This window comes from Triturus cristatus, chromosome 3_2, assembly GCF_964204655.1.
Source record: "Triturus cristatus chromosome 3_2, aTriCri1.1, whole genome shotgun sequence".
NCBI classification, from domain to species: domain Eukaryota; kingdom Metazoa; phylum Chordata; class Amphibia; order Caudata; family Salamandridae; genus Triturus; species Triturus cristatus.
This window is the reverse complement of record NC_140584.1, coordinates 466,943,239-467,015,327: the sequence shown is the minus strand read 5'-3', so window position 1 is coordinate 467,015,327 and position 72,089 is coordinate 466,943,239. Positions and strand designations below refer to the sequence as shown.

Below are 72,089 nucleotides of genomic sequence, written 5' to 3'. Positions count from 1 at the left end.
GGACATCCCGACTGGTAATGGGGTTACTGTCCTGGCCTGTGCTCAGCCCTGGCTGCTCCATTGTTGCTTTCAGGTAAGTGTAACTTTATTTTCTTTCGCGTAGAGGTGTTTTTGTATTTCCCCCTCCTGCTACGTGTCCAAAAGTGACTCTAGGATGGCTAGTGTCTAGTTTCCTGGACGCTAATTGGTAAAGTATCACTTTTTGTACATTGCCGTGCAGTTTTTACCTACTTGGCTCACAAATTAGAGTCAGTTTTTCTGACGCTGGCCTCTTCCTAATGCCAAGGAGCACTGTATTGTAAATACAATCTAACATGGCATTGGGAACTGTTGTGCCACGTCAGTTAAATTGTTGGCGCTCCACTGCTGCAAAAAAGCGGAGTGCCATTTATTGTAAATATACACCGTAGATTTTCTAATCAGCAATTAGTGCTTCCTTCCAGTTCCGTAAAATCCCTTTACAATAAGAAAATAAAAAAAATTAGACACACACACCTTCTGCATGTGCTGCACTATCGCCTAAAAAACAGTAACATAGTTACAAATTAGTCAATGAAGAGTACCATGCAGCAAAAAATATCAGTTTTATACATGCCTGGCACTCTCATTTGGCTTAAACTCATATTTGGCCTTGGCTAGCCATGCTTAAAACGAATTATACAAAGCTGATTGCTCCAAAAAGAATGAGTTTGTTGATAGGGTTTAGAAGGACATGAAAGGGTGAGCACATGAGCAATTCTAGAGATTTCTTGGTACTGGTCGCCTGGGGTGTAAAGGGAGCTTGTCTGAGGCTGTCAGTCACTATGAACGAGTGGAAATGCATTAATAATTGTTCTGCTTTATACTCCAAAATGCTGTCTCATAGGGCCGTGACAGAGATTGGATACAGACCTTCTGTGACATTAACTTTATTTTCCAAGCACCACGTTTCCTTTTACATAGATTAGGAATGCACTCAGCTGGTCCAGGTCCTCTGCCTACTTAGTATTTATTCCATTTGGTTTGTATTCATGTAATACAGAGTTATTGGCTTTGGTTTTATGCTTTATTTCTGATACAATTTTGTCTTCTGCTGTCCTGGAGAGATGGGAAATTGTGCCTACCTTTAAACGGGAGAATAGCAATAGTGAAGATGTAGGAATCCTACAGCAGTATATTAGGCTTGGGTTATTTTATTGGAACTCTGTTAAGTTAGAGAAGGCATGGCTGCTTCTGAGGATCATCTACTCAATATCTTTGGAAGGCTATTGCCCGCAGTAATGGATAAACCCCTGATACAGTTGACTTTGTTAATTAATAGGGACAATGTTGCTATGGTACACCTATGCCAGAATGTGAAGCTTTCCTGCCTGATCAACATTGAGACGTGGGTGCACCAGGGTTGCCTCCTAGCTCCTAAGGTCTTTAATGACCTCCTGAATGATCTCCCAGACAGAAAGAGCTTAAGTAAGTACTAATAGGTCAGTTTATAAAATAAGGAATTAGAAGAAGTTCAGAATGACATGATTAATTAATACTCATTAGGGAGATCACAGATTGCGACTCTCTCCGATTGGCTACTTTAGAGGAATCATGAGCCTGCAAGGGACAGCAGCCCACTATTGTAGTGCACTACATGTAATAATGTCATTATTCCTGCTGGGTCCAGTAAAGGTTTCTGTAATTTGAACCTGAGCTCAACCCCTGGGAGCTATGGCACGTAGTGGAAGGACTAAACTTAAGAAAATGTATAAAGCATTTAGAAGTTTTAAAATGAAAGTTTCAATGGCAGACTTGTAATGTAATGTAATGTAATGTAAAACAGCATTTGTACCGCGCTGCAGTCACTCCAGGGAGCATCAAGGCGCCAGATACTGATTTAGTGATGAAGGAAACAGGTAGGGAGTGGATGGAACTCACCCAACTGTTACACTAGTGCTCTAACGCGGGAGTCCTGTAGCTTGAAAATCCAGGTTTTCAGTCCCTTTCTGAAATCTTTTTCCTTGTCTAGGGCACGAAGGTCGGGGGGAAGAGTGTTCCATGCTTTTGCCCCAAGTACTGGAAGGGATTTGCCACCTCTTGTGCTGAGCTTGAACCTAGGTACTGACAGGAGATTAGAGCTAGATGAACGGAGATTGCGAGAGGGATGGTATCTGGCGAATCTCTGCTGTAAGTATTTTGGTCCCAGAGCATGGGTGGCTCTAAAGGTGATAATCAGTATTTTGAAGAGGACTCTCTTGTTAATTGGGAGCCAATGTAGAGTATTTAGTGCAGATGATGCAGAAGATTTCTTCGGCCATTTAAGGACTAACCTAGCTGCGGCATTCTGCACCATTTGAAGTTTATGTGTGGTGGTTTTTGTAGTACCTGCATATAGACTATTACAATAGTCTATCCGCGACGTCACCAAAGCAACTGTTACCGTCTTCCTAGCCTCAAGAGGAAGGAGGTCGAAAAACTTCCTGAGTCCTTTAGTAATGGCAAAGCAGTTACCTGCCACTTTCAAGGCTTGCTGCTTGAACGAGAGGTTACTGTCAAATGTAATCCCTAGGTTTCGTGCCGATTGGGTTGTGTTCGGTGGGATTTCTGCCTTTTCTGGCCACCAGGTTTTGGGCATGAAGTTGTTATTTGGGCCCATTGGCACGATTTCTGTCTTGCCTGTGTTGCATTTTAGATGATTGACTTTCATCCAATCAAAGGTTGCCGTGAGGCAGTTTTTAAGTTTTTCTTCCCATTCCTGTGTGTCTTTGTCCAAAACCAATATCAATTGAGTATCGTCAGCATAGGCGACTACATCAATTCCAAATGACGATATTAGTTTAATTAAAGGGGCGGTGTAAACATTAAACAGCGTTGGGCTGAGGCTTGAGCCCTGTGGAACGCCCATCTTTATCAATTTTTCCTTGGAGCGAAATTCTCCGAGAGTAACTACTTGTCTCCTGTCACTCAGGAAGTTTTTGATCCATTCCAACACTGTGCCGGAAATGCCAGAGGTTTCAAGTCTGTTAATCAGAATGGCGTGTGACACAGTGTCGAAGGCCGCCGACAGGTCCAATAAAATCAGGACAGCCTTCTTACCCTGGTCCAGGGCCATGCGGATGGTATCTGAGGTGAGCAGGAGGGCAGTTTCCGTGGAGTGTTGAGCCCTGAAACCCGATTGATTGGGATGCCAGGCTTCATTTCCTTCCAGGAATTTGGTAATCTGTTTATTTACACAAGCTTCAGTGATTTTACACAGCATAGGGAGAAGGGAAATTGGTCTTAAGTTGGATAAGGTGGTAGGATCAGGGAGTGGCTTTTTTTGCAATGGTTTGACTGCCGCTAGCTTCCATTCAGCTGGGACTGTTGCTGTGGTCAAAGAGGAGTTCACAATGCTGTTAATCACAGGGTTAGCTACCTCCACCATCATATGTAGCAGTGCGGGAGGACATGGGTCAAACGGGGAACCTGACTTGGCCGCTAAGATAGCCTTATGGGTCTCGTCCAGGCTAATGGGCAGGAAAGTTTCCAGTCTGTCCCTTTCCACGTTTTCCTCATTAACCCTAACTTCAGCGGTGATGAAATCCTTAGTGAGTGCTAATACCTTATTTTCAAAGTAGTCTGCGATGGTATTGCATAATTGTTCTGAAGGCGGTATTTCTTGTTCTAATATTTTAGGTTTATTAAAACTATTGACAATTTTAAAAATAGTTTTTTGTTTGTTTCTGGCATTTTCTACTTCCGAGGTGTAAAAGTTGGTTTTGGCTTGTTTAATCAGAGCATGATATGCGCTTCTGGTGGATTTGTAGTTATTCCTGTCTTCAATGCAGTAGTTAGTTCTCCATCTGCGTTCGGCTCTACGAACCTCTCCTTGTTTTATTTTTAACATGGGGTTAAACCATGGTGCTGATTGTTTTTTAGCCGTAGGTCTAGGTTTACGGCTGGTCGGGGCTGCTGTTGCTTTCAAGACTGACATCCATTTCCTGAAGTTGTTATTATCATCTTCAGGCTGTCCTGACCATGAAGGTTCGTGTTCTTTTGCTATGTTAAGCAATTTTGGATGTTTCATGGCGTCTTTCCATTCTAATTGACTGCTGTGTACAATTTTCCCTGCGAGTTTATTATTTCTAAGTATTTTAAATGGTAGTACAAATGGTATTAATGTATGATCTGTCCAGGTTAGGATTTTATGGGATTTGATTTGAATGTCTTGCAGGTTAGTTGATATGCAGTCAATCGTGTGCCCCGCCTCATGAGTGGGCTGTGTGACGCATGTAGTCAGGCCCAATACGTCCATGGTATCCCTAAAGGTGATTGCTGAGGAATCCATAGGTGAATCAAGATGGATTGTGGCTCTGCACCTCACGCCAGTTTCATCAGTGAGTAGTCCTGTGCACTGATACCCCAGAACCAGCCGTTGTGTGTGATCCAGATCCTGAAAAGGGCAGCTACAAGTGGGGGTGCACCAGGTAATGAAGTCCAAGACACTTAAGATAGCTATCTGGTACGTGCACACACTGACGGAGTAAATAGAAGCTTGGTTTCGTGTGCTACTTAGCCCTGGAATCTTTTCTTGTATCCAGCGCAATACACTGGATGGTTGAACTTGGATCTTAGCAACACAGAGTTATATACCTTTGTGATATTAAGCCCTGATGAACTTCTCTTTGTGTGAACAAAACACGTTGGCTAAACTGTTTGTGCTATTAACCTATGAAAAGGATTCAAATTGAAAAAAAGGTGTTTGGTACAACTTAAGCATTTAGAAGTTCCAAAACAATTCAAATGTCAACAACAAAACTCAAAAAAAATCCCATTCCAATTTATAAAAATAGGGACTGCTTTAATGAACAAAATTACATCAAAAGTACAAAAATCCAGTAAAAGGACCCAGAGAAATGACTCTTTAAAGTTTCCGATAAATATAGCACCAAAAAGCACAAAATGTCAACTGCGAACAAATGGTCGCTCTAGACTGAGACAAGGGTAAGGTTTAAGGCTGACCATAATGAAACGCGGATTAAGTGCGGAGATCAGGTTCATGCCGGTTGGAATTTTGCCTTCTGACTTAGTCTCTGAAATGGAATCCAAAAATCCTCAGCGGGGCAAGGCAGAATGCTGTGGCAAGGTTTGTTTCACAAGGCCAGAAAGACAGCTGAAAAAAGTTCCAGTGAAGCAGTTAGCTCGAAAGCTCTAAGCAGAAGAAATTTTAAATTCTTTGGACTTAGGGCTAGATGTACGAAGGATTTTTGAAGTCGCAAACAACCTGATTCGCAGTATCGGCCTGGTTCTGATTGCAAAAATGCATTTTGGTATGTAATTATTCCCAAATTGCAATTTGGGAACATGTTACTGAATTGCAATTTGGAATTGCGAATACATACTGATTAGATTTTTGGAAGAGGCATTTTTATGGCGTCCGTCCAAATACTGAATCAGAATGGGATGTATGAATGTTTTCTGACTGAAATGTGGTTGCACTTTACCATCAACCCAAAGTTAGTGGTCACCTATTCGCAAATGGGAATGGGCCTCATTATGCTAGCACTTGGACAAGCATCCAACCTCGATTGTTTCGGGCACGGGACCGTCCGATAAGGAGCCCAATTACGATACGACCCCCATGCAGGCGGTCGCAAAATGCTATTTACTATTGAGGCTTGTGCTGCGGCCCAGGAAAAGGGCCCATAATTTTTAAGAGCAGGCAGTTTTATTTAAAAGCAATCATATACATGATGTTCTGCTGCCCAGCAAACCACCATCCCTTTGATGGCAGCGAATCCTAGTGGGTCACAAATTACATGTTACTTCATTAATATTCATGAGGTCTATCTGCGAACCACTACGAATAGCTAATGGACCAGATATTTTTGTACATTGGTATTAGCAATTACCAACTAGCGATTCACAAAAAAAATTGTTATTACTTATCTTCGCAAATCCAGCACTTAGTCACTTTTTCTGCATCTCAGATTCCATCAGTAAGGAAGTCAGCAAGCTGTAACTGGACAGAACTCCAAGAGGCAGAATACCTTCTCGGTGAAATCCTTCTAAAATGAATTTGCTGCTGCAGAAAAGCTCAGAGCGGGAGCAAACTGAGTCTGGCCCAACGGCATTGCTCCTTTAGCGGATTGACTTGGCAGGTTGGTTCAACTCTTCTGTTGGTTCTCCAGAAAAAAATACTTGGAAAACATTTAAGTCCTAGTTTTAGATTCAGGCAAGAGGAGTACACTCTGACACCTATTCAAAGCCTCCTGGATTTTAGGAACAGCATTTAGAGGTCGGGACTTACTCCAGGAGAAGCCACCAGCAGACTCAGTTGGAATTGGTCAGCTGAGATCCTCAGCAAATTGGGCTCCTTGCAGCTTTATTTTTTTCCTGCATAACAGGAAGTCAGCCAACTGCCCCATGGAGCCCCCTTTCCTATCCTGGGTATAAGTGAGAGCAGGTCTAGTCCTTGAGGGTTTTCTCTCAGGTCGCGACAGCAGGTGCAGTCCTTTTTAATGTCCTCCACAGGTCCAGAGGTGTTCTGAAGAGGGAACTGAGGGGGCCACATTTATATCCAGTACTAGCCTATGGGTGGGGGAAGACTCCTGGCCACTCCCTAACCATGGGATATAAGTTTCCAGGGGTGACCCTATCCACTTTGGCAGCACTTCCTAAGTATGTTACTTTAAGCTATCCAACAGTGCCCCTCCATACCTAAAATCAACATGGCAGAACTGTTCTTCCCTTGTTTAGAGCTTCCTGTGCCCACCCAGAGGGCAAACCCTCCCTTGTGGTCAATCAAACCAGTTCTGTAATGTAATGCAATATTTCCTTATGGGAGAGCCAGCATTATCGCAGTGAAAAAAGACTTTGTTGTTTTTTCACTGCCAGAACATGTAAAAAATAAATATATATGCCCTGCTTTTAAAATAACATATCCCCTGCATTATGGGCACATAGGGCCTACTTTAGTGATTCCTCTGACACGCATAGTCAGAAGTCATGCTTCGTTCTATGATGGGGTTAGTAGACACTGAGACAAGATTACTGTTGAGGAAATAATATTTTCTGGACATTGCATTTGGTGATGGTCGCAAAAATTGTATTCACTTATGGCTGGGTTATATAGGCACTGTATGTGCACAGAGTTTTTATCCTTATACATTTTGAGCATTGAGTGTCTGATTTGTTTTTTTAGTAAGCACAAAAAAGGAAGTCTGTCTAAAGTAGTGTTAAAGCAGAAAACAGTGATTAAATGACATGTTTATGAGACTTAGGGCTAACCCTGCTGTTCGCTTTCAGTGCTATTGATCTTTGCTGTTGTTTTAGAGACGAAGAGAATTCAAGCAATATATCAAATAATGATCACAATAAGTGTTCTAATTCTTAATCAATAACGAGACTTCATAGAGGGTTAAAGAGTTGTATTAATCAAATGTTTTAGTGGGTCATCTTTAGCTCAAATCACAAGTTAAATTCAGATTAATCTCAATAATCAACAAATTACAGAAATATAAAATCAATATTGGTTAATAAATGCATTAAGTGTGTTCCATAAATTAATAAATCCTTATTCTAAGAATTGGGTTGAAAATCCATAAAGAGTTTTAATTTGTTAGGGGGTGAGAGAAAAGCGTAAGGCTTCAGCGTTTAAATCAGCTCAAAAGATCAAATATTTTACACAGAACTTCCCATGAAGAGTAGTCCTAGAAACTCAGTAGAATCTCAAAGCATAAAGTCTGAGTCTGGGCAAATGGAAAAATGGGCAAAAATATAAATGGGTAAAAGTGATCATCTACTCTAAGAACACGCATTATTATCAACTACATATTTAATGACTTTGTAACATCTTTACAACAATTTTAGACAAGGTACTGATGGAACTGGGTCGCACATCTATTCCCTAGTAGCTAGAACAGTTTTAGGGTGCCCATCCGGATAGAAGAACATCCCACTACCTAGGATGCGAGAGTCAACTAGGCCCAAGGGAAGGGTACTAGTGGCTAGAACATACTTTTCAACAAGGTACTATCCCGGCACTCCAAAGTAACAAATTAGTGTATCTCACAGTATAGTGAAAAGTGAACAGCCTAACACAGCCGTGTTGACAGTTTCAACTTCCCCCCAATATTGCAAAAATAAACAGTACTGTACCAATAGAGTTCATTCATAACATATACATGGTTTAATTAACATGTGATTCAGAATTTCAAAGTACATCACAAGAGTAAATAATTCATAAGCATACGTAGTTCAGGACTTTCAAAATGCAAAATGTAAAGAAGTGTAAGTCATTACTGTATAGTTCCACAATTTTTCAAGTAGCAAAAATAAATGAAAGCGTGTTCAAAGTTCAGTAAGGTGGTGATCCAAGATGCTGCAATCCAATGCATGAACTCTTCATTATCTATAAAACAACAATATTAATCTTTTTTTAACACTAGTCTCCATATATATAGGAACATTCTACGGAAATACTTGAAACTATTTATGGGAAATTATTAATTGTTTCTCACTTCTTCTCAGGCTTTCTGTTCTTCTTTCGTACTCTTTCAAGCACTTTACAACACAAAGTCTTTCGTTCTGAAGAAATAAAGGATAGAAGATAGAGGATGACATAGTCTTGGTTCTCTTTTTGAGGTAAAAGCAAACTCCATCTGGTTGATACACCCTGCTGGTGACGTCTAAAGCTTTTTTGTCTGAAGTTTGTCTAAATGATGCTAAGCACAGTAGTACTGTGAATTTGTAAGAGATGTATTTTAGGGGTAGGTTCGAATTCTCGCCACAGGAGGTTAGCAAGCGCAAAAACGTCCTTAACGTCCACAAGGCAGTGTATTTTCCAGTTGGTGGGTTCAGTACCCGCATTCTTCTCATTATTTTCTTAGTTAATAGGTTTTGTCCTTCAGAAAGCCATGGAGTGTCCTGCAGCTATAGCTGACCAGTGAACGTTAACTGTTCTGTAACTTAGGCGTGACGTGAAAATCTCTGGGAGGTAGTTTATAACATGCACTAGAACAGTTGGAACGGGATCGTAAATCCGTTGAAAACACCAACAAACCCGTTTGCTCCATGCCAGTCGATATGCTTTCCTTGTTCCAGAAGCCCACAATTCAGATATGAGTCAGAAAGCGTCTGGCGAAAGGCCTGGTATTCACCACTGTCTCTTGAAATCTTCCAGGTCGTCAGAACCAGTAATCCCTGTTCTACAAGGGGATGAAACTCTCCTTCTGGGCCTAAGAGTGTTTCTCTAAATGGTGGTATTAGGATTGGGAAGTCTGTGGTCATTTCCAGAATGATTGGGAACCAGGCTTGTGATCTTCAAATCGGAGTTAAAACTATGAGGCTCTCTCTGTATCATTGTGCATGTAGAAGTAGTCGAGGCAGCATGGCAAATAGAGGGAAAGCATTGGGTGCTTAACCCTTCCAGACTTGGAGGAAAGCATCTATCCCTTGAGCTTGAGGGTCCGGCCTCCAGCTGAAGAAATTCTTCAGCTGAGTGTTCAGTCTGTCGGCAAAGAGGTCTGACCCTATTTGGTTTGGATAGTCAGGAATATCTCTCTGTCTAATTTCTAGTTACTGGAGTCCCTGAAATTCCTGGAGAACCAATCCGCTACACCATTCCTTAAGACAGGAATGTGTTCTGCCATAACCGAGACCCTTTGCTCAAACAATATCCCCAGAAACCCTTCGCTAGATCTGCAAGTCCTTTGGAGTGGGGTCCTCCCAACTTGTTGACAAACCTGACTGCTGACACATTGTCCATGCGTAACATCACACAGAATTTCCTCAAATTCAGGGTGAAGCAACGAACTGTGAATGAATCTGCTGGTAACTCTAAGCAGTTGATATGCAACCCCTTCTCTTGATCTGTCCAGAGACGCCCCTGCTGAAGACTTGCCACATCCCGCGCCCCTTCCTTCTAAACTAGCGTTCTATTCTATTATTAACTCTGGTTCTTCCCCAAAAATGGCTCTGCCATTCCATGCTTCAGCAATCTTGAGCCACCATTGGAGCTCCTTCCTTGAGTCTTGGTCTAGAGATACTATCTGGGAGTACGATTGTGTTTTCTTCAATGCCCTTGCTTTGAGTCTCTGAAGGGCTCGATAGTATAGGGGGCCTGGAAACATGGCTTGGATTGTAGATGATAGGAAGCAAGGGGGTAATTCTTTTTTGTTAGTAATTTTCTTAATTCTTTGCAAAGTTTCCTTACCTTGTTTCACTGGAGTTTTAGATTTGCTTTTACTGTGTCTGCAACAAAGCCCAGGTATTTTGTCTCTGGTTTGGCACTATACATTACTTTTTCTTGTTTATCATAAATCCCAGGTGTTCTAATAATCATATGGGGAGATCTGTATGACAAGAGACGATTAGTTTGGATTGGCCATTATTAATATATCATCCAGGCATATTATTAGTCTTACTCCTCTTTCTCTGAGCCAAGCTGCCACAGGACGTAGGACTTTGGTGAAGCACCAAGGGGCCGACGATAGACCGAAGGGGAGACTACAAAACTCCCAGACAGGAAATTTCTGGTGAGGTCCCAAATTAGAATGGTCAGGTATGTGTCCTTCAAGTCTAGTCTTGTCAGCCAATCCCCTTTCCTTAGTAAGTCTCTTAGAAGATGGACCACTTCCATTTTGAAATGGTGGAATGCTACCCATTGGTTCAAATCTTTAAGGTTTATTACTGGTCTCAGCCCTTTGTCTTTCTTCTCCAAGAGAAAGATTTTGCTGACAAAACCTAACTCTGAGCTCTCTTTTATTGCTCCTTTTTCTAATTTACTTCCTGGGACACTAAATTCTTGTCTTTCAGTGAGAAGGACATCTTCTGTGGTTTCTTCACTTGGGTAGGAGTATTCAGGAATTCTATCTTGTATCCCCTGACTGTACTCAGAACCCATTGATCCTGTGTCACCAAATTCCAGTTCCCAGAGAATTGAGCTAATCTGCCTCCCACTGTTGTAGGGGTAGCTGAAAGGTCTTTCAAGATTCCTACCTGTTGAGAAACCTCACAGTCTCCGTTCACCTCTGAAAGATCTTCCTCGGCTTCGTTGTCCTTGTGGGTGGAAGAGTTGGTGGGTGCTATAGACTGGATGAGAGAATCTGGCCCCACAGCCCAGGTAGGGTCTTGTAGAGGTTTGTCCATGGCTGAGGAACTGACCCCACATTCTCCCTGCTCTGCCTAAAACCCTATACTGGAACACCTTTTTAATATCTTTCTGGGATTTCTAGATGGAGTTGAATACTCCTACATATTTTGCCATTTCTCTTATAAAGTTCTCCCTGAGGATGAGGCCTCTGGAGCTAGGCCCCCTATCTTTATTAACTTTTTCAACTAATTTGGGCTCATTTTTCAGTAGAACACCCTTTCATCTCTCTGTGGAGATTGCGGTGTTGGCATTGCATTGCCTAGGAGGCAGATTGTTCTTTGGACCCATTGGACTCTTTGGGATCGGCTACCTCTGCCATTTCAAATATTTTGTTTAGCGGCCCTAAGATATCAAGGAGGTGGTCTTGGCAGGAGTTCAGGCCTTTGTCAATCCCTTTCCTAGGGTCTTGAGCGCTCTTGGCTATGAATGCTACTACTGTGGAATCTAATTCAGGGGGTCATAGCCACTTTGTCAGGTAGGGAAGACTGTGAGCACTCCGAGCACAGTCTGGATATTACCTCGTTTGGAATTTCCTTTCTCAACCAGAAAAAGAGGCAGTCCGCAACGTGTTGTGAGGGTGCCCACTCAGGTGATAAGGGGTGTTTGATCAGGAGAGGGTCAAACACTTTAATCTCCAAATGGATCCACAATGCCCATTTTGGATCCTGAGGCCTTAGAAACCTTGTCAGAGTTCCAATTCTCTTTATTTCTGCCTCCTCAATATCGGTATCAAACACAGAAGAGTGTGAAAGTTCTATTTCTTGTTCAAAATCCTCATCACTATTGATGGGGATGGGGAGCTCCGGGCCCGTTTCTTGCCCGTCTGTGATGCTCGACGCACAGTTCTTGTCACCGGCTAGCAAGCGCGAAGGGATCCCTTGGGTAATCCTTGTTTTCTTTGCCCCTTTATGAAGCGTTCCTCCTGCAGCCCACATCGGGGTGATGTGCCCTTGTAGTGGGCCACCCTTTCTTAGAGATGGTTTCTAGTTTCTTATTAATAGCATCATCAAGGGACCCCAACACTTTGTCTGGGGCCTGATTTACCAATTGTTGTAATTTCTCCTTTGTACTTATTTCTGTGGGTGCTTCAGACATAATTGCAGTGGGTGTAGTAAATAGTTATAATTAAGTAATGACACTTGTTTAGTTAAATGTTGCTAAATAGCTCTGAATCCTTATTCAGTTAAACTCCTAGGAGTTTTCTGTTTGTAAGGTTGAGGTATGTGAGGAAAAGGTTAACAGCTGTCTGGTGAAAAACAGCTGATCGGCACTGAGTAACTGAAAAGGTCTAACTGTCACCGTAAAATAAGGGTGGCTACCAATAAACTAAAATGGATGCCACATTAAATTGCATTGAAGCGTTCTAATCTGTTAAAATGGCGGTCAGCACGGATCTGACGTGGTGACCACCTGCCTATAGCCTTTCCTCTAAGGCTTGCCTTAGTCCCTCTTTAATTTTGTATTTACTTTGCCCGAAGTGGTCAAGACGCACCAAACCGCTATCTCAGGAGGACTCGTACCAGGGCAGAATCGCGTGACCCCACTCCCCCAGTTGCTAGGGGGAGTAAACGTGGCTCCCGGAGCCAACGAGAGTTCGACTCACATGCAGTCAGAGGAGCCATCAACTAGACAATGCGGGAGCCTATTTGAAGGTAAGCTCCGCTTGTCTATTTGTAAAGAGATAGGACTGGTCTTAGGAAAAGGCAAGGCCAGTCTAAGGGGTGTTCCTTGATTTAAAGCTACGAGTAAAGGAAAGCCAAAAGTCCAGAATATCCGGTTTAAAAAAAAACTGGTTTCATTATACACGGTGAATCTTTCAGCCTAAAGAGGCTGAAAGAAGGAGTAGAATATGTAGAGTAGTCAAGTCGAGTTCCCATTACATCGCATACATCACATAAGGAAAAAATATACAGAAGTTATAAAGGTTATATGAGAGAGTAAGGTACTTATCTTGTGAGCAATAGCAACAAAGAAGGAAGATGGCTGTGCGTGGGCGGATTTTATGGTATCTTAGAATGTTCATTGAAGTTCCATATTCTTCAATTGTTGCTGCTGTGAGCTGGCAATAAAGGAGATTTGCATAATGTTGGCCAGGGAAAAGTTTGCTGTGCTAAGTTCAAGAAAATATGTTTTTGAGTTTCAAATTTAAATCACTATGCTATCTCAAAAATCCAAATAACACAGCCAGCCATGCAGATAGGTAGACGGGCTCCAACAATTGATTGCCCTCAGGCAACTCTATCCTGCTTATCTGGATGAAAATGTTTTATTCCTGTTCAAATGTAATCCATATTGAAAACTTGAAATCTTTGTCAATTTGCTCTACCACATACAATTCTGGCTTGAACATGAAACATAAAATAGATTTGGCTTTGTGAACTGAACATAATTATTAACCATTCGAATAAACTGTATTAATATTATGCATAACACTTTCCAACAAAGAAAGATGACAGATTGAATGTTCGTGTCAGGAAATTAAAAGTTAAAAGCCCCAGGAGTAATCCCATTGGCTCAGACGTATCACTCCCATCCACAAACCAATGATGTACAAATTGCATATGGCTGGTCAGTAAATGGGAACGCAATTGGTGATGCGACCTAAATATTAACTGGTCATACCTCAAATTGTCCATTCCCAGGAAGTTGCTAACCAACCTGCCTAATACATAACATTAGGCTGATCTCACTTTGTGACCCCCTCTGATTGGCTGCCAATGCATGGATGAATTCCTGCAAGGCACAACACACCTTTGTCCTATCATTTGTTTTCCAAAGCAGGAAACCATTTTTAAAGCAGCCCAGGTGCTTTAAAAAAAAAAAAGGTTCTGCTTAAAAGAAAATGCTTCTTGCTTCCGAACACAACTAGAGAAACAGGCAGTGGTCCTCTGGACCTTTACCAGCTCCTCCATAGACAGCCAACATGATTCACTAAGGGGAATGTGTCCCTACAGGAAATATTGTTGGGTGTCATAAAAGAAATTGACACCTCTGATTGAATGGCATCAGTGGTTCTTGTGGCCAAGGATGGAGGTAACTTATTTTGGATGTGTGTAAATCTCCAGGATCTGAACCAGAATAATGGGTGGGTAGGTGGTTCCTCCCCAACAAATCAGAGGCTTCGACCATGCTAGATGGCGCATATTGTACATCATGATGAACCTGTCTTCAGCGTGTCATCAGATATTGCTTCATGTAGAATCAAGAACAGGGTTCTACAAAGTCGGTCCTGGAGGACCGGATCCATGCTAGATTTTTAAGATAACTACATTAATCTGAATGTGGATATGCTAAAAATCTGGCATGGATTCAGTTCTCCAGCACCGACTTTGAAGAACCCTGCTCAAGACCACTGACCTTGTTTGTTATGCAATTGTGGTGTACAGGTTTGTGAGGATGTCTTTTGGGCTAACTTTCTCTTCCAATGAAATGAAAAAGACTTTGGAAGGAGCGAAGATTACCAAAATAATTATCTAAATTTTAAAATTATATATTTATACATAAACATTTCAAATTAATTAAGTTTTAACCCCTTAACTATTGGGCCTTTCCCCCTGACCTCCAGTGCTGAGCCCACTTTTGGCTTTATGAGGTAGTTTACACTTAGGGCTCTATAACTTGTTTTTCACATAAGGTGTCCATGCCAAATTTGTGTCCTTTTTTTCCAACATCCTTAGGATTCTAAAAGTAACCAGGGTTTGTGGATTCTCCTGGAGGCAATGGAGAAAATATGCTAAATATAGCCATTTTTGAGTTTTGGGGGAAAATAGGAAAAAAGTGCTCTGGAAAAAGGTGTCTGTTTTTTTTCCCCTAAAATTGGTATCAACAAACGGTTTGCTGTGCTAAAGTCACTATCTTCCCAGCTTTGAGGAACATAGATAGCTGAATAAAAAAAACTAAATCTTTACCATAGTTTTGGCATTTTTCATGAAGAAGTAGTCAATTTCTTCTATTTTTTGTGCTCTCAAATTACTTCTAGTGTGTGGTGGAAACCAGTGTGAAACCAATGTGTGATCCAGTAAAGCAATAGATTTCTGAAAAGAACACAAAATTTTACATTCGGGAAGGTGTCATGTGTAGATCGTTCAAGGTTTTCCCAAAGAAACTTACTTTAGAAATAAAGAAATACTGAAAATGAGTAGGAAAAACAGTGGCCACTTTGCAAATGCAATATACCACTATGTCCAATAGGACCATTCTCGTTGCAGGAATAGATAGGTTTTGTAGGTTCTCCAAGAACACAACAACTGAGCTTCACCATACAATGGTTTGTCATTCTCTTCCATGTACAGACCAACGCAAATTGGTGAAATATGTAAACTGAAAAATTGGTATAAAGGGAACTTACATATTTCTGTAATGGGCACAAGGTAAGGAGTTTAGGAGCAGTGGTTATTTGTACATCTCAGAAATTGTATCTGGACATACCAGCATATGATTTAGAGGGTATTTTTCAAAATATCTTCATTTTTACATACTGGCTTAAATTTGGAAGTGTTCTATTATTCTATGCTCCTATACATATGCCAATAAAAATGATACCTGACTTGCGTGGGTACGCCTAGTGCCCATGAAAGAAAACAGCACAAAATGCAACATGAATTCATCATATTATTCTACTCAAAACAAATCCTTTTTTGTGGCTATAGGGCCCTACCTTAGGCGGCACCTAGGGAACCCCGCCAAGCCTGTACACTTTTGAAAATTAGACACCTGGGGAATCCGGAGAAGGGTGACTTGTGTGGCTCTCTCCATGTTTCTTACCCAGAATTCCTTGCAAACTTCAAACTAACAACACATCTCCCTCAAATTTCGGTGACAGAAAGCTCTATAGTCTGTGGGGAGTCACAACCTTCCTTCCATCCAGCATTCCCCCAAGTCTCCTGATAAAAGTGGTCCCTCACTCCTGTGGGTAGGACTAGTGCCCGCAACAGGAAACATCACAAAACACTAAATGGATACATCACATTTTACCAATTTCAATTGACCATTTTCTGTTGCAAAGTGGGTAGCTGTGGATTTTGGGCCCTAGCTCAGCCAGCTGACACCTAGGGAAATCTAGCAAACCTGTACTTTTTTGCAAACTAGACACCTTTGGGAATCTAGGGTGTGAAGCCTTATGTGGCTCTGACTAGGTATTTTACACTGAACCTAATGCAAACCTCAAATTCTGGCTATCTGCAGTGAGCCACAAACCTCCTTCCACCCAGCATTCCCCCAAGTGTCTCAATAAAAATGGTACCTCACTTGTGTGGGTAGGCATAGTGTATGCAGCACGAAATGGCCCGAAACACAACATGGGTACATAACTCTACTCAAAACTAACCCTTTATATGCAATGGGGGTAGCTGTGGATTCTGGGCCCTAGCTTAGCCAGCACCTGGGGAAACCTAGCAAACCTGTACTTTAAAAAACAATTAGACCCATGAGGGAATCCTTGGTAAGGTTACTAGTGTGGCTCTTATTTTCCCCAGAAACCCTTGCAAACCACATTTTCCTTAAATTTTGTGAAGACAATTTCTGGAATATCTGGGGATTCACAACATTTCTACCACACAGCATTCCCTCAAGTCTCTTGATAAAAATGGTGTGTGAAAAAGTCATCCTGTTTTCCCTGCTCACCCCCATTTGTTGAATGATACTAGTGGTTACTGATGCTGATTGTGCCTTCGGCCCTGCTAACCAGGCCCAGCGCCAAGGGAAACATCATTTAGTCTGCACGCGATACAATGCATGCCATTACAACACTATACATCGCATACAATTACATCGCAAGTCGTTACAGCGACTTGCTGTAGGGGGCAGAAGGTGTTGGATTTACAATCCAAAACCTTCCCTGCTGTTGCACAATCTGGAGTAGGAATAGTAAATTATACTATTCCTAAGTTCAGCGCGCCCCCTACAGCAAGTCGTTATAACGACTTGTGATGTAATCGGATGCAATGTCACAATGCGTTGTAATGATCGCATTGTAATGGCATGCAAACTAATGTAATACATATTCCAGCACCAATTCTGTGTTTAAAGGGTGTATGGTAATTAGGTGTAATTACAATTGGTATGACAATCTACTTGTAAGCCTCTAGTATGTGGTAGCTCATGTAGGTTTAGAGGCCCAGCAAAATTAATGTACTTAATTGTGCACTGCTGTGTTGCCTGATGTCATTTTGAAAGCAAGCCCTGCTTTGCAGGCTGCTTTTTAATTAAAATGATGTCCAAATTTGACTTAGGAAATAAAGGTACTTCCAAAGTCTTAAACTACTTTACTCTTACATATAAGTCACCCATATGGTCTAAGCTAGGTGTCCCATGGGTAGGATGCTATGTTAAAAATAAGCAGGGACATTATAAAAAAATGTTTTATAATCCCTGGTGTGGAAAAAACTGTCAATTTAGTTTCCTCCATTGTAGTAATACACTCCATAGGCTAACATGGGAAGGCCATATTGAACTTTAATAAAGTCTAACTATTTACAGGATTGGGCTAAAATGATATTTCAATGTGTCTAAATAATAGAATAAATTCAACAACTTGCCATGGTTAGATTTATTATAACTATGATTACGAGTTTGGTGGAAGGAAGTCCATGAAATGCCAGCAAGCCGGCAGCATCACAGACCTGCTGCATCACAAGTTCAGTGCTTGGCTGGCAGTGTATGTCTGCCAGAGACATGGTGGCGGCACGCTTCAGCTCTGCTTCTCAGCCTGAAGCCGTTGCCAGCCCTGCTGCACTTCCTCCAGACAGTTGGGAGCACTGTTTCCTTCAAGCACGTTCTGCAAGAGAAATAGTGCCACAACTGACCCAAGGGCATGGGGTCAAACACTGCTGACCCAAGTAGCATATTTCAAGGGCACACTCACCCTGGAGTCAGTTTTAGACCCCAAAACCTGCCTTTCCGACGACCCTTGAAATGGCAGTGTCCATGCCAGGAAAAGGTCATGGAAATGCAGGTTATGATCCACACGGTAGTGCCAATGCCAACACTGCCTCCATTTACTGCCTCTGCCTCACACGCCTTGGGAGCCCAGATATTGGAGTCTGGAGGCAAGTTTCCTGCCATCTTTGCAATCCCGCGGTCGGACCTCCAGGTATGCGAGGGGTCAGACCGTCAAAAGGAGACGGTGGTTCCCAGACCACCAGGGTCATAATCAGGCCCTAAGACAGAAGGTAAAAACTTGACTGTCCCTACCGCTCACTGCATCCAACCCGCGTTCCATCCCTGTTGGCCTGAAACTTTGACTTTGTCCCGGTCAAGTGCGATCAGATGTGCCAAATTGGTGCTTTTACTTTTAGGCACTAGAAAGTATTTAAAATTTCAAAATTCCTGTCTCCGGTTCCCTACATTGGATTTTTGTCGTTTTGCTGTGATTTTAATCATAAAGATATTCACCATTGTTATACATTAGTGGTGGATTTTTATTGTGTGTTGTGTCTTACTTATTTAATGCATCTCTGTTTTTAAATCCTTACACACCTGTTTCCTAAGTTAAGCCTGTCTGTTCACAGCCAAGCTACCAAGGTTTGGGCAAGGATTAATTTACTGAGTACTTGACTAGACCTTCTATATGATTGTGGTGTTATCACTAAGTACAGGTACCTACTTGCTCTTACTAATAATTCACCTTTCAACATGGTACCTCACTTGTGTGGGTGGACCAGGAGACCATGAGACAAAAGGCCCTAAAGTGCTGCGTGGAGAGATCAGCAATAAGGGTAGCTTCGGGATTTGGGGCCATGCTCAGTGCCACCCATGGAAACCTATCAATCACAGACATTTTTTGAAAAGTAGACTAACGGAATTCCAGGGTGGTGTGAGTTATGTGAATCCCACAAGGTTTTCTTACCCACAATGCCCTCAACCTTTGCCTGAAATCCCACATTTTCCTTACAGTTGTATGATGGAAACTTCTGGAATCAATACAAGTCCCCAAGAAAGATCTCCATTGTGCTTGGTTTGATCCATTCCTCTTGTGGGCACTAGGCCCAGCCACACAAGTGGTGCAGCATTATTATCGGCACAAGTGGGGTAATGCTGGGTGGCAGCAATTTCGTGGATTCCTCCTGATTCCGGAAGTTTCTATAGCAGAAATACATGGAACAGTTGTGATGTGATTATAGGCAAAGTTTGAGGTTTGCAGGGCATTGTGGGTAGGAAAACTTCATGGGATCAAAGCGAAGCACACCACCCTGGACTCCACTCAATGCCTGGTTTTCTGAATTGTCTCATCTGGTAGTTTTCTCCAGGTGGCGGCCTACCCAAGCTCAAAAAGTGCAGCCATTCACCAATGCAAGTGGGAAGATATTGGGATTTAGCCCTACTCTCCTGGTCTATATGGAAAAATAACACCTAAAAGAATCAAATGTCCTCTCTTTTGCTTGTGAGATGGAATGTTATAGTCCCTAGAAGAGCAGAAAGACTGTTGAGGATTAAGGGATGAGGGGGGCCTGATGACGGGATGAGCCAGGCCCACCCCATTATTGTATGCACAAATAAAATAGTTCTGTCATGCACTGGACTTTCTGCCCCAGGGCAAATTGAGGGAACCTCCTTCTCTGCCCTCGTTGAGGTGAAAAATACTTTTTTGCCCCCTTTGGAGTGGGAGTGTGGCCAGTGCCAGAGTGAAATGCCTGCACCCTTTTCTTTTGCCTGGTGTCTAATTGGCTTTCTACCCTTCTGGAGTGGGGGCATGGCTCAATGGTTAAACTTCCAACTCCTTTTGTTTGTTTTGTGCCTTTTTGAAACCCTGGTGTTTACTGTGCTTTCTGCCTCCTCCTGGGGAGGGCAGATTGGGGGTTAATACCCCTGGTAGAAAGTCTATTGGGCCTTGGGGAGGGGAGAACACAGGACCATACATAAGAAGACCCCTCCCCCCAAAGCAATAGTGTATAAATGAAGTTCCTCATGTCTAGTGGGCTTTCTGACCCTGGGGAATTACATTTGGGTAATTGTCCCCGCAACCTCCCAAGGAAGGCAGAAAGACTGTTGAGACTTTTTTGGGGTGGAGGGATCACTATGCCTATGTTGGGTAGCCCCCACCACTTTGTTTTGGCCCTGGTGTCTATTGGACTTTCTGCCCCAAGGGGGATAGAATGGGGGCAATTGCCCCCATCTGCCTCTCAGGGTGTCAGAAAGGCTGCCTGTGCCCTTTCTGAGGTAGAGTATAGCAGTACCCATGGTAGGCAGCCTTCACCTCTATGTTTATTTAAAAAAATATACCCAAGTGTATAGTGGGCTTTCTGTCCCCCAGGGTTGGTAGATTTGGGGTAATGACCTCATCTGCCCCCTTGAGGAGTAGAAGACTGTTTCATGTATATTGAGGGTGGGGGCTTGGCCATGCCGTGGTGGGCAGCCCCAACCCTATAATTTTATTGATATTAAATAAATCCCTGATGTCTTGTGGGCTTTCTGCCTCCCCCGGGGGAAGATTGCGGGTAATTGTCCCAATCTGTTCCCCAGGTGGGTCAGAAAGAATTTTGAATGTATATCGGGTTGGGGGTGTTGGCCATTCCTTGGTGGGCAGTCCCCAACCCTATATTATTATATATTATATAAAAAATACCTGGTGTCCAGCGGGCTTTCTGCCCCCCTCAGGAGCAGATATGTGGCAATCGCGCCATCTACCTCCCAGAGGAGGCAGAAAAACTGTTTCATGTATTTTGGGATGGGGGCATGGCCATGTGCTGTTTGTCAGCCCCCACAGAAAGAATGTTGCATGTTTATTGGGGTGGGGGCATGGCCATACCCATTTGGGCATACCCCATATCTGTTAAAAAAATCCCTGGTGTCTATTGGGTTTTCTTCCCCGGGGGCCAGATCGGTGGCAATTGCCCCATCTGTCCACTAGGGACTGTTCCACCATGTATTTAGGGGTCGGTCAATGACCCCATCTGCCACCATGGGTGGCAGAATGACTATTCCATATATATTGAGGGTGAGGGCATGGCCATGCCCTGCTTGGCGGCCCAAAAAAACGTCTAATGTCTGGTGGGCTTTCTTTCCCCAAGGGGGGTAGATCAGGGGTAATTGCCACCATCTGCCCACCAGGGGGGCAGAAAGACTGCTGCATGCATATTGGGTGGAGGCATGGCCAAGCCCTGGTGGGAAGGCCCTACCCCTATACCTTGTGGGCAGACTCCACCCCTATGTCTTTATATAGGAAAATAAATCTCTAGTGTCTAGTGGGCTTTCTTCCCCTTGCCCCTCTGGGGGAGAGATGAGAGAAATTACCCCATCTGGCCACCTAGGGGGCAGAAACACTGATATAATACAATGTGCTGGGGAGCACAAGCCCTTGGCTAAGGGGCTGCTCCTCCATCCCTGGTGGCTAGTGGGTGGTCCCTGCTTGGGGATCGCTGTCCTGTGGTGATCCCCAAGCAGGGATCTAATGGGCAGAGTTACAATTGGAAAAGGGAGATTCTCCTCTTTCCAACAATACTTCTTCTAAAAGAATCAGTGCTCGGGGCTGAGATTTCCCCTTGAGCACTGGTTCAGTGAAAGTGAAATAAGCCCTTCGGCTCGTTATATTTTCACTTTTGTATGCAATGACGGCCATTGCCCGTTGGCCACATTTAAGGAGTTAAGATTAGACAATGTTTGTAGTCAATATTTTGGTTGATTCTCACAAGATGCTGTTCTATTCATCTCAGACCCATGGGCTCATAGAGCAGTTAATATAAGTATGCCACTCAGCTAAGTTATGCATAAACCATATGGGTCCATCTGAACACAGTGTTACCATAGTTATGCTTTTTCTGTGTTTTGGAAGAAGAATGGAAAAGTGAACATTCAACCCATGATGGCTGAAATGTAGTTCTAAATGGACTATGCCTGGATGCAGTAGGATCTCCACAAAGTGGGTAGATTAATGGAAACGTTACAAGAAGTGATACAATGTGAAGAATTGAGTGGGCTGTAGGGTAGGAAGTGTGGATTGTAAGAGAGAAAGTTGGTCGACTGGTCAGAAAAGACTAATACTTTTTTGTGCCCATAGAAAACTATGATTTCTTTAGCATGTTGCGAATTACATTGTGCGAAAGGGCAGGGTTATCGGTTGATCTTCTTCGGAAGGACCCTAATGGCGTAGTTAATAGGATATGGTTTTGGGTTAAACAAAGGCCTTGCTGGATGGATGATTATGAACTTGAATAACTCGTTCAGCTAGTGTCGTTGTCTACCAGTCTATCTCTCTGTCTGATGTTCCATGTTGCACTTTGTTGTTATTTACTCATGCCAAGATTTATTTTTCCTGTTTATTATCTTCAGCATGGAGTGTACCTCTATCTTGCACTCGATTTTTATCTAGTTTTCCTTACCTTGTTCTTCCTTTTATAACAATAGGATTGTCCGTTGTGTACAATGACATAGTTTTACATTTCTAATTTACTTATTGAATGCACATTTTTCTCTAATGTACAAAAGGGATGTGTTGTTGTCTATTTTATGTGCCTGGAACATATAAGATACTGTAGCACTAGTGAGAATGGTGTTGTCCTAGGCCACTAGAAGCAGTTGGTGACTGACTCCAGGACTGTCTGCATTTAGGTCACATTTGCTCTTCACAGAAATAAACTTCCTACTTATACATATCTTTCTTGTCTGTTTTGTACAACTGGAAGGCATGTGTCTATAAGAAACCCATTCGGCCCTCTCAGACCTAAAATGATCTTCATCACTTGCCTTAGTTTCAATTTCACACCCTAAAGGCGTCTCTTGAACTTAAGCACCCCCCCACCCACCCTTCTGGAACATAATGCCTACACATGCACCTTTAGTACCCAGCCTTCCATGCCCATTTTAAGCATTTTCATGCACTTTCACACCTGGCTGTAGGTTCTTTGCAGTTTGCACTACACAAATCATGAGACATAATTCACAACTATCAACTAAAGTATTTATTTATTGTGCCTTGTAAGAAATTGGATTATTGGTCGAGTGGGTGAGAACCCATTTCAAATTATAATCACAATCTTTATCAGGGTGAACCACAAAGTCACTAAATAAACCTGTGCCTAACACTCTTGTAGCTTGGCACAAAAGCAGGCAAGCTTACGTTAGAGGCAAGATGTAAAGTATTTATGCAGTACACAAACAGTTATAAAGTGAAAACACAACAAAAGAATTATCCCAAATAAATTTAGAAACATAGAGTAAACTTTAATAAATAAGATGATATCCGAACAACAAAAATTTAATCAGTAGAATCTGAGTTTAGAGTTTTTAAACTGATAGGTAAAAATAGCGCTAAACGGTGGGAATCTGGTCACATCAGACCGGGCAAAAGTCACTAGTGGTGGGCTAGATACAGGAGCACATTTGTCCCTCTGGAGGTTTTACCATCTGACTTTGATGCAAAGATGGCCTTGAGTGGCTCTGCAGGACTCTGAGTTGTCCTGCATCATGCTGTGCTTGATCCAGTGAGACTTTCATTTGGCATTTGCAAGACTCTGTATCAGATCCCGGTGAAGTTGACAATCATGACCTGTGTGGTATGCAATGCAAGGCCACGTGTCACCCTGCATCAAACCAGGTGAAACCTTCAGTTAGCAGCGAGAAGTCCAGCCAGTGGTCCAGGACCTTGAGGACAACACTTGGGGGTCAGTATTCACTCCCACAGACAGCAACTAAGGGACCAGGCCACACCCAGTTAGATCTGACCAGCAGTAAAGCAGGAAAGGCCTCTGGAAGCATGTTGTGTCCATGTAGCTCAAACAGGAGGTCACCCAAATTACTCTTGGAGCCATTTTTGGGGACCTGGGTTCAAGGCAAGAAGGCCCAGTCTTCCTTCTTCAGACAGCAGGGAAGTTTTTCTTCTGAATCTTCTCAGGTACAGGAGTATTTTAACTAGGGGTTCTGAGAGTGGCATTCTATCCAGTGCCAGCATGTGAGTGGGGGATGACCCCTTTGTCTAACTGTCCCGCTTTCCTGGGTTTGCTTCCAATATATCCATGAGCACATAGGTAGGCTGGCCTAGGTGTGAGCTACATTTGTCAGAAGCAGGGCAGGCTGACGTAGAAGTCAGAAAAGAGAAGGAAACACCTGTAAGCTATCCATTGAAGCTCAGGAAGGGCTGTGTACAACCTCCAGACCATAGTGCTCAGTATTGGAACACCTGGCCCCACAGCCAAGGATCTTTTGTTCTCATGTCTAGAAGGAATACACAAAACATCAGAGGAGAGCCTTTCACAGTTATATGAACCTGGATGCCAGTAGAAAGGCACATTTGGTTTAGGCAGAAAAATGCGAACTTTCTTAAAGTGTCATTTTCAGAATACTAACTGAAAATACAACCTTACCATTTAAGAGGATTTTAAATTACAATTCAAATGAGTGGAAGAAGTATTTCTCTATCTGCTTCCAAACTGAAGTTATCATTTACTAAGTGTAATAAGTGTTAGTCTATGGGAGAGCTAGACTAGCTAACGTGAGCAATTTTAGGAGTTTTATACTGTCATTACATGTACAACTTACACATGTCCTAATTTTTTAAATATCACGCCCTATGAGCCCTCAGGGCCTACCCTCCGGTGACTTATAAGTATTAAAAAAGAAGGTTTAGTTCTTGTAAAAGGCTTCTTTTTCCAGGTCTAAATTGCAGTTTGAAACTGCACCACAGGTTGCAGTGACTGGCCTGTGACATGTTTTACAAGTCTGAAAAGACCGAAAAGTGGTATGCTATCTAGGTGTACTGGCGCCCCTCAAGAGAAAAACACAAAAATTATCTCAAGTCTTCTTTAGAGGGTGGCACAAGGAGTGATACAGCCCACTAATAGCATTTAATTTATAATCTCTGTATGTGTGTAATACCATTTGCCAGGGACTTAGGGAAAAATGAAATGTGCCAATTAGGTGTATCCCAATGTTACCATGTTTAAAGGAGAGAACACAAGCCCTTCACCTCTAGTTAGCAGGAATAAAGCACACAAAGTCTTAGTGCCAACAATACACGTTCAACAAAAATGAGGGTAGATAAGTTAAAGTCTAAGGAATTCCATGCCAAGGATGTCAGGTCTAACAACCAGGAAGTAATTTATATGGTAAACTCTATAAATGAAAGATGGGTATATTTTAAAGCTATGAACTTTTTACATGTGCCCCAAGACGCTAAGTTTCGGAACAGTGGTTATTTGTATGACTCCAAATTTTGGGTTATCCTTAATATTATGTCATTCAAAGGGCGTTTTGCAAAACATGTGCCTTTTTGTACATTGTTTTATATTTGGAAGCCAGAACATGGAGGAACATTCAATGGATAATGGCAAATGATGTCCTACCCTGTGTTTTCAAAGTTCTCTCAATAAAAATGGTACCTCACTTGTGTGGGAGGGGGATTTTGTCCACGAAAAGGCATGAAAGTGCAACATGGGAACCTTAAGATTTTTCCAAGTGAATTTCAATCTTTCTAGCTAGATCGCTACCACTTTGAAGCATGGGTCTGAAAACTAGACACTTGGATACGTTCAGGATAGTGAGGCTTGTGTGAATCCCATTACTTTTTCTTATCAGGTATGCCCTACAAACCTCAAACTGTGTCTAAAATCAAATTTCCTCATATTTCTGTGAGGGAAGGTTTTGAAATCTTCAGGGATTGACAAAGTCCCACCACCCTTCATTTTCACACTTTTCTTAAATGAATATTGTACTCCGACTATGTGACTGGGCCTATTTCTGGTGACAGGAAGGACCCCAAAATGCAACATAGAAACATCAAACTTTTCTCTCCGATGTCAATCTTTCTGGAAATATGTGTATCTGTGCTATGCGTAGCTGTGGTATTTGGGCTCAGGGAACGCCAACACCCATGGAAACCTACCAACCCCAGATGTTTCGGAAAACTATACATGCAGGGGAGTCGAAGGTCGTGTGGTTTGCATCATTTCCAACTTCTTTTTCTTACCAATGATGCCCTGCTAATCCCAAACTTTGGCTAAAATAACAGAATAATCTCACTTTTCTGCGAGAGAACATTTTGTATTATACAGAGATTGACAAAACTCTTAGCACCCAGCGTTTCCAGTCTTCTCCCCATTTAAACTGTACCCGATTTATGTGAATGGCCTCATCGTCAGTGACAGAAAAGGCCCCACAATGCAACATGGAATCATCAACATTTTTCCTTTGAATTTCAATCTTTCTGGGGATCTGGATAGCTGTGTAATTTGGGTGCATGGAGACTGGTAACCAGAGAAACCTGCTAACCCCAGACAGTTTTGAAAAATAGACGCTTGTGGGAGTCTATGATGGCATGGCTTGCTTGTATCCCATAATCTTTTTTTACTCAGAATGTTCTGCAAATGTAAACTTTCTGATAAAATGACAGGGGTTCTTCTTAATGTTTCTGTGAGGAAAATTTCTGGAATATGCAGGAATTTACAGAAGCCCTATCACCCAGTGTTGTCAAATTTCACATGACAAAAACAGTACTTCACTTTTATGGGTGACCATTTGTCCACAAAAGGGACCGGTCAAAACGTAGACAGTGTGAAGTCATTGTAGAGTCAATGTAGTCGTCACATCATTACAGTTTCTGCCCCTTCTGATGACGTGCTAGGCCTGCTTACACATGAGAGGTAGCATTTTATTGAGACTCATGAGGAATGCTGGGTGGTGAGACATTGGCTATTGGCTGAAATGCCAATGAGTTATTTCACGTAAGCATGTGAAAACGGGCCTAGGGCTGACATTTTACAGCCATCCCCTGAGCAAAAAGAGAGGAAATGGGATGTTTAGGCATATTTTTGACATTTGAAGAACATCTTTGGTATGAAAACATGCTGAAATACACACAAGTCACTAAATTAGGGTTTCCCCAGGGCCTCAAGATTTCAGGAATACCAAGGGTTGGTAGGGTTCCGTGAGTACTGGCGGCCTGGGAAAAAATGGAAATTTAGTGCTTGTCAGATTCACAGTTCCAATTTGAGAATGTCTGGACTTCAATGCTCCCCCGTACATCCTACTTGCACTTCAAGAAGGATAAAAGCAACTTCTGAGTACACAGGAGAAAAGGAGAATTGTGAAAAAAGCACACATCACTGTGTAGCACACACCCGCTCTTGTACCTCTTATGGCATTGCCCCATTTTTCAAGTGCTAATGTGAGTAAATGAACAACGTTACTACTTATTCTCCTGAACTAAACCATCTAACATAGTGTAAATTATATGCCTTTTTGATTTGGGCAATCCTCTGCAGCTCTGTGTTCTTGTGAATACAAAATAGTTGGCCTGAGCTATATCATGGAACATACTAGTCTAAGTTCTAACGCATCTGAATGTAATGTTATACATGTGTGCTAATCCTTCAACTATCTTGAATAATAACAAATGCAGTTCACCATATGTTCAGAAAGTCAATTTAAATATTTCAAAGTTCTTAGAAGAAAAGAGAGATTATCACCACAAATCAAGAACATAATTGTAGTTCAATAATGTCTATCATGAATAATCCTGTATTTAAGGAAGAATGCCATTCCATATGAAATCTTCTGGCGGTACACCAACAACTAGAGATTCCACAGAATAGCTGTAGCACAAATCAGTTGTTCAATTGAGCTAGCGAAGAGCAGACAATGATGCAGCCATTGGGAAGTGGTAGCTAGAGTTGGAGCTCCATGTCCCAATGACATTTCTGAAGAAGCATTCCTGCAGGATAGACCCAACTGGGCAAGCTACATCTTAAAGTTGGTGAATGCCATTGCTGGTAGTGCCCCTGTTCCTGAATCTAGGAGGGGTGGCGAAGTAATCCTTACCTATAAAAAGGGTAACTGGGCCTCCCCACTGGATTATTGACCAATTAGTCATATAGATGGCATACAACAAAATCTTTGCACGTTCACTTTTGGCTAAAATTCAAATTTAGATTTCCAACAGTAATATCCTTTCCAAGCTGGATTGCGTAATAAAACTAGCTCTTTGTCCAGGTTTTTTTTGTTTTTTATTCTTGTACTGGAAGGTTGTGGGAATTGGAAAGGATTCTTTGTATGACGCTTTTTTTGGATCTAAAGGCAGCTTTTGACTTAGTTCCAGGTAAAAAAAACTATGGGGTATTCTTTTGCTACGGGCATGCCACCGGTCTTGGTAAATCTTGCGATATGTCTCCATGAAGCAAATTGTGCGCAGGTTCGATGGAGTACCCAGGGTGACCTTACTGAGCACTTCCCTATAGATAGGTGTGTACAATAGTGTTGTGTTTTAGCCCCTATGTTATTTTCACTATTTCTCAATGGCATTGTTCATTTTGTGTCCTACAGTGAGACTGATGCCCCTGTAATGGCAGGTATCAAAATCCAATCTTATTGTTTGTGGATGATACCTTGTTCATTTCCAAGACAACAGAAGGTCTGAAGTGTTTGCTGATTCTTTTCAAGATATGCAGCAAAGCTCGGGCCTTGCGATACTTCAAAAAATAAATACATGTTGTTTAATCAACCTAGAAGTTATAGGGTAAGAGTAATGTTGGGAGGTATGCCACTTGAGACACACATGTTTATAATTATCTAGGTGTTACTTTGACATCCGATATGTCTTGGAAATCCCAAATGGTCGCCGAGTCCTTCAAGCTTGGGCAGATTAGTGGGGTCATTCTGAAGGAACATAGCTGCTCCCATACCAAACCAATAGGCCCTACAGATTTACGATGCTATAGCTTAGGGCTGTGCCCTATATGGTAGTAAATTTCGGGGATTCTCTAATACTGTAGCACTAACCACCGCTGAGAATTAATTTCTAAACAATCTAACTCGCCTCCCTGCTAGCACCAGGTTAAAACCTATAATGCTAGATCTGGGCAGAAAGGAAATTGCTCCTAAAATAAGATTGCGCCCACTCTTATCTTGGAGGAGGTTGTGGTCCACACCGAACTAGAACAATACTACAAATGCTCCCTCGAGGCCTATCTACCTATTCCACTAAGGATTAAATCAATAATAGGCTCATCCGAACTAGAACACTATGCAATGGCTTTGAGAGAAGTCCTTTTGGTAGATCAGTTTTACAAGATAGTATGGCTTCGACAGATTCAAGCACAGCTAATTGCCATAGAATTGAGTGAGCTCTGGGACATTCTAGCTTCTAAACCCATTCCATCTCCTGATGTAGTCAAGTCAAATTATTGGACATGGATCTTTCAAAGTGAGGCACACACAGTCCAGAGTATGTCATTGACGGACATGTTCATTGATTCTAAATGTTACATCTTCTTGGAACCATACTGGGATACTATTATGGTACCATTAGACAAGAGGCTGTACTTCCAATTCTGGGTTGGTACTTTTCCGCTGAGAGCTTTCACACGTTAATGGGCTGCTGGTAGGGGTGCCTCATATCCTGCTTGCAAAGCTTAATCAGAAACTGTTGCCCTTGTCCTTTTTGTCTGCCCCAGCTATGTGTCTCCTCAGCTGAAATGGCTCAAACCACTTTGTAAAACTTTGAGGTCCAGAAGTAGTGCTAATGTTCTTAGAATTTCGAGATCTGATCCCAGTCTATCACCGTTCCCCCAAAAGCTGAAGCCCTGGCTCTTTGAACACAGCAAAGAGCCTCTTAGTTGCATATAGTCCAATTGAGATATGCACAAGTGAGGTCTGGCACCTTGGCAAAATGATGTTGTTGCTATCACATAATATATAGCTGAAACCTACACAGCTCCGCCAACTGAACCTGTACTATTGTGCTTACCATGTGGTAGAACAATAAATTATTGTCCATTTGTGGTAACAGTATATTTAATTGTTTTTAAGCTTTGCCATCTAAAATCATAATAGGCACATTACATCAGACATAGGACTGGTTAGGTGAACTGGCATTGAAATGTTTTTATGGTATTAACCAAAATAAATATAAATGAAATGAAAAATAGTACATATATTTTTTTTTAAGTAACCTTTTTAAAATTGAAAAAATAATGTAAAATGATTGCAAAACATATAATGACACAATTTTTCCATGATTCTGTACACAATTTTTGTAATGCTTTTTTTTTTCATTTAGGTGGGAACTACATTTTTTATTTCAACTTCCGAAAAGTCATTTTAATGTACTTTAAAGCATTAAAGATGTAATTCAACATTAAGTTAATAGCGTTGCAGGATATTTTGTCATTGTTCTACATTCAACAATAACATATAACATTAATTTACAATAATATTAAACGTAAAAATATTTGTACTTGTTATATATTTTAAACACATTTTTAATGTCCCTGAAACTTTAATCTAAGGAGGTCTCCACCTCTGGTGTGAAGTTTCCACCTGCTAAAGAATAGGAAAAAGGGAAAGTGCATATTTAACTATTACATTTTCTAAAAAAGATTTTCCAAACTTAATTTTGAATTAATTATTTAATTAATTTAAATATATTAAAACAAGTACGTTTTTGTCCTGAAGTTTAAATTACAACTAAACCCTACCTAAAGTTAAACAATTACATTTTTGTATGCATTATTAATTATAATAAGAGCGATTTAAGTATATTTTAATACAATTTATTTTACAGTAATTTACAGGTTAAAAAAAGGTTGTTAAAATTCTTTATGGTTATATTTTTCCACTCTAAATTATATTCATTTATACTTTTAATTCTTTTAAACAATTTACTTCAATATATTATTATTTTCTATGGGGTTTTATCTTAAGTCCCTACCTCCATTATTTTCTATGGGAGGAACATTAGCACTACTTCTGGACCTCAAAGTTTTACAAAGTGGTTTGAGCCATTTCAGCTGAGGAGACACATAGCTGGGGCAGACAAAAAGGACAAGGGCAACAGTTTCTGATTAAGCTTTGCAAGCAGGATATGAGGCACCCCTACCAGCAGCCCATTAACGTGTGAAAGCTCTCAGCGGAAAAGTACCAACCCAGAATTGGAAGTACAGCCTCTTGTCTAATGGTACCATAATAGTATCCCAGTATGGTTCCAAGAAGATGTAACATTTAGAATCAATGAACATGTCCCACTTGTGGGACACCCCCGCGCCGCACGGCCACCAGCTGCTGTGTGTGCCCCCTCGCCTTGCCCTCTGCCTCGCTGCCTGCCTCGCTGCCGGCTGACGCCGCTGGCGTCTGTTTTTGCTTGTTTTGTCTAGCATTTGTGCTTGTTTGAACTGCATTTTCCTCCCGTGTTAGCAGCTTTTGTCTGACTTTTGTGCCTGTATTTTTTTCTAGTCAGTTTCTGCATTTTCCTCCCGTGTTAGCAGCTTTTGTCTGACTTTTGTGCTTGTTTTGTCTAGTATTTGTGCTTGTTTGAACTGCATTTTCCTCCCGTGTTAGCAGCTTTTGTCTGACTTTTGTGCCTGTATTTTTTCTAGTCAGTTTCAGCCCTTTGCGTTCTCCTGCCTGTCTGCCCGCCTACCTCGCCGCCCTCCGCCTTCCCTCCCCGCTCCCCGCTTCCCGCCACCACCGCTGACCACGCCCCTTTTTCCTTTCTGTTCCCTCCCCGCTCCCGCCTCCCAGCTGCCCCGCCCACCCGCGCACTTGGCCTTATATGGCGACCGTGCGACGCAGGTGAGTGTGACCCACTTGTGGGACACCCCCGCGCCGCACGGCCACCAGCTGCTGTGTGTGCCCCCTCGCCTTGCCCTCTGCCTCGCTGCCTGCCTCGCTGCCGGCTGACGCCGCTGGCGTCTGTTTTTGCTTGTTTTGTCTAGCATTTGTGCTTGTTTGAACTGCATTTTCCTCCCGTGTTAGCAGCTTTTGTCTGACTTTTGTGCCTGTATTTTTTCTAGTCAGTTTCTGCATTTTCCTCCCGTGTTAGCAGCTTTTGTCTGACTTTTGTGCTTGTTTTGTCTAGCATTTGTGCTTGTTTGAACTGCATTTTCCTCCCGTGTTAGCAGCTTTTGTCTGACTTTTGTGCCTGTATTTTTTCTAGTCAGTTTCAGCCCTTTGCGTTCTCCTGCCTGTCTGCCCGCCTACCTCGCCGCCCTCCGCCTTCCCTCCCCGCTCCCCGCTTCCCGCCACCACCGCTGACCACGCCCCTTTTTCCTTTCTGTTCCCTCCCCGCTCCCGCCTCCCAGCTGCCCCGCCCACCCGCGCACTTCGCCTTATATGGCGACCGTGCGAACGCGCAGCGGTCACGCGCAGCGGGCGCGCCGATTGTGCGCCGAAGGCGCGCCAAAGGTAAGCCCGTCTGCGCCCGTCCGCGACCGGACCGCGCCCGGCGCCAGGACCCCTGGCCAACGAAGATCCAGACCGACCCGCCTGACGTACTCCGCCGCCACCCTCACCGCACTCAACACCGGCCGACTCCCAGAATGCCATCAAGCCACTCCACGACGTACCCACGGACCTTTCAGCTGCCACGCCTGCAAGTTCACCTGCATCCGGACCAGCCTCGCACCAGCACCCACCAAGTCGAATACCAGCAGCACCCACCTCAAGTGCATCCTGCTCAACACCCGCTCCGTCCACAGACACGCCATCGAACTCTGGAACCTTCTAGACGCCACAGCCCCTGACGTCGCCTTCCTCACGGAGACCTGGATGAACGCCTCTTCAGCTCCCGACATCGCCATCGCTATCCCAGAGGGCTACAAGGTCGTCCGGAGGGACCGAAACGCCAACCAGATGGGAGGAGGCATCGCCATCATCCACAGGAACACCATCCGTCTCACGACCAGCACCGACAACACCCTGACCAGCGCCGAACACCTGCATTTCCAGATCCACACCAACCCGAACACCACCCTCAGAGGCACCCTGATCTACCGACCCCCTGGACCACGCACACAATTCAGCGAGGACATCGCCGACTTCGTCAGCCCGCATGCCCTCCCCTCCGCCGACTACATCCTCCTGGGAGACCTCAACTTCCATCTGGAGAACAACAACGACCGCAACACCAGCACCCTGCTCGACAACCTCGCCAACCTGGGACTCAAGCAACTGGTGTCCACCCCCACCCACCTCGCCGGACACACACTCGACGCAGTCTTCTCATCCAGCACAGACATAGACTTCAGCCACGCCACAGAGCTTCAATGGACGGACCACAGCTGCGTCCACTTCACCTTCAAGAGAACGACGACCCACCAACACCAGCAGCAGGCAGCCCGCAGAAGCTGGAACAAGATCACAGCAGACCAGCTCGCCACCTCCCTGAACCAGCACCCTCCTGCCAGCTCAGCGAACCCCAGCCAAGCCGCCGACAACCTCACGAAGTGGATCAGCAACTGCGCGGACGAACTCGCCCCACTGAGGACCCCGCCTAGCAGACCCGGCAGCAAGAAGGCCCCATGGTTCACCGACGAACTCAAGAGCTCCAAGAAGAACTGCCGAGCCCTCGAGAAAGTCTGGAGAAGGGAACCGACACCAGACAACAGGACCTCCTTCAAACTTGCCACCCGGAAACACCACCAGCTGATCCGCGCCGCCAAGAAAACAGCATTCAAAGACCGGTTGGACAACAACGCACACAACTGCAAGGAACTCTTCAACATCGTGAAAGAGCTTTCCAACCCCAGCGCAGGAAACAACGACATCACCCCATCGCAAGACCTCTGCAACTCCCTCGCTTCATACTTCCACAACAAGATCGCGGACATACATAACAGCTTCAACAACCAACCAACGCACACCATGACCGAACAACCACCCCCCACCACCACCCTCCACGCCTGGACCCCGATCAGCACCGAAGACACCATCCGCACGATGAACTCCATCCACTCCGGATCACCGACCGACCCCTGCCCTCACCACGTCTTCAACAAGGCCGACGCTGTCATCGCACCCCACCTGCGAGACATCATCAACACTTCCTTCGACACCACCATCTTCCCTGAGAGCTGGAAGCACGCCGAACTCAGCGCCCTACTAAAGAAACCTACAGCGGACCCCACCGACCTCAAGAATTACCGCCCCATCTCGCTCCTCCCGTTTCCAGCCAAAGTCATCGAGAAGACCGTCAACAAGCAGATGGCCGCCTTCCTCGAGACAAACGGATCCCTCGACCCCTCACAGTCCGGCTTCCGAGCCAATCACAGCACCGAGACCGCCCTCATCGCCGCCACCGATGACATCCGAGCCCTGATGGACAATGGAGAAACAGCGGCCCTCATCCTCCTAGACCTCTCTGCGGCATTCGACACGGTCTGCCACTGCACCCTAGTACGGCGCCTCAGCAACATCGGAATCCAGGACAAGGCGCTGGACTGGATCATCTCCTTCCTCGACGGAAGAACACAGAGAGTCCGCCTACCACCGTACAAGTCAGAGGCCTCCGAAGTCACCTGCGGCGTCCCTCAAGGATCATCTCTGAGCCCCACCCTCTTCAACGTCTACATGAGCCCCCTCGCGGCCATCGTACGCAAACACAACCTCAGCATAATCTCCAACGCCGACGACACCCAACTGATCCTCTCCCTGACCAACGACCCCGCCGCCGCCAGATCCAACCTGCACGAAGGGATGAAAGAGGTAGCCGAGTGGATGACGACCAGCCGCCTGAAACTGAACTCGGACAAGACAGAGGTCCTCATCCTGGGCTCCTCACCCTCCGCCTGGGACGACTCCTGGTGGCCTCCCGCCCTGGGCACCGCACCCAAACCGACAGACCATGCACGCAACCTGGGCTTCCTCCTGGACTCCTCCCTCTCCATGACCAGGCAAGTCAACAACGTCTCCTCGGCGTGCTTCAACATCCTACGCATGCTACGGAAGATCTTCTGGTGGATCCCCACCGAGACCAGGAAGACCGTCACCCAGGCCCTCGTCACCAGCCGACTGGACTACGGCAACGCCCTCTACGCCGGTACCACCGCCAAGCTCCAGAAGAGACTCCAGCGGATCCAGAACGCCTCAGCCAGACTCATCCTCGACATCCCACGAACCAGCCACATCTCCGGACATCTGAGAGACCTTCACTGGCTCCCCGTCAACAAAAGAATCACCTTCCGCCTCCTCACCCACGCACACAAAGCCCTACACGACCAAGGCCCGAGCTACCTCAACAGCCGAGTCAACTTCCACGCTCCCAAACGCCACCTCCGATCAGCCAACCACGCCCTCGCCGCCGCCCCCCGCATCCGAAGAGCGACTACAGGAGGAAGGTCCTTCTCCTACCTGGCCGCCAAGACCTGGAACTCCCTCCCTACCGACCTGCGCCTGACCCAAGACCACCTCTCCTTCAGGAAGAAGCTGAAGACCTGGCTGTTCGAGCAGTAGCGGCACCCCCCCTCCCCCCCCCCCAGCGCCTTGAGACCCTACGGGTATGTAGCGCGCTTTACAAGTGTCACTGATTGATTGATTGATATTAGTGCACCAGTGGTTGACCATGTGTGATGCTGGACTTACTGCAGTTCTAAGTAATTTTCTACTGTTTGGGTCTCTTTTTGGCTGCAGCAATCAAGGTCACTGCCATGTTCGCATATCTAAAACACAAAATACCGAAAAATGGCACTAATGGGTATGGCCAGTGTTAAATTACACAAGCAGCTATCGCCTATGTTTACAGAAGGCATTCACCCAAACTGACCATGACTGTGATCTCTTTTAGTACATATGGAAAGGTCTTTTGTTTCAATTTGTAGGCCCAACTTCCTTTAAAATTAGGTTTTGTTTCAACAACTTGATGCTCTGTATCTTTTTTATTGAGCATAAGCACGAGCGGGGACCCAATATACAAAAACTGAAGCAAGGTTTCTAAATGCGTATAAAACAATGGTTCCAGAAGAATTTGTTATAAAAATATCTGAAAATCACTTGTAGATTGCCACTGGTTAGTCCAAAGTATTCATGTCAAATTCAGGAAATATTAATTAAACATATGTAAACATAATTGTCATGTAAATCAGTAGTTTAGAAAGGCAAACCAACTACTCATCTGCTAGGATATTTTAATAATTCAACATTCATAGTATTTCACTACAGACAACTGTGTTACGCTTATCCTAAAATCGATCACAGGGGTGTGTGCAGAAACAGATCTGTGTATTTAGAAAAGGAAAAACGATCATGGATTAGCTTTATTATTTATAGGATTCTTACATGGAAAATCAATCGATTGCCTTAACCCCATTCTAACCCTTATCTATTTGAAATTTTTAACATTTCAATCCAACATATGATACCAGTTTCACCATTAGGAGGGAGAGTTAGGAGCAAATTGGAATAGTTTTAACAAAACTAATTAATTTTCCTTGCTGAAGTCAAAGATAGCCCCACATTTGTTTAATTTGTTTTACCATTGTCGCAAACAGCGCTTTGCACTCTCAAAAACATATTCCTTGATCACAACGCTCCTCGGGAAAATATATGCATCAATGTTTGAGAAGCTCCCTTTAGATTTTAGGAATATACCGTTGTGGAGTTTTTCAGTAGATACTTTCTTTTAAATACCATCTTCAAAAGTTCTTATTCATTCGCAAGCTGCACTGTTGTTCCCTGCCCCAGGTGTGCAGTAGAAAGCACACACATTGCTTAGTCTTAACCTCTGGAGACCGGTAAAGCATGCATTTCGTTTAGAAGAAAATGCGTTGTAAGTGCATTTCTGAACAGCAACAAGCTTTCCATGCCCATGGGCAAAACACCGCCACTTATATCACTGGTCACCCGTGACTGGCGCTGGCGGGAGCATGTTTTTGATCGTGCACGTGAAGATTGATTTTATGCTCACAAAACTGTTCGAATGCGGTAAACATCACTAAAATTGTTGTTTGCTCTCTCTAATTACCGGAGTGCAGCCAAGAAATAACACAACCCAATGCCAGTCTGGAGATCATGTTCGGGTCTCACAAAGGCACAGAAAGCTGCAAATGAAAGTCAAATGAACATTTGAAAGGTGATTTCAGCCTTTGCACAATTCAATGTGATCGAAATCCTAGACATAGTAAGCTGTTTATGAACACTTCAATTCTAAAAGCATCTCTAAACTACACTTTTGCAGTAGGCATAAACAATATTTTTAATGAGTAAAAGCACCCAACAAAAATTCACCATTTCATCCAAAGACATTTAATAAGGATGAACAAATGATGCATTACTATTTTGATTCCTCTTTTGTTGAGCAGATTATCCACCAGCCCCTGACACAATGGGAGTGTAAATGACACACCATTTTGAATCTATATACAAATTCCTCCTCCCACGTCACTATTTTTTCAGTCTAAATTGCTTTTTTAGAAACGTTTTGTCTATGATTTATGGCCATGATTAATAGTCATCAGGGTCCATGCAACAGCATTGCTCTGTGGTACCAATGAAGCAATTAGTATACTTGAAAAGCCATCCCAAATGTAGAAGCTGCCTGCTACAGCTGTTAATGTATAACTTCCGCTCCCCGCCTTCTAGGGTCTGCTTAGCTACACCATAAAAGGCAAGTTTCAATCGCCTCACACCCAACACTGTGAAGGACACACAGGCCCTACCTCTGTACATACATGAGAAACAATTAGCTGGTCTGCGAAATTACCTCTGTAGAACAAGTATGGCCCTGATTTTGTATCAGGCACTCAGAATTACAATATAGGCTAAAGGTAATTTTGTTAAAGAATTTAGATACCCATCTAGTTGAAGAATTGCACAATGTGAAATGTCTGATGAAGTGTACATAATTTGATATAATTATATAATGACTTTGGCACACAACTAGGTCTGTAAATTTGCCTTATTTACTTTCACGTAATTATGCCAAATTATGCCAAATTACATTGTTAGACATGTCATCTTTAGAGTGGTCTTTCACTAAACTTATTGGGCCCGATTCACAGAACTAACTTAAGACAAAATCCTAAACTTACTACCATTTTCGTATTCACAGAAGGTACTTACTCATTTTGGTATTCACAGAAGACACTTACTCATTTCGGTATTCACAGAAGTTAGGAGTCCTAAGTTTAGGACTCCTAAATGCCTTCTGTGAATACCGAAAGTCTTAAAATTAGGATTTTTCTCAGTTTAGGAGTCCTAAACTTAGGAGTCCTAACTATACTACTACTAAACTGAGAAAAATCCAAATTTTAAGGCTTTCAGTATTCACAGAAGGCATTTAGGAGTCCTAAAGTTAGGAGTCCTAACTTTACTACTACTAAATTGAGAAAAATCCTTATTTTAAGACTTTCGGTATTCACAGAAGGCATTTAGGAGTCCTAAAGTTAGGACTCCTAACTTCTGTGAATACCGAAATGAGTAAGTGCCTTCTGTGAATACCGAAATGAGTAAGTACCTTCTGTGAATACGAAAATGGTAGTAAGTTTAGGATTTTGTCTTAAGTTAGTTCTGTGAATCGGGCCCTAGGCCTTTAACCTCCTATTTTTGCTGGATCTTTTGATTGGTCTTAGGACTCTTAGCACTTTACCACTGCTAACCAGTGCTAAAGTGCATGTTTGTCTCCCCTAAACATGATGTTATTGGTGTATATACCTGTTTGGCATATTTAGTTTACTGGTAAGTCCTTTGTAAAGTGGTATACCACATACACAGGGCCTACACTTCAAATGCTATTATTGGGCTTGCCAAAGCGATACCAAAGGGGATGATGGACGGAGCATTTGAGCAAATCACTCACCCCCAGTCAACTGATCTGAGTTTAATCCATAATCATTCTTTAGCTCACTCCACCACCTCAGTTCAGACATGGCCATATGCAAATCAGTCTGACCCTATGCCTCATGGGAACAGTCCACCCCAACTGCCAAGCCATGTCTTCCCTGGCCCGGAAACAAGCATCCTGGGACCGGTTTCGCGTTCATAACCCTCATCAGCCGGGCTATCTTGAATCCAGTGGCAAAGTGAGCAAGGGACCCACGTCTGGGCATACCCTGCCAATTTAGGGCGAACAAAGCGATACCAAAGGGGATGATGGACGAAGCGTTTGAGCAAATCAAACACTCACCCCCAGTCAACTGATCTGGGTTTAATCCCTCATTCTTTAGCTCACTCCACCACCCCAGTTCAGACATGGCCATATGCAAATCAGTCTGACCCTGTGCCTCATGGGAACAGTCCAGCCCAAACTGCAAAGCCATGTCTTCCCTGGACCGGAAACAAGCATCCTGGGACTGGTTTCAGGTTCATAACCCTCATCAGCCGGGCTATCTTGAATCCAATGGCAAAGTGAGCAAGAGACCCACGTCTGGGCATACCCTGCCAATTTAGGGCGCACAAAGCGATACCAAAGGGGTGATGGACGGAGCGTTTGAGCAAATCAAACACTCACCCCCAGTCAACATTTTTCTGCATTCTGTCCATCAATTGTTCTTTTTGCATTTGTCACCCCGAGTGGGACGGGTATGCTCAGACGTGAGTCCCGTGCTCTCCATGGCATTGGAGTCAAGCTACCCTGGCTGATGAGGGCTGAAAGCCGGAAACCGGTCCTAGGATGCTTGTTTCCAATCCAGGGAGGACCTGGCCTGGCAGTTCGGGTTGAACTGTTCCCATTGGGCGCAGGGTCAAGACTGATTTGCAAATGGCTGGGTCCACTCTGGAATGGCATGGTGAGCAAAAAAACAATGGATTTAGGCCCAGATCTCTGTACTGGGGTGAATGTATGACATTGTTCTGCATTTTGTCCATCAATTGTTCTTTTTGCATTTGTCACCCCAAATGGAACGGGTATGCTCAGACGTGAGTCCCGTGCTCTCCATGCCACTGGAGTCAAGCTATCCTGACTGATGAGGGCTGAAATCCCGAAACCGGTCTTAGGATGCTTGTTTCCAGTCCAGGGAGGACCTGGCTTGGCAGTTCGGGCTGGACTGTTCCCATTGGGTGCAGGGTTAAGACTGATTTGCATATGGCTGGGTCCAAACTGGAATGGCATGGTGAGCAAAAAATTGATGGATTTAGGCCCAGATATCTGTACTGGGGTGAATGTATGACATTGCTCTGCATTCTGTCCATCAATTGTTCTTTTTATATTTGTCACCCCGAGTGGGACGGGTATCCTCAGACGTGAGTCCCGTGCTCTCCATGACACTGGAGTCAAGTTATCCTGGCTGATGAGGGCTGAAAGCCCGAAACCGGTCCTAGGATGCTTGTTTCCAGTCCAGGGAGGACCTGGCCTGGCAGTTCGGGCTGGACTGTTTCCATTGGGCGCAGGGTCAAGACTGATTTGCATATGGCTGGGTCCAAACTGGAATGGCATGGTGAGCAAAAAAACTGTGGATTTAGGCCCATATCTCAGTACTGGGGTGAATGTATGACATTGTTCTGCGTTCTGTCCATCAATTGTTCTTTTTGCATTTGTCACCCCGAGTGGGACGGGTATGCTCAGACGTGATTCCCATGCTCTCCACGCCACTGGAGTCAAGCTATCCTGGCTGATGAGGGCTGAAAGCCCGAAACCGGTCCTAAGATGCTTGTTTCCTGTCCAGGGAGGACCTGGCCTGGCAGTTCGGGCTGGACTGTTCCCATTGGGCGGCGGGTCAAGACTGATGTGCATATGGCTGTGTCCAAACTGGAATGGCATGGTGAGCAAAAAAAACGATGGATTTAGGCCCAGATCTCTGTACTGGGGTGAATGTATGACATTGTTCTGCATTCTGTCCATCAATTGTTCTTTTTGCATTTGTCACCTCAAGTGGAACGGGTATGCTCAGACGTGAGTCCCGTGCTCTCCATGCCACTGGAGTCAAGCTATCCTGGCTGATGAGGGCTGAAAGTCCGAATCCGGTCCTAGGATGCTTGTTTCCAGTCCAGGGAGGACCTGGCCTGGCTGTTCGGGCTGGACTGTTCCCATTGGGCACAGGGTCAAGACTGATTTGCACATGGCTGGGTCCAAACTGGAATGGCATGGTGAGCAAAAAAACGATGGATTTAGGCCCATATCTCTGTACTGGGGTGAATGTATGACATTGTTCTGCATTCTGTCCATCAACTGTTGTTTTTGAATGAGAGATGGACTCTCCCTTCACTTCAAGTCATCTCCAAGGGCTTGTTGGCTTGCCTCCTGTTGCTTGAGACTCAGGAATATTAAAGTCTCCACTCCTGCTCCTGTGCCAGGCTCACTGTAAGTGGCCCAGTTACTTGCAACACTAATTTCAACGCATCTCCTGTCTGTTTGTTTTACAGGATGAAATCTCGGATTTTTGTAAAACTCTGCTGATGAATCTTTTTCTTTTCACATCCCTCATTTCTATACTTGCACTTTGAATCTCATTCCTAGTAAGTAACTTAAAGAGATAGTGAGTCTTGAATGTTATATCTTATTATACATACCTATGCATCTATTTATTTTGAAGGATCATAATATAAAATAGACTTGCTATAATAACCACCTAACACCCTTCCACTACTCCATGAGTTGTAGGTATTATGAAAACAACTCTACTTAGTAATATCTGACATAGTAAGATTCTATTCTGCTACGAAATCTCTGTTTTGGAAGGAACTTTATAAAATACAGGAATGGATGCCAAATAGCAAAGAATTATATTCAGGAAGTTATCCAAAGTCTATAGTTTCAGTCTGATATAGACCATAGAAATTGCAATCAGTTGAGTCAGTTAGAGTATAAGTACACTTTTTTCATTGAAAATCTATCAAAAAGCATGCTGTCAATCAGAGCTTTGTGTTATTCTTCATTGATGATCCATGTATGTCACCTAATACTCCATCAATAACTTCATTATGTGACATATTTGCATTTAAAATGTACCCATTGATATCAAGTATCACACATTAGAATTGTATTAGTTTTGAAAGAATCAATCATATTGTTAGACCTGTCAGTATTAGGGTGGTCTTCCCCATACCTTTTTCCTGTGTTCCTCAATTGTTTGCTGAAAATCTTTTTTGTTGACCATAGGACTCTGTGCACTTTACCACTAGTAACAATTGCCAAAGTTATTTTGCTCTCTCTACTAATCATGGTAAAATTGGTTTATACCTGATTGGCATATTTAATTTACATATAAGTTCCTTGTAGTGTGGCATACCATATATCCAGGGCCTGTAAATTAAATGCTACTAGTGTCCCTGCAGCACTTGCTGTGTCACCCATTTAAGAAGCCCCTTAACCCCTTCGCTGCCAGGCCTTTCCCCCCCCTGTGCTAAGCCTTTTTTTGGGATGTATGACGTTACAACGCACACTTTTACAACGCATGCACTTACAACGCATTTTTTACAACGCATAATCCATTACAACGCATGACATTACAACGCATGACACTACAACGCATTTTTAAAAACTACCTTTACAACGCATTTCCATTACAACGCATACTACCTTTACAACGCATACCATTACAACGCATAATATTAAATTGCATTTAAGGTAAGTATTAGATAGTATAGGGGTAAAAGTTACTTTTCTAACTCCAGGGGGTGCAACAGTAGGGTAAGTGTTGGATAGTATAGGGGTAAAAATTACTATTCTAACTCCAGGGGGTGCAACAGTAGGGTAAGTGTTGGATAGTATAGGGGTAAAAATTACTATTCTAACTCCAGGGGGTGCAACAGTAGGGTAAGTGTTGGATAGTATAGGGGTAAAAATTACTATTCTAACTCCAGGGGGTGCAACAGTAGGGTAAGTGTTGGATAGTATAGGGGTAAAAATTACTATTCTAACTCCAGGGGGTGCAACAGTGGGGTAAGTGTTGGATAGTATAGGGGTAAAAATTACTATTCTAACTCCAGGGGGTGCATCAGTAGGGTAAGTGTTGGATAGTATAGGGGTAAAAATTACTATTCTAACTCCAGGGGGTGCAACAGTAGGGTAAGTGTTGGATAGTATAGGGGTAAAAATTACTATTCTAACTCCAGGGGGTGCAACAGTAGGGTAAGTGTTGGATAGTATAGGGGTAAAAATTACTATTCTAACTCCATGGGGTGCAACAGTAGGGTAAGTGTTGGATAGTATAGGGGTAAAAATTACTATTCTAACTCCAGGGGGTGCAACAGTAGGGCAAGTGTTGGATTGTATAGGGGTAAAAATTACTATTCTAACTCCAGGGGGTGCAACAGTAGGGTAAGTGTTGGATAGTATAGGGGTAAAAATTACTATTCTAACTCCAGGGGGTGCAACAGTAGGGTAAGTGTTGGATAGTATAGGGGTAAAAATTACTATTCTAACTCCAGGGGGTGCAACAGTAGGGTAAGTGTTGGATAGTGTAGTGTAATATTATGCATTGTAATGGTATGCGTTGTAATGGTAGTATGCGTTGTAATGGAATGCGTTGTAAAGGTAGTTTTTAAAAATGCGTTGTAGTGTCATGCGTTGTAATGTCATGCGTTGTAATGGATTATGCGTTGTAAAAAATGCGTTGTAAAGGTAGTGCGTTGTAAAAGTTGCGTTGTAAAGGTTGTTCCCCCTTTTTTTGGCTATTTGGGGTAGTGCATGCATGTAACATTTTAAACACATAAGGTATCCACGCCAAACATGCGTCCTTTTCTTCCAACATCATAGGGATTCTAAAGGTACCCAGGGTTTGTGGATCCCCCTGGAGGGGACCCAGAAATTAGCCAAAATACAGCTAAATGTTCTTTGCTTTGGGAAAAATTGGGAAAACGGGCTGCAAATGAAAGCATCTGGGTTTCTCCCTGCAAATGTTATAAAAAAAGGTTTGTGGGGATGAAATCACCAATTTCCCAGCTTTTAGGGAATGACAGACTTTTGTCAGAAAACCAACATTTTTTACACAGTTTTGGCATTTTTCTGGGACATAGCCTATTTTTGCTATTTTTTGTGCTTTCAACCTCCCTCCTTCCCATTAATGGTAGAAATGGGTCTAAAAGTAATAATGGATCCTGGAAAACTATACATTTTAGAAAAGTAGACAAAACTCTGAATTTAGCAAGGGGTCATTTGTGTAGATCCATCAAGGTTTCTTTATAGAAACTAACAGTTAAATTTAGGAAAAATTGAAAATTAGTTGAAAAAAACTGCCTTTTGTGTCAATGTTTTCACCGGTAACTTCTTCTAATTATGACAGCTCTTTGAAAGCAATATACCGTTACATCCGCTTGACCTTCCTGTTTGTGGGGATATATAGGACTTGTAGATTCACGAAGAACCCTACGAACCCAGAGTAAAAAACTAGGCAGCAATTTGCAATAGTTTTTTATTATGTTCCGGGTATATAGAAATTATTGTGGGAAAATGTATACATGGAAAAATCAGTTTGAAAGACACCTATGTATTTCTAAAATGGGAACAAATTATAGAGTTTAGAAACAGTAAATATTTGCACATTTTCGAAATTGGGAATACTCATACTAGCATGAGAATTATCGGTCATTTTTCAAAATGACTTCCTTTTTACACAATGTCTTTCATTTGGAAGGCAGAAATACATCAAAAATCAATAGGTAATAACAGTTGCGTTACAAATCTGAATTACCCAAAGTCTCACGATGAAAATGGTACCTCACTTGTGTGGGTAGGCATAGTGCCCACGACAGGAAATGGCTCAAAACCCAACGTGAACACACCACATTTTCACAATAAAAATGTACCCTTTTTTTGCGAAGTGTCTAGCTGTAGTTTTTTAACACTAGATCTGCCGGCACCAAGGCAAACCTAGCAAACCTATTCATTTTTGAAAACTAGACACCCAGGGTAATCCAGGATGGGGTGACTTGACTGCCTCCCACCAGGGTCTGTTACCCAGAATCCCTTGCAAACCTAAAAAATTGTCCAAAAAACCACATTTCCCCCACATTTCTGTGGTGGAAAATTCTGAAATCTGCGTGGATCCACAAATTTCCACCCACCCCGCATTCCCCAAAGTCTTACGAGAACAATGGTACCTCACTTGTGTGGGTCGGCCAAGTGCCCGCGACAGGAGACAGCGTAAAACGCAACATGGTCACACCTCAATTTCGCAGTGAAAAATGACCCTTTTTTGGCAAAGTGCTTAGCTGTAGTTTTTGAACCCTAGCTCTACCGGCCCTTAGGGAAACCTAGCAAACCTATACATTTTTTAAAACTAGACACCTAGGGGAATCCAGGATGGGATGACTTGACTGCCTCCCACCAGGTTCTGTGACCCAGAATCCCTTGCAAATCTAAAAAATTGTCCAAAAAAACACATTTTCCCCACATATCTGTGATGGAAAGTTCTGGAATATGTGTGGATCCACAAATTTCCACCCACCCCACGTTCCCCAAAGTCTTACAAGAAAAATGGTACCTCACTTGTGTGGGTCAGCCTAGTGCCCGCGACAGGAAACAGCATAAAACGCAACATGGTCACACCTCAATTTCGCAGTGAAGAATGACCCTTTTTTGGCAAAGTGCCTAGCTGTAGTTGTTTAACCCTAGCTCGGCTGGCACCTAGGAAAACCTAGCAAACCTATACAGTTTTGAAAACTAGACACTCAGGGGAATCCAGCATGGGGAGACTTGACTGCCTTCCACCAGGTTCTGTTACCCAGAATCCCTTGCAAACCTAAAAACCACATTTTCCCCACACATCTGTGATGGAAAGTTCTGGAATATGCGTGGATCCACAAATTTCCACCCACCCCGAGTTCCCCAAAGTCTTACAAGAAAAATGGTACCTCACTTGTGTGGGTCGGCCTAGTGCCCGCGACAGGAAACGGCGCAAAACGCAACGTGGTCACACCTCAATTTCGCAGTGAAATATGACCCTTTTTTGGCAAAGTGCCTAGCTGTCGATTTTGAACCATAGGTCTGCCGGCACCTAGGAAAACCTAGCAAACCTATATATTTTTTTAAACTAGACACCGAGGGAAATCCAGGATGCGGTGACTTAGCTGCCTCCCACCAGGTTGTGTTACCTAGAATCCCTTGCAAACCTAAAAAATTATCCAAAAAACCACATTTTCCCCACATTTCGGTGGTGGAAAGTTCTGGAATCTGCGTAGATCCACAAATTTCCACCCACCCCCCGTTCCCCAAAGTCTTACGAGAAAAATGGTACCTCACTTGTGTGGTTCGGTCTAGTGCCCACGACAGGAAACGGCACAAAACGCAACGTGGTCACACCTCAATTTCGCAATGAAAAATGACCCTTTTTTAGCAAAGTGCTTAGCTGTTGTTTTTGAACCCTAGCTCTGCCGGCACCTAGGGAAACCTAGCAAACCTATACATTTGTGAAAACTAGACACCCAGGGGAATCCAGGATGGGGTGACTTGACTGCCTCCCACCAGGTTCTGTTACCCAGAATCCCTTGCAAACCTAAAAATTTTCCCCAAAAACACATTTTCCCCACATTTCTGTGGTGAAGAGTTCTGGAATCTGCATGGATCCATAAATTTCCACCCACCCCGCGTTTCCCAAATTCTTACGATTAAAATGGCACCTCACTTGTGTGGGTTGGCCTAGTGCCCGCGACAGGAAACAGTGCAAAACGCAACGTGGTCACACCTCCATTTCACAGTGAAAAATGACCCTTTTTTGGCAAAGTGCCTAGCTCTAGTTTGTGAACCCTAGCTCTGCAGGCACCTAGGGAAACCTACCAAACCCACACATTTCTGAAAACTAGACACCCGAGGGCTTCAAGAGAGGTATGACTTGCGTGGATCCCCCATTGTTTCCTTACCCAGAATTCCCTGCATACCTCAATTGTAGCTGAAAAAATCACTTTTTTCACACATTTTTGTCTGGGAAAGTTTGGCATCACCGGGCTCACACAAATTTCCCACCACCCAGCGTTCCCTCAGGTCTCCCGATAAAAATGGTGCCTCACTTGTGTGGGAGGCCCAAGTATCCGCGACAGGCAAGGGACCAAAACGTAGTGAGGCGACATCAAAATTGCCTATCTCAAAACCACCTGGTTTTGCAAGGGGGGTCACCTGGGTTTTTGGCCCCGTGCTCGGCGGCCATCTAGGGAAACTGACCAAACCCAAACATTTCTGAAAACTAGACACCCAGGGGCTTCCAGGGAGGTACGTCTTGTGTGGATCCCCCAACGTTTCCTTACCCAGAATCCCCTGCAAACCTCTATTTTAGCTGAAAAAATCACTTTTTTCACACGTTTTTGTGTGGGAAAGTGTGGCATCACCGGGCTCACACAAATTTCCTACCACCCAGCGTTCCCCCGGGACTCCCGATAAAAATGGTGCCTAACTTGTGTGGGAGGCCCCAAAAAAATCCCTGGCGTCTAGTGGTCTTTTTGCCCCCCCCGGCAGGTTAGATTGGTGGCTAATGCCCCTATCTGCCCCCTAGGGGAGGCAGAAAGTCCACTAGACGCCAGGGAGTTTTTTGGGCAAATTTTAATTAGGGTGGGGGCTGCCCAAAATAGGCATGCCAATGCCCCCACCCTAATTAAAATTTTCCCAAAAAAATCCATGGCGTCTAGTGGGCTTTTGCCCCTTGGAGGGGCAGATTGGGGGATACTGCCCCATCTGTCCCCCAGGGGGGGCAGGAGTGCTGTAATTCTTGTGGGGAGGGGGTAGGGGCATGCCTGTTTTGGGCAACCCCCACCCTAATTCAAATTTACCACAAAAAAATCCCTGGCACCTTGTGAGATTTTTGCCCCCCCGGCGGGGCAGATTGGGGGCTAATGTCCCCATCTGCCCCCCAGGGGAGGTAGAAAGTCCACTAGACGCCAGGGAGTTTTTGGGGCAAATTTTAATTAGGGTGGGGGCTGCCCAAAACGGGCATGCCAATGCCCCCACTCTAATTTAAATTTGCCCCCCAAAAATCCCTGGCATCTAGTGGGCTTTTTGCCCCCTGGGGGGGAGCAGATTGGGGGCTACTGCCCCATCTGTCCCCTGGGGGTTCAGGAAGGCTGTAATGTTTGTGGGGAGGGGGTGGGGGCATGGGCGTGCCCGTTTTGGGCAACCCAACCCTAATTTAAATTTGCCCTCAAAAAATCCCTGGCATCTAGTGGCTTTTTGCCTCCACGGCGGGCAGATGGGGGCTAATGCCCCCAACCTCCCCCCCAGGGGAGGCAGAAAGTCCACTAGATGCCAGAGTGTTTTTTGGGCAATTTTTAATTAGGGTGGGGGCTGCCCAAAACGGGCATGCCAATGCCCCCACCCTAATTGAAATTTGCCCAAAAAAATTCCTGGCGTCTAGTGGGCTTTTTGCCCCCGGGGGGGCAGATTGTGGGCTACTGCCCCATCTGTCCCTCACGGGGGGCAGGAATGCTGTAATTTTTGCAGGGAGGGGGTGGGGGCATGGGCATGTCCGTTTTGGGCAACCCCCACCCTAATTAAATTTGCCCCAAAATAATCCCTGGCATCTAGTGGGCTTTTTGCCCCCCCGGCAGGGCAAATTGGGGGCAAATGTCCTCATCTGCCCCCCAGGGGAGGCAGAAAGTCCACTAGACGCCAGGGAGTTTTTGGGGCAAATTTTATTTAGGGTGGGGGCTGCCCAAAATGGGCTTGCCAATGCCCCCATCCTAATTAAAATTTGCCCAAAAAAATCCCTAGCATCTAGTGGGATTTTTGCCCCCTGGAGGGAGCAGATTGGGGGCTACTGTCCCATCTGTCCCCCTGGGGTTCAGGAAGGCTGTAATTTTTGCGGGGAGGGGGTGGGGGGCATGAGCATGCCCGTTTTGGGACTCCAACCCTAATACAAATTTGCCACAAAAATATCCCTGGCGTCTAGTGGGCTTTTTGCCCCCCCCTGCGGGTCAGATTGGCTGCTAATGCCCCCATCCTCCTCCCCAGGTGAGGCAGAAAGTCCACTAGATGCCAGGGAGTTTTTAGGGCACATTTTAATTAGGGTGGCGGCTGCCCAAAACGGGCATGCCAATGCCACCCTAATTAAAATTTGCCCAAAAAGTCCCAGGCATCCAGTGGGCTTTTTGCCTCTCCGGGGGGGGGCAGATTGGGGGCTACTGCCCCATCTGTCCCCCGGGGGCAGAAAGGCTGTTATTTTTGCGGGCGGGGGGTGGGGGCATGGGCATGCCTGTTTTGGAAGCCCCAACCCTAATTCAAATTTGCCCCCAAAAAATCCCTGGCGTCTAGTGGGCTTTGTGCCCCCCTGACAGGGCAGACTGGGGCTAATGTAGCCATCTGTCCCCCGGGGGGGCAGAAAGTCTACTAGACGCCAAGGAGTTTCTGGAAAAATTACATTTGGGGTGGGGGCTGCCCAAAACGGGCATGCCAATTAAAATTTGCCCAAAAAATCCCTGGCGTCTAGTGGGCTTTTTGCCCCCCTGGGGGACAGATGGCTACATTAGCCCCCAGTCTGCCCTGCCAGGGGGGCAGGAAGGCTGTTATTTGTGTCGGGGAGGGGGTGCCCATTTGGGGAACACCCACCCTAATTGAAATTCACCCCAAAAAATCTCCCTGGCGTCTAATGGGCTTTTTGTCCCCCCGGCGAGGCAGATTGGAGGCTAATGCCCCCATCTGCCACCCAGGGGGGGGCAGAAAGTCCACTAGATGCCAAGGAGTTTTTGGGCGAATTTTAATTAGGGTGGGGGCTGCTCAAAACGGGCATCCCAATCCCCCACCCTAATTAAAATTTGCTCCAAAAAATCCCTGGCATCTAGTGGGCTTTTTGCCCCCGGGAAATCAGATTGGGGCTACTGCCCCATCTTCCCCCCAGGGGGCAGGAAGGCTTTTATTTTTGTGGAGGGGGTGGGGGCATGGGCATGCCCGTTTTGGGAGCCCCCACCCTAATTCAAATTTGCTAAAAAAAAAACCCTGGTGTCTAGTGGGCTTTTTGCCCCCCTGGCGGGGCAGATTGGCTGCTAATGGCCCCATCTGCCCCCCAGGGGGGGCAGAAAATCCACTAGACGCCAAGCAGTTTTTGGGCAAATTTTAATTAGGGTGGGGGCTGCCCAAAATGGGCATGCCAATGCCCCCACCCTAATTAAAATTTGCAAAAAAAAAACCTGCGTCTAGGGGTATTTTGCCCCCCCGGGAGGATAGATTGGGGCTATTGCCCCATCTGCCCCCCAGGGGGGCAGAAAGGCTATTATTTTTGTGGGGTTGGGGGCATGGGCATGCCCATTTTGGGAGCCCCCACCCTAATTCAAATTTGCCCCAAAAAAGTCCCTGGTGTCTTGTGGGCTTTTTGCCCCCCCGGCGAGGGGAGACTGGGGGCTAATGCCCCCATCTGCCCGCCGGGGGGGCAAAAAGACTAAATCTCACCCCAAATATTTGAGGGGAGCAAAAACCCGTGCCCAACGTGCCGCTTGCCCCTCCCTGGTGTCTACTGGGTGGATCCCTGCTTGGGGATCGCCCTCCTGGGGCTATCCCCTAGCAGGGATCCACTGGGGAGGGGTACCATTTGAAAGGGGAGATTCTCCCCTTTCCGATGATACCCCTCCCGTCTTTCTACGTGCCCGGGGGGCTGAGATAGCCCCCTGAGCACATAGAAAGTGAAACTGAAATGAGCCTAAAGGCTCATTTCAGTTTCGGTTTCCGTGCAATGACGACGTGCGCACGGATCGTCATTGCACAGAAACCTGGGAGGGGGCCTTGGGAGCTGGGGAAGCTCTTCCCCAGCTCCCAAGGTCACAGGGAATAATAGAAATCCCTCTGCTGTCTGCAGCAGAGGGATTTCGTGTCCCTGGCCTCATGACGGAATGGTTCCATCATGAGCACAGGGGCACTGATGCTCATGACGGAACCATTCCGTCATGAGCATCGAAGGGGTTAAGACATATCTCATTGCAGCCTGAATGCAATTTTAAATGGACATTTTGACTTGTCAATATACCCCATTTCCAAACCATAAACTCCCCTTTTATAACATATAGGTCACACCTAAGGTACGCCCTAGGTAGCCCATAGGGCAGAGTGCATTACAATTAAAAGGTCGGGCATGTACTTTTTAGTTTTACAAGTCCTGGTAGTGAAAAACTCCTAAGTTTGTTTTTCACTTCTGTGAAGCCTACCTGTTCCATAGGATAACATTTGGTTGATTTATTATATTTAATAAGTGCCAGCGTGTGATTGGGGACAGATAGGCATTTCGTGTTTGGTATCTAAGAAGTTGCAATTAAAAATCCTTTTTAATGGTAAGTCAGATTTTAAATTACAATTTTGAAAATGTCACTTTTAGAAAGTTAACTGTCGACTAGAGCGTTAAGTTCTAGAGAGGGTGTGCACTACCTAATACACTCCTAGATGAGTGTGCATAAACAAATTACGCTCAATGTTAAGAACATTTTATAATGAAACTAAACATGTTACACGCATAGACAAAAAATGATTGTTGATGTAGAGTCAATCTCCACAATACTGGATTGTCCAAGGAATATGACAAATGAACCGTAAACCAATTTCTGGCTGCGATGTGTTAATTTATTCACACTTCACAAAGATGAATCCGAAATCGATGATAAACTTCAACAAATAAAGATATCCTAGTTCCAGACAATGAAATTCTGTATGTTCCCAACGCATTTCGGGTGCAACCAGCACCCTTCTTCAGGGAATATCTACAAATAAATGTATCAATTGTAATGCCACAATAGATAAACGAATAAACATGAATATCAACAGGATTCTTGAAATTCAAATATCAGCATGCATAAAAATAGAATAGGCCCATGAAATTCGGGAAAGTCCAAAATATAACATGAATGAACTCCAAAGATTAAAACAATAAAAATAAAAGAGAGAGTGCTGAGGCATATGGGAGCGGCGACACAGAAACACCAAGCACGTGCAATGTAAGAACAAACAAAGTGCTTCAGTGAGGAAGAAAGGATGAGAAACTAAAGAAAATGATAAGTGAAGGAAAAAACGTGCGCAATGTGCGAAAAATATCTACCTAATGCCGATCTGCATAGGAACCAAATCACTGAAGTAACAGCTGAATTGAGTAGAACTGCCTGCAGGGCCAGAAAAAATGTAATTGTAGTGTAATCTGAGTAACCTGTAAGAAAACAACTCATGTGGTCTTAAAGGTTAATATAGCAAAGGATGTAGAGCACTCACCAAATAGCGGAATGGGTAGTCCCGCAGCTATTATCGCAACGCGAATCCAAAACAAATCCAACTGGTACTTAAAATTATATATGTACCTCACACTCGATAATCACATCTCCTCCCGGATACGGGAAACAGACTGTGAAACAAGAAACAATCTGTTACTGACGATGTTTCTGATGAAAGCCAAAATGGCAGATGCACTCATTGGATTATAAAAAACGTACCAATGTCAAATAACGTGTCCTATTACTGCGAAACGACATGCAAAGCTCTGCTTGTGTGCTGGGATTTAGAACAGCTGATAATGAGCGCGAAAACGTGTTGCGTATACGCATCATAGAAATAAATAAAGCATGCTGAGCAAGTGAAAAAACAAAGCGGCCATCTTGGAAAGGTCTAAAAACTACCACAGTTGAGGTTCCTTCCACATCTTCCTCCAAAGTATCTTTTTTGGAGACGAGCCCAGCCGCCAACAATCCACCAACCACACAGGTCAACATCAAGACAGGCACTCCAAAACCCGCAGAGGTAGGGAAAGCACAAGGCAAACTCATGCAGGTCGCAGACAGAAGAAACACAAGTGGTAAATATCTCTTCAGTTACTTTAACTGAAGCACAAACGGCAGTACTACAGAAGGGAGCATCTTTTGCACCTACCTTCCACACTACACCATTTCACATGGAGATAGCATTTTACAAATTCATGCGCAAGCTAAGGTTATGTTACTTTTTCTCCGAACCATCTTTTTTGAGTATTGATTCAAGCCTGAGTGAGTACATTGAGTTCAAACCCAAAATCACTTTTATAGCCCCTAGCCCTTGTCGTCATGGATAGTCATTTTTATGAAACTAAGGTGGAAGAGATGTTGTCTGATGAATCCACATATCTACCGCTTAGTCAGGATCCAACCACAGAATTTCAAGGTACACTTCCCAAAATGTTATCTCACGCTAAAGACATGGGATGGATACATTCTAAAACATTTGAATTTCTGTACCTCAAATCTCCTAGAAGGCCATCTATATATATGTTACCTAAAATTCATAAGAATCTTTGGGACCCCCCATTTCGTCCCATTGTGTCCGGCTGCAGTTCCATTCATGAACTGCTAGGTCATTACTTAGATACATTTTTACAGCCCATTGTACAGTCTGGTCCAACTTATGTGCAGGACACAACTCATTTCTTGAAGTTATTAGGAGGTCTTCTTCTACCATCTGAGCAAGAAATATGGCTAGGTACGATTTATGTGGTATCATTATATACCTCCATACCACATGCTGAGGGCATTGAAGCCATTGAGTGGGCTCTATTACAGCAGGAGCACATTTTGGCCAATAAAGTTTTTCTGTTGGAATTGTTGCAGTTTTGTCTCTTTCATAGTTATTTTGAATGGAAAGACAGGTATTTCCTCCAAACCAATGGTACTTCCATGGGTTTTGCGGGAGCACCTAGTTATACCAACATTTTCATGATGCAATTTGAGCAAGAACACATACTCAATGATCCCACATGGACTGATCATCTCATCATATACCGTCGGTATATTGATGACATCTTCATCATATGGCGAGGCGACAGACAGGTTTTAGAAAGCAAATTACAAGCACTCAACAACATTAAGTCAAGGATTCAATTCACTTTTACTCTAGATAAATGCAGAATATCTTATTTGGATGTTGATATACAATTATAGAATTCTAAGTTAGTCACCAAAGTTTTCAAGAAACCTACTGATCGCAACAACACTTTACTGTATGACATTTTTCATCCTGAATCCCTCAAGAGGCACCTTCCATTTTCTCAATTTCTGAGGATCAAGCGTATTACTACAGATCCTATTCAATTGAGTAAGTCCCTTCAGTCCGCCAAGCAAAACTTCGCAGCTAGGGGTTATCCAAGAGAATTATTAGAACACTCTGAAGCCAGACTAGCAGAGATTTCCAGACTACAATTACTTGAGAAGAAGGTGAAACCCGATAAACACAAAGAGGTTTTTGTCTCTACCTTCTCTACTCTATCGCCTGCAATAAAAAAAAACATCTTGAGAAGATGGGATTTGTTACAGACAGAACCTGATTTTGGGGATCTGTTCAAGGAACGGCCAATTTTTGCCTATAAACGTTCCCGTAACATCAAGGAACTTCTCAAGAAGCGTGATGTTCAAACTACATTTCAAGACAAAGGAATGATGAAGCGCTATAACTGTTCCCATTGCAACAATGTAATTACTGGAATATCCATAGCACATCCCTGGACAGGTAACTCCATTAGATTGCAGTTTACAGCTAACTGCAACACGCAGAACGTCATTTATGCAATACGGTGCCCTTGTGGCATGTATTATGTGGGCAAGACCGAGCGGTTGTTACCCGTGTTACAGAGCACAAAAGCAGGATTCGCACCAGAACGTTGAGCTCCGCTTTAGCCAGCCATTGGGTTGACGCACACCATACCATAGCACAACTTCGGTTTACCGTACTAGAGGTCGTGCGTGACTATAAGGATAGGGACATCTCTAAATTCATTAGTCAAAGGAAGACATTCTGGATCAGATACCTGGATATCTGAGCCCCAAAGGTCTGAATGACATGCTTGAATTAGCATGTTTTCTATGAGGACAATCCCTGAGGCATCATAGAGATTTTGTTGAGTAATTTCACCATACTATCTGGCGACACAGATTACACATAGCACTTCAGTTTGAATCATTATCATATCGTTTTTGATTTATCACCCATTTCATATTATATATAAACATCAATCAATTAATTTTTTGAGTACAGCAATGGATCAGACTGTTCTGTTTGAATTATACAATATATTGTTTCTCTATGTACTGTCATTTTGTTTTTTTTATTGTCAAATCCATGTTTTTATTTATCTAGTGTACATGTTTGTAAATGTGAATGCATCACGCATTGGTATTTTGTATTTGGCATTGTAATCAATGAGTTCATAGTAAAGTGTATGTGATATCATGTACAATTCTTTGTGAATCACAAACTCGCATTATATTAATGTGTATCTGATATTGACACCAGACCTGGTTGTTCATCGATTACATAATTAGCCTGCTTTTGTGCAGGTTTCATGATTATGTTTTGAAGCGACACATGAATATTGTGACGTCTTGCGACAGTGATGTGTGATGTAGTAACGGATCAGAGATTTTAGCTTATTCCAGATAATGTGTAGTTCTTTTCTTACACTTGTATATTTTTCGTTCCATTTTTTCTCATGATGCACGTTGTCATATTTATGTTTTTTAGTTATATGTCAATTTGTTTCTCACCTATTCATTAATGATTTTGTTTGATTTGTAAGGATGTCGATTATTATTATTATTTTTTTTTAATTCATTTAGCAATAAGTCTTCATCACCTAGGCTTGTATTTATATGACAGTACGGTTGGACCAAGCCATGCATTTATTTGATAGCACAGTTGGACTCAAGAGATTAATGCATAACTCCATTTCTTAAATGTTATTGTTCACTCTTTCACTCTCACTTTCATTTCGGGGGCACCATCATTGTTCTAGTTCACTTTGGGCTTACGATATCCCGTGGTGATTAGACATCACTTTTTACAATACCTACTCTGCCATGTTCATTGTCTGTCGGAACACACGAGAGAACACTTATTTATTTTACTTTATCTTAGTTTCTTTGTTCATTTTCTTCATGTTTTTATTTCATTTTATTTTTCCTGGCCCATTCTGCATTTTAGCCTTTTTGAGGACTAGCGTTTTTTCCGGTATTGCATTAACAGTTTTTAGCCCTTTCCAAGATGGCCGCTTTGTTTTTTCACTTGCTCAGCATCCTTTATTTACTTTTATTGACGTGTATACGCAACAGGTTTTCGCGCTCAATATCAGCTGTTCTAAATCCCAGCACACAAGCAGAGCTTTGCATGTCGTTTCGCAGTAGGAGGACACGTTATTTGACATCGGTAAGTTTTTTATAATCCAATGAGTGCATTTGCCATTTTGGCTTTCATCAGAAACATCATCAGTAACAGATTGTTTCTTGTTTCACAGTCTGTTTCCCGTATCCGGGAGGAGATGTGATTATCGAGTGTGAGGTACATATATAATTTTAAGTACCAGTTGGATTTGTTTTGGATTCGCGTTGCGATAATATCTGCGGGACTACCATTCCGCTATTTGGTGAGTGCTCTACATCCTTTGCTATATTAACCTTTAAGACCACATGAGTTGTTTTCTTACATGTTACTCAGATTACACTACAATTACATTTTTTCTGGCCCTGCAGGCAGTTCTACTCAATTCAGCTGTTACTTCAGTGATTTGGTTCCTAGGCAGATCGGCATTAGGTAGATATTTTTCGCACATTGCGCACGTTTTTTCCTACACTTATCATTTTCTTTAGTTTCTCATCCTTTCTTACTCACTGGAGCACTTTGTTTGTTCTTACATTGCACGTGCTTGGTGTTTCTGTGTCGCCGCTCCCATATGCCTCAGCACTCTCTCTTTTATTTTTATTGTTTTAATCTTTGGAGTTCATTCATGTTATATTTTGGACTTTCCCGAATTTCATGGGCCTATTCTATTTTTATGCATGCTGATATTTGAATTTCAAGAATCCTGTTGATATTCATGTTTATTCGTTTATCTATTGTGGCATTAAAATTGATACATTTATTTGTAGATATTCCCTGAAGAAGGGTGCTGGTTGCACCCGAAATGCATTGGGGACATACAGAATTTCATTGTCTGGAACTAGGATATCTTTATTTGTTGAAGTTTATCATCGATTTCGGATTCATCTTTGTGAAGTGTGAATAAATTAACACATCGCAGCCAGAAAGTGGTTTATGGTTAATTTGTCATATTCCTTGGACAATCCAGTATTGTGGAGATTGACTCTACATCAACAATCATTTTTTGTCTATGCGTGTAACATGTTTAGTTTCATTATAAAATGTTCTCACCATTGAGCGTAATTTGTTTATACACACTCATCAAGCAGTGTATTAGGTAGTGCACACCCTCTCTAGAACTCAACGCTCTAGTCGACAGTTTTCTTCCTTGAATTAGGTGGCAGGGTGGAACCACCTTAGGGAGTGCACACCAACTTAGAATAATTCTGAATACCAGGTCTATGGTGCATATTATTTGAATTTTGAGTGCGCGCCAACTGTGGTTCATTTTTTGATACTTTTAGAAAGTTGGCATTTCACCCCACTTTGCCTTTTGGTCCCTGCACCCTGCCTTAGGTCACGTGACTGGGTGTACCTAGCAATTAGATTTTATGAATTCCTCATAGACAGTCACACAATAGAGGGAGTAGATGTGCCTGAATGGCCCTCTGCTGGCAGGATAGGGGACTGTGGAACTGGGCACAGACCCACTTGCAACTGAATAGGCTGTGGTCTGCCTTCACACAAAGAGCTTATCACCACTGCATTGTTCCTGCAGTCAGCTTGAAGCCAGGGCAGGGTTGTCAGGAAATTCTAAGCACTTCAAAGAGAAACCTCTAGAAACGTTCACCCTATCAAAGAGGGCACACCAAATATAAAAATAGGACCCTCAGACCCACTCATCACTTCACTTTCAGGACCTGCAGAAATACTCTCAGAGGAATGCCTACTGCTGTGGCCTACTGTGTACTTAGCAAAACTGTTTTGCTGCACCTGGAGTGACTGCTTTGTTGCCTGAAGCCTGCCTTGAACCCTCAGAGTCCTGCCTGTTGAACCCTGCTTCATCACTTGAACCCATGACTCTCAGAGTGACTCCAAGAGGTAGTTTGCTGGCCTCCTTTTCAGAGTCACAGGGACATATCATGCTCCCACCATCTTGAACCCACACCTGAACCCAGTCTGTGAAAGTAACACACCCCCAATTGGAGCCTCTCCAGTCCTGGGCCCTTGATGGTGTGCTAAAGATGCCCAGATAGCCAAAATCTTGGGACTTAGAATATTTATGGGTAAGAACTGCACGGAGAACTGAGGGAATACTGGGACCAACCTGTTTCTCGATCCGCTGAAAGTGTCTTGCTTTTCGGCCTGAGTTCGGTCTGCTCCCACTATGCTCTTCTCTGCAGCAGCAAATCCTGTTTAGTGGCCCTTCGCCAAATCAGTATCTGGCCTCCTGGAGCTCTCATCAGCTACAGCCTCCTGCCTCACCCTGCTGGAGGTTTTTGACTTTAAAAAAGTGTCTAAGTCCGAAAGCAGAAATCTTGATCTCAACTTCATACAGCAGCTCCCTGACAATGACACCACCTCCTTGGACACCGCCTTCAGCCTTGCCCTGCTGAACTTTACCTTCTCTGAACATTTTTATTGAAAATTCTTATAAATCTAAAGGACAGTGCTGATGGGGCCAAATCCACTTCGTGTATCCAACCTAGGGGTGGGCGGCAAATTCTGTTCCACTCGCGGAACTTGCAAAATGTCAAAACTTCGCCGATCCGCGGCAGAACGGAATTCGGGGGGGCATGAGGTATTTTTAAACCTCACCAGGAAGCACTTGCAGGAGCCCGAGTGTCCACTTCTTTGCCTCCCTCCATCGCTCCCTGTCTCCCTCTCTCTCTTTTATTCCATCCGTCTATACCTCGATCTCGATCCTACTGACTTGCTGGCAAACTTCCTCCATTTTTTCCCCAGTGAAATGGATCAAAAATCGAATGAAACTCTGTACCTTGATTGCGCTCCTGCGCGTGCTGAGAGTATGAAAATTGTCACAACAAAATGCTCTTTGCTTCTCCTCGTAATCAACAAAATAAAGTAAGCAAAATATTACAATTAGCAGATCTGGGCTAATGGAGTATGTTTGCTGGCGTACCCTCGTAGTGAAGAGAAAGCACTAAAAACCGCTCTTGTGCGAGCGCTGGAAAAGACTTCACTCTCCTGAATGAAAACAAAAATAATAAAGGCAAGAAACATGTATTGCGCTCGTGCGAAAGAGCAAGGATGAAAAGGATCCCGCTCGCCTGAGTGTTAATGTGGCCTCACCCAGGACGCGTTCCTGCGCGGTAGAAGTGCTGGAAAGGATTTTGCTTGCCCGCGTGATAACAAAGGAACGAAGCCTCAATCGAGATGTGCTCCTGCGTGGAAGTAGCAAAGCTGTCACACACATCCGACTCCAGGCTCGAATTGTCACGCACCGGACAATTCGCGGGTGAAGTTTTAAATGACCCACACTACTGGTCCTGAAGGCAAGCCCCTCCCACATGGATTTTATGGGTGAATTAGTCCATAGAGCAACATACCCAAAATAACTTGTTTCTCATTCGATTAACACTCATACCCAGTAATGTGTGTGTATCTAACGCTTGCTTTTGCACATGGTCATGACAGTTTGGTGCTGGGTTGTGGAACACTCTGCCAAGCAGGGGACTACCTATTAGTAGGTGCAAAAGGTCCAGGGGTTTATGTAGGGGCTGGGCAGCATTATGTTAACTTACCTCCTGACAGGACTGAAGCTCCCAAGGCTTTATATAAACAAGAGGCATGTATTATAACGGGCGCAGCAAAATCTCCGCGAGCACGCCAAATTTCGTGTGCTCGCTGAGATTTCTTGCCGTTTCGCTGAATTTTGCGAAAGGCAACTTCGCAAATTCCGCCCACCCCTAAGGTCTAACCCTCGATCCATCACGGTTGGCCATATTTTTTTTTCTTTGACCCGGTTTTACACAACTAGATGTCGGAGGTGGGTGCTGTGATCTTTTAGGGACTAGGTTTTAGCTAAGCACTTTAAAAATTCATAACGGTTCCACAGATTTTGGTGTCAACAATTTATTCATATTTATTGAATCTTTCTAAATTGCTGTAGGATTATTCTTGTGTTGTGTTTTCACTGTATTTCTGCTTGTGTGCTACATAAACACCTTACACATTTCCTCTAGGTGAAGCCTGACAGTTTTTTTGTCAAGCTACCCAGAGTTATGCACATGTTGAATAAATGACTTTTTGTGTTTCACCGTGAGAGAGATTGTGGCTGTTGCTTGGCCAGGGCTAACACCCCAGTCAACCAACAACCCAATTTCTCACTCACATATTTAGTGTTGGAAAGCTATGGGAGAAATAGGCCCTGCGCTTCATGAGAGCTGTGGCTGAGCACCCACAAAACCAAAACAAGCATATTCCAATTAGATAAACACGTTTCTGTGTGCACTTCCTGACTCACCTTTGAAGAGTCACACAAACTGCAAGGCCTTCCCCAAAGAAGAATACAAGTGGTAAATGTCCATCAACACCAACAATATGTGACTGATACAAATTAAAATTCTAGTTCAATGTAATGAAAGAGAAAAAGACAGTGGGTAAAGGGACACAACGAAGAAAATCATTTGAAGAGATCTGGGGTTGTTTAAATAAAATACTGTTCAAAGGAAACAATTTAAACATCAAAATCGATGTTAGCCTAATGAGTGCCATGAAGATGAGCAAAGGCACTCTTAGTGCCCAACCCATAATGAGGAATAGTTGAATACAAGTTGTTAGCTCCTGTGATGAAGCAGTCAGGGAGGGTTAGTGTTTTAATAAATTAAGTCAAATGTTTTCTCTTCAGACTTAGAACATTTCTGGCGTCTGAAAATCTTCAGTGGAGCAAGGTAGCTGAGCAGACAGCTTCTTTCACAGACTCGCAGGTGTCTCAGATATTCTAGTAAAAAAACTCAGAGAAGAACAAATCACTAAAAGGTATCCGGGGAAGTAATATCATTTTGGGGGAAATTTGGCACCTTTTCCTAGTCTCTTCCAGAGAAGAAAACCAATTTCTTTCCTTCTTTAAATCTTGCAGAAACATTTTCTGGGAAACCAGATTACTCTGTTACAAGTCCACAATAATGTCAAATTCTAACTAGTTCCTGGAATTCCTCTTCAGGACCTTCTTCCCGCCCCAGGAAAATGGAAACACTTTTTATGTGTAAAATTTGATGAAATGTCAAGTTGCATTTGACCTGCTTCTTCTATTCCAAACAGATGGTGCCTCTTTTGTCACAGGGACATTTGTACTCACCAGCTTCAGTGAGGACACATATCAGGAAAGGCAGGCTCTCTTGAACAGGACCTGGATCCATAAGTCCTTGGGGTCAGCAAGTCACTCTGGGCCTGATTCACAAAGGTAAACTTAGACATTTGGTCTAAATTTAGATCAAACGTCTACGTTTACGTCTTTGGAATTTCACAAAGTGCATTTACGATTCACAAAGGGCATTTATGATTACTATCTTTATGTCCGCAGAGTGCGGGAATTTAAATCAAATGTCTAAGTTTACCTTTGTAAATAGGGTCCTCAATTCTTTAGCACGTGGATAAGGTTTCCATACTAATCCAGAGATTCAAGATGAACTAGGAGATTTAGCTATTTTCACAGTCCTCTGTCAAACAGGTCATTATATATTAAGCAGCAGCAGACACCCCTTTAGTTCTTAATGTGTATTAACTACGCTCTCTGCCTGCGAGGGTTCATAGAGACTGTTTTAAAAAGGCTAATCCTTTCTGTGCTTATTTACATCAATAAATCAAACTGAAGTTCCTGTACAATATTTTCAGCAACATTTCTGTTTCAGAAGTCAAATAGACATTGAAGCTTCAGGTGAAGGTCAGAGTGAAACTGAACAATAAAGTGCAAACTAGAAGGAATTCAGACACAAAGGCACTATGTCAAAATATAAAAATGGACAAATGGGATAGATAATGGCAATCTGAAATTTCTAGGAATATTGTCAAATTCATTTGCAGTTGTACTGCGAATAAGAAGTGTGTTCTTTTTTTCTAACAGGAGGAAAATAGGCAGGCTCTTCTGTCCACGACAAAAAGGCAGACCTATGTAGCCTCTTGAATAACATGAGCTCTTACCTGTCTTACGATTTACTTTTCATATCAGAGCATGTGTAGCTAGGCTCTCATTAGCAGGCCCAAGATATTATAAAGGTTAAAAGCCAGTTATATGGAGTATTCAAAAAACTTAAAATTGGGGGACATTGAAAAAATATGGATTTCCTACATTAAGAGCCCACGGTCGGAGCCATCCTTACCACATCGTAATCTCCTGTTTGTAATTTCCGACCCACCCATTTTGATGGAGTTGGTCGGAAATTATTACAAACAGGACTTCGGAATGGCATCTGACAGGTTCGGTGAGCCTGTCCACCATTCGGAAGGTCTTCAGTAATCCCTCTGCCGGCTCTTTCCAGCCGAGGGAGTACGATGGCAGTTTCCCACTCCCTTTTTGTGCCGCTTTTCCGACACAGAAAGGCATGGGAAACTGTCACTGGGGGCCCCCATCAGGGCCCCCATGGGTGCAAGGCCGCCGAATGGCGGCCCCCTGTTGATCCCTGCACCCTATGGCAGGCACCTTGCGGTGCCTGCCACCTAATTCCTGGGCTGCATCCGACAACTGGCGGTTGTTTGGTTCCATTTCCGGAGCAATGCATAATCGGCCCCTAAGTATTTAACTTCCTCTCCACATCTGTTCTACTTAGACTAGGTGTTTTCCACCCAAAGGGGTCGATTAAGAGTATGTTGGTCTCACTGCCATGGTGGCAGCCTTAAGAGGACCGCTGAGCCAGCGGTCTTCCACCTGTTGCATTACAATGCATGCAGTCTGAACCGCCATCGATGGATTGTGTCCCATCAGGGCAGCAGCAGATTGCAATGTTGTTGATGCATGCTCCGCACTCTGTGGACACACCTGCAAATCACACTGTAACACACACCCCATCGCAGACCATGATCCTGTGCCTCTCCACTGCAGCATAGCAAAACAGTGACCAAACCTTTTTGTTGAGATAAGGCAGCCCTTATGTCACAGGGACATTTGTACTCACCAGCTTCCTTATCCTACCTAAAACTTTCCACACACTTTTGTTACATTTTTTTCTAATATCCCTTGGTGTTTTTTTGGGCATTGTCATTCACTTTAATTTAGAGTTATGTCACATCAAAAAAATACATGTTTTTCAGAGGCTCAATTGTCAGTCATGGTCGATGAAATCATAACAGTAGAGCCACAATTGTTTGGAGCCCAAGTCCAACATACTCTCTCAGTAGAAAAAGGGAAACGTGGAAAGGATAGTCAACTTACTGAATGCTGTAGGTACCATTCTGTGCACAAAGAAGGAAATTAGGAAGAGATGCAATGAGTTGAGGGGGAAGGTGCATTTCCTGTCCTCGAAGCAACACCTGGAGGCACAGAGGACTGACGGGGCCCTCCCAGTGCTCCAAAACAACTGTTTCCCTGGGAGGAGAAGGTCTTGGCTATCCTGCATTCTGAGGGCTAGACAACTATAGCTGAGGGAGTGGAGTCTGGTAAGTTACAACTCAATTCCTGTCACAACACTTCAATGTCCTGTTGCTCTCATCTCAGCTTTTGCTATTGTGTTGTCTATCTACTTTCCTAACATGAAATACTCAAAGTATCAGAGTTGTTTGATTGCTGTCAGTGTCAATGTGTATTGTTGAATGTAAGATCACATGTATCAATCTCCATTACATGCCACACGTTGGAATGGTGTCTGTAAATGTATTACTATTAAATCATCAACACAGGACCTATCATATGTGTCAATATGTAAATGTATGGGCCAGCCCAACTGCATTCTGACAACAGGTATGCTACACTAACCATTTTGCAAGTGATGGGAAGTAGAACATGAAATTACTAAAACTACCACAAGGCCCTGTTTCTGTAACAGAAAACAAGATGCAATAGTGATTTTGCCCATTCTCACTTGTCTGACATGTTACAACAGATGTTCACTTCTCATGGCATTAACTATTTCTCAAGTGTTGAGAAGTAGAGATTAAAATGACTACAGCTACTATGAGGCCCTGTTTCTTTAATGCAACATATGATGCAGTAGTGGTTGTGCCCGTTCTCACTTGTCTTACATGTAAAATTGTTGTTCATTTCTCATGGACTGAGCAATCTACATACTTTGCTCTACTCAGAGACATTTCTGCCTACCTAGCTTGATGTCGTCCTGGTCTCCTCAACTGAAACTATTGATGGCATGAGTGACACCATATCAATTCTAGTACATGTATTGAATATCTCCAAATGTCTTGTTAACAAGTTCAATACCACAAAAATATATCACAATAGTACTCTCTACCTATTGTGTTTTTCCTAGGTCTCTACTTACTGTGACACAAAACATTTGGATGTAGAAACCAAACTTGCACCAAGAACAATGTTCTCGTTTTCACAACAGGTCAATCTGGCACGGCACCTGGACAAAGTGTGGCCACCGAACAGACACCAACTCTACCCACGTATGACGCCCTCAGTGATGGCAACACTCCTGGACATGTGGACGTGGATGACAGTCCTGGTACATCTGGTCAGCCTGGGCAGAGGGAAACTGTAAGTCTCAATTTGCCCACCCCACTTCTCACCCCAACTGCAACACCTCAGCCAATCTCAGTCCCCCCCAAACTGGGTACCTAGCACAGTCACTACCTTCTTGTGCCCCCCCATTCCTGGATTCTGAGATGAGAATCACCAGCTCCGTCACAGAGAAAACAATAACCAGTGGGACAGTGCACCCTGGGCCAAGGGCACATACCAGTGGGAGTAGGATTCATGGGAGGGGTACTGTGGGCCTGCCGAGTGAGGCCAATGGGGCCACTTACACCCAAGCCACCTTTAAACAGGTCTTGGGAGCCTATCAGTACTCCCAAGACGTGATGGGCCAGGTATTGGCAGAAATACGGGACATAAATAAGCTGTAGAGGGACAAACACCAGGAGCAGGCCACCTACAACACCAACATGGGCCAGCTCATTGGGGTTCTTCGGGACATTAAAATAACCCTGTGCAGGGCTTTTCTACAACAATCAACCTCTTCCTGTTGCTCAACTACATCTGTGCCATATACATCTGCAACAGCCACAAGAAGGGAGGCCCTATCAGAGGAAGACACGCCTACAGACACCCTGTCTCTGCAGCAGCGGATTCCCCCCCAGGTAGCAAGCAGGGACATCCAAGCAAAAGTCCATGAGGTGCAGATGGCAAGACACCCACTATCGCCAGCAGGAAACCTCAACCTTCATTTCCCTCACTGTGTGTAAGGAAGGGATACACCAGACAATTTCCTATTGAATAGGCAAAATAAAATTGGTCTCTGTCATCAGTTAGAGACATATCGCCTACCTCACAAAAGGAATCCCACATTGTTTATGCAAATAAAGAGACACATGGCAGAACAACAGTTACTGATTACAGGGTCGTTCCAATCCAGTGTTGTTGCATCTGGTGGAATTTCACAAACAAATGTCAGTGATGTGCCACAATCACTTTGGCCTGCAATGCGGAGACACATCTACAGCTACAGACAGATAATACAAAATGAAGATTTAACCAATGTGAAGGGAGACTAGTATGATTGGGGCCCACATTGAGATTTTGTTGAAGCACATAATGGCACACATATTGTATTAGGACCACCACATGACGAGGAAAAAGTCCAATGGATTCCTCTTAACTTCCATCCAATCGCTATGTAAGCTGTCTTGGTACAGGTTTTGTACACCCAAAGTCTGTGATAGACATTCCCAGGAACATCTATATCCACTTTGTACCTCCAAACAGCATCATATACCTGCTAATGTCACAACTCTGAAATGTCCAAATGAAGATGTCTTGGTGAAGGTACCTTAAACAGATCAAATCAAAGACCTTAGCTATCAAACCATACATATGACACAATTCACATAGTCAACTTCTAGAGAACACAGTACATGACAAACATCTAAGCAAAAGAAAGCAACACTAACACAATGAGCATGAGTCAAAACCTTCCTCCACAAACACCTTTCACCGGAATTTGTCAGAGCGTTAGCTTCCTAATATGTTCCCTAGACATACTCCTCACATCATCAAAACAAAAGTTTATTTAATAGTCAAAGTCATGACATCTCACAATATACTCATGAGAAAAAGTTGTTGATGAGATCTTGATGCAATTCAGATCATTCCTTTTCTCCATTATCATCATCATTTGGCATTTCAGGATCCTTAACCGGTGGCACTACATGGTCTCCATCCTCAGTAATCTAAGGAATGTTCCTTCGCAGGGAGATGTTGTGGAGCATGTGGCAGGCCACGGTGATTTGACACACCTACCCAGGTGAGTAGAGGAGACCACAGGACCGCTCCACTGGCTGCCGTGTTCCTCCATGGGTCTCATTCAAGAGGACTGGCATTGTTGGATTCCTCAGTGGTGCCAAAAACCATGGACAGTTGGGAAACACTGAGTCTCCTAGATGCAAGGCAGACATAGGTGCAACAAAAAGTTACAGACTTTCTGATCATACTATCTGACATCACCCACATAAAGTTAGGATAGATCAAACTTACCAACAAGCCAGGCCCTCTACGGTAGTAATTGTGACATCAGCTGGGATATGGTGCTGTTCCATAGTATGAAGGAATCATAGGCTCATCCTGGGAACTGTGCACAGACATTTGAGTTATACAAATATGGTAAGCCGACAACTTGCACGTTGATAGAATGGAAGTGCTTCCTGGTGCGGTAGACTTGTTCCCTGGCATGCAGTGACACTAAGGTAATATGGGTGCCATCAATGGCTCCAACCACATGTGGGATGCAACCAAATCCTTCACACTTGCTCAATCCTCACCTCTGGGGAACTGGATGTAGCTGTCAATATGTCTCATCATTGCTGAAAGCAAGCCTTTTAGTACACCACTGAACATAGATGGTGACATACCACCTAATATTTCCACCATGTTTTGAAAGGAACCTGGGGCCAGAAAATGCAAGACTGCCACAATAGGTGGGAAACATGTGGGATTAGTGTTTTGAAGAAGAAGATCAGGCTCCAACTGATGACACAATTCCTGTATTGTTTGCCTATTCAAATGAAATGTCTTGATAACATCCCTTTCTTCCGTAGTCTGAAGGTCTGTAAATGGGCGGTACATTGGAGGCTCTCATCTCCTTCCTCTCCCAGAGTAATATATATAAAGAATAAGCAAAAGTCATTTGACAAAACATTACTGCTTCAGAAAACATTACTCATAATTCACATAAGAACAGTCTACAGTCCAACTTCCACCCATAATCCCCATTGTGGTATTCACATGTGTCTGTAACAGAAATGTGTCCATAATACAGCCAAAATGGATGATGAGCACCGTAATATTGTAAAGTTTAAATTGTTATCACAAAATACTATCACTGGCGGTATACAGTGCACCACAGTAATATAGCATTTATGCATAGTATTGCACTACACTGATGTTTGTATAAAGGAAATTAGAGAGAAATGAAGTACTACATCTGTAAAGATGTTACAACACATTTGTAGAGGTGGTGATGCACTTAACAGTCACCAATACTGTACTTCCAACTGCTAAAACGGCGGATGCCTGACCTCGCATATTGGACATTCAGAACCTGCTTCACTGGCTGAATTCGACAGCGCCGTGGCCAGTTTCATCCAAAGTAGATACAGCCATTGGCTAACACTGATAACTGTGATGATCACAAACCAATGGGTGTGCCCATCTGAGCTGATGATGCGCATGTTGCATACACATATGCTGTAGTTTGAAAAATAAGTCACTTGCCTCCTGACACTGCTACTATCAGCAGCTCCTCTACTTTAGCTGCTGTTTGCCACCTGGGGGGCAATCATATCAGGCAAAGCAGGTGAGATGGTCCTTGCCTTCTCTCCAGAGGTTTTGAACAGATCCTTTTGATCCTTAAAAATTGAGAGAGTGGTAGGTTTTGTTTAAGGCTGTTGGGGTGAAAACTTTGAAAATGTAACGCACTGTTGACATCTGAACATATCCAATTCACACATCTAATCAATCACTCTAAGATGTCGTACCTTGATGTGATTCTCACAAAAGAAGGAAGAAAGTTCAAAACCGAAGTGTACAAAAAAGAAACAGATGTCCACAGTGCGCTACATTTTCAAAGTTTTCACCCCAACAGCCTTAAACAAAACCTACCACTCTCTCAATTTTTAAGGATCAAAAGGATCTGTTCAAAACCAGAAGATATGGAGAGACATTCTTTACAGCAGCATGAGATGTACTTGAAAAGGGGATATCCTGAGGATGTGGTAGAATATGCAAAACAACGTTCAACCAAACATACTAGAGAAAGTTTATTAAAAGTACAGCCACGCAAACAGACAACGAGACAAGTTTTTGTGTCTAAATTTTCAACCGCTTCAAGCATAATGAAAAAATAATCAATAAGCGCTGGGAAATCCTTTGAAATGAACCAGATTTTAACAACATCTTTAAAGACCCACCTATGTTTGCATATCAGCGTTCAAAAAATATCAAAGAAATAATCAACACCCCCATTAAGCAACACTACGCCAACTATAAAGGAATGACTAAATGCCGAAATTGCATCCAATGTAATAATGTAATTGTTGGGAACATTTTACACCACCCTCTTACAGGAGAGAAGATCAATCTTTATCACAATTGTGATTGCAATTCAACTAAATTAATTTACTATATCAAATGTCCATGTGGCAAATTGTACGTTGGTAAGACCGAGCGAAAGATTAAAGTACGCATTTCTGAACATAAAAGCACTATAAGGACACAGAACAAAAACAGCAGTTTAGCCACTCATTGGAATGAGGAGAAACACAACATTGCCCAACTCAAGTTTTCCGTGCTTGAAATAGTGGCCCAACATTCAGACACAGATCTTACTAGAAGTCTCCTCCAATGCGAGACATATTGGATTAAGCGTCTGAACACCTTAATTAATAAGGGAATGAATGATAAAATAGATTTTGCTTGTTATTTATAAAACATTGTATTTTCCCATTTTTTGACTGTAGAAAAATTACGCATGATTATTGAACGTTGTTTTCCTCTTGACATCTGTGTTTACACCACTTGGTTTTTTGATTTTTCCTCTCATACCCACACTTTGTTCACTACCACACTGTACTTTTTCATACTGTCACGTTTTTCATAGCCATTCTAAGATGGCTGCTCCATTCTTTCTTTCACATTCATTGAGTTAGTTCGTTTTTCGTTTAACATCCCCTCGACTTTCGTGTGTTCTCCCGCATTTCAGTTCCCCTTGTTTGTCATTCTGGTGTAGTTTCATTCGTGACGAGTTTTCTTCAGGCGTTCCTCATTGTTTTTTAGTCACTCACAGATGGCCGCCGAGTTTCCTTGAGACCCTATTCGGTAGTTTAGTTCTGATGTCGCGAGATTCTCCCGCTCTCGTTTGTTTACCCGGAAGTATTTCTATCCGCCTTCTGTTTTGGTCACCACTGCCCGACGAAGACTTCTGTCCAGTACCTTCGTCTATCTTCTCGGATTGAACCCTGATTAGAGATCTTGTAGTGTCCCAGTTCGTCCTTCGTAAGTTTACCGTGATGGTCATTTTCATTTATATCGTAATGATCCCCCTTAGACAGTTCCTCATTCAGATTTTCTTTTCCAGAATGTACCCATCATTTTTCCTTCGGGTTCGTATCAGGTATGCAGCCATCGTTTTCTTTCGCATGGATTTACACTCCTTTTCATCACTCTTTTCTCTTTATCACTTCTCTTGGTGGAGGTATATTTGACACACATCTTTTTTGAGTGTTTTATCGTATGATACACTGACCAGCACTCATTTATGTATGTATCAAAAATGACCTTGATAGATATGACGCGTTTTTTAGCATCTTTACCACACGAGTCTATTGATTATTTGTTATTTCTGTCTTAGAATTTCAAGCCCCTGAAGAAGAGCCGAGGCAGGCTCGAAATGCATTGGGCAACTAAACAAATGTGTTGATTAACGAAGGAGTTCTTTTATTTAAACAACAAGAACGAACTTTATCGATATGCAATGAATAAAATTGAGATGTACTGATTACAGAACATCGTTTTATGTTTTACCTCAATCGTGAATTTGAAGTTCAAGCGCCAATGAACTGAGAGAAGTTTGATTTTGAAAATTCAGGAGGGATATATTCTTATACCCAGTAGCAACAGTGCGCAGAGACAGGGTCCCACTGACCCCCAATTTGTTGAGCTATGTGTACAGTCCCATATATCAGTCAGATCAGGCTCGCCAAACTGTTGTCTGGGAACTAGTTATACCTCACAGATCCCTTTAGAGTGCCAAACAACCTTGAGGGCATGTATTGGAGGACCACAACATGTATTTTGATGTATTGAAGTGGTGTAAATGTGATGTTCATATGGGATCATTATGCTAAGCCTGCAGAGAGCAAGGGCTGACAATGAGTTGGGCCATGGCCCACGCTGGGGCAGAGTTACTGTGGCAATACAACTGATGCACAGAGTAATCTCCCTGCAGACCTGCTGATCCTTGGATGTTTCCAAAATGAGTTTTCTGAGCCAATATTAGTCTTTATCGGTTTTACATGGAATACATTTGGAATGGTGACTGAGGTAACCCCCAAACCGATACTTCATTCCATTAACCCACATTGTCAATGCGTGACATTTACTAATGACAGGCGCCTTACTCCCAAAGGTCTGTTGTCATGTTTCCATAAGTCACGGTTGCACTGTACAGGCCTATTGCACACGTGGCACGATAACAGTGCAGATAGTTGGTTGCTTCTGAAGTGATTTTGATATTGGAATCAAAAGGTGTGTCCTGTGATGGTAGTGCATACCCCACAAGCTAAATCAGATGTAATATGATATCCCATTAAGTAGTCCACATGGCCACACATCCCCAGAGATGAAGCTCTCACTGACACACATGCCAGCCCTTTCATTGTGACCGAACTCTTAGGATGTAGGCTATACTACGGTACCAGCCTCTATGGACAGTATGCATCACGTCAATGGGCCTGGCTGTAAGGTGTATGTACAGTCATGCACAACCTTTAGAAGGTCACAACGGGGTTTTGTGTTTCACAGTGCATGTAGGATGGCCCTGGGATACATGATATAAGTGGGCTGGCTTAGTCAGTGTAGGTCATGATGATCAGGGTTGAGGACAGTCAGCAGATTACTAAAATGTGTATTCATGTATTTGTAGTGCTTAGCTTGTGAGAAAAACACATGTAGTGTGTTAACTATTGATTGATGCTTGTGCTAGGTGAATACAAAATGTGTTTCAATCAATCACATATCTTACAACTTGCAGTTATAATCTGTTTCTTCATCTATTGCTTCCATACAGGTCAACCCCCTTTTGAAGCATGCCATTTGGAGAGCCATCCCCTGGAAGGTGCGGATCCTGGGAGTCTATCACCAGCACAGAGTCCATTGCAGGAAACGGTGGAATGACCTGATGCACTGGACCCAGAAGATCACGGCGGTCCAGCTGCAGATGTCCTCCCAATGTGGACGGGGCACACACCAGACCCTGACCCCACTAATGGCCTTCATACTGGCGGTGGCCTTCCCGGAGATTGATGGGTTGCTGAGGGCCCAACACCAGCTACAATGGAGGGACTCCTGGCCTGAGTCATACATGTTACTTTGCCAATTTTGTGTGCTACAGGCAGGTATTTCCCCATCAATGTTGGGGTGGCCATCACACACAAGAAGAGTTATTGTTTGTTTAGGCATGGTAGTAGGTGCATGCTTTGCCCATTGTCAGTCTGATCAGGAATACAGCAGTCCAGTCCACTATCAATTTATTGTCTTGAGCAGACACATGGCTGAATAAAGTGATTAATCAGCTCATGTTGTTGGTGTTCTGGGTGATAATTGTACCAAACAGGCCACTTGTCGTCATTGTGTCAGGAGTGATGCTCCCTCACTACTTCCTCTCACGTGATGGTGGCCCTCTTACATGTGACATAGCATTCAGTGCATTTTGGATGCAGTCACTGAGCAATACTTCCCCTTGGAATGTGGAGAATATACAGTAACATGAGATTGCAAACATCACTGGTGGCATCCGTATTAGTGCCTATATGTTGGCATGTGTACCTTTCCCTATTGTAGTATCAGCCTCACTAATGTTCCATACTATATCTATGTGTGTTCATAGGTTTATGTCTGATTCCATCACTAATGTGTGTGTAGGCCAATCTGCAATCGAAAATAGTTATTTGTGATGTGTATACAGTTCATGTGTTATCACAGACAGGAGTGTGTAGACATTGGTGAGTTGGACACACATACCCTAAGCCTTTACTCAGTGTCATTAGTCAGGTCCAATTAATGAAGTAATAAAGGACATGACAGAAAGACTTACAATAATTTCTCACATTTTCAATTTCCATACCATTGATGTGGGAGTATTCAGGAATGTGAATTGCACATTTGTATTCATCAATGTTCATTCACTGACTAGTGAC

General features: G+C 43.5%; 1 pseudogene; it reads left to right on the top strand.

Annotated features, from left to right (window-relative positions):
• Positions 1 to 18,035: 18,035 nt before the first annotated feature.
• On the top strand, positions 18,036 to 64,865 carry LOC146857550 (uncharacterized; annotated as a pseudogene).
• The last annotated feature ends 7,224 nt before the right edge of the window (positions 64,866 to 72,089 follow it).